We start from the raw sequence: 72,089 nt of genomic DNA, 5'->3' as shown, positions 1-72,089 counted from the left end.
AGTTAAAATGATATAGAAAATTATATGAAAACAAAAAGACTTTGATGGATTAGGAGAAATCAATATAGAAAATGTTATAGTTGGATATTATAGAGAATGTGTCAGAAGAAATGTAGATAATAAAGATAAACTGTGTATGGCAATAATATATCATATTTGGTAAATGAGGACAAGTGTTGTTTAATAAAAAATTGGATATGAAGGAAATAATGGAAACAATAAGAATGTGGTTATGAAATAAAAAGTGGTGGGGTTAAAAGTAATGTGTGTGTGTGTGTGTGTGTGTGTGTGTGTGTGTGTGTGTGTGTGTGTGTGTGTGTGTGTGTGTGTGTGTGTGTGTGTGTGTGTGTGTGTGTGTGTGTGTGTGTGTAATATATAGAAAGGTGCAGGAAAGGAAATAATATAATCCTGAAAAAATGGTTAAAATATAAAATGTTGTGGAATATATGAAACAGAAAAATAATGTTTTTATGGATTTTAATAAAATACTCCTACTCTTTTTGATGGGTGCCATGGGATCTTTTACACCAAATTGAGCTACCACCAACTCAGATAAGGCATTCACCTCATCTGAAGGACAACATATTCAGGAAGTCAGCCCCTCTCCCATACTGTACTGTGGTGTTAGCAAGCCATCTTCCTGGTGTGGGAATAGAACCCACATCCTTCTGCACTACAGGTAAGTGTGTTACCTGTTGCACATGTGGCATTATACAATTTCACCTCAATCATTGCAGAGGAGCTCTGTTTTCCATAGGAAGTCATTGTCAATGTGATTTCTATGATTGTGACAGAAGTGATTCCCTTCTTTTAGAAGATTATTTCCTTCTTTGAGTAGTGTGATCATTGAATTGGTATATATAAGCTTGGGGAGTGGGGGCATGTGATTGGGGAGTGGGGGCATGCTTTTCTGTGTTTTGGGGACTATTTTCCAGCATTTCTGATGCTTGCAGTTTTGCCATTTGGCGATCCATGGTAGAACTAATTTTGTTATAATTTTTGACATTATTCTAGCTGTCTTCCTCCTAATTATCAGTTCATATCCATTGTTCTCAGGTCCTGATACTATGCTGATCCTTGATAGGATGATCCCATTCTGCTTAGCTGTTTCTATGTGCCATATTATGCAATATAAAACACAGCTGCACATGTATGAAGTGTACTGCAGTGCCCCACCTGCTGTATCAGGGCAGAGTACATGCCCTTTCAATTGTCCAGACACACCCTCAATGTCATAAAGCATTTCTGCATGGGTGGTACTGTGTCCTACCTTTACTATGGTCTAGGGGTTATGGGTGGTTTATCAGAGATGGGTTCAAGGTATGCCTGGCAGTACCTGTAGCACACAACAGTCACAACATGATACGTAGCAAATTCTCCTGCTTGCATGGTATGCATGTCTTCTGCTCTGTTTTACCCACCTTTATATCATCATCATCATCATCATCATCATCATCAGTCCTCTTTTTCCTATTTTCTACATGAGGTCAGAGTGTCATGTTAACTGTCACAATCTTTTTCCATTCAATGCCATCCAACTCTTTGTTGAATTCCCTCATTTCCTATTGCCTTTTTCATGTCTGTCCCAAATCTTCTTCACCACATTGTCTTCTGCTTTTCTGCACATGTCCCCAGACCACCATAATCTTTTCTGTTTTACCTTTTCTGCAATCAGTACTACTTTGGCTTCTGCTATTATATCCATATTTCTTCATCTGTCCCACAGTGTGCAATCTACCTCCTATCTCAGCCACTTCATCTCCATCACTTCCAGCTTCCTCAGCTGCTCTGCCTTTACTGCCCAGGTTTCTATACCATACAGTAATACTGGTTTAACCACAGTTTTGTACACTCACATTTGTATGCACCTACTAAATAAATAACCCTGTGGAAAGTCTTCCTCAGCACAAGAACCAGTGGTATGGGTCAGATGTGTGCTATACATGTGAATCATGAAAGCTGCCACAGTGAAGCTATATGAGTGTGTGTGTGTGTGTGTGTGTGTGTGTGTGTGTGTGTGTGTGTGAATATATATATATATATATATATATATATATATATATATATATATATATATAGCGAGAGAGAGATAAAATGCCCTGAGTATTACAACCCACTTGGCAGTTGATGGATCAGAATCCCTTACTGTTGTTGTACCTCAGTCTCTGTGGACAGTAGTGGAGAACTGAGGGTAATGACAATCTAATCTGTGGCTCACTAGACCACATGAAAATGAGTACTGCAGTAGAAAAAACAACAAAGTACTTGCTACAGCATGATATTGAGTAAATGGTGTAGGATACAAAAAGATGATGACTGTGATATGCCTAAGATGTCCCTGTAGGCCACTGGAAGGTTCCTGTAGCTAAGATGGTTAAAGCTACACATAAAATTATGTCCAGTGAAGGGGTAAGCCATGCATTCCCATAATTCTGTCTGTAAGCAGCAAAGGTTTATTAGCTCTCATATGATGCCTCTGTCCACTAGGTATCGGTGAACTGTCTATTGTTCAAAGAAGTGTTGGCATGTAAGGCACTGACAGTACCTTCTGCAATGGCCAAGATGACTCTGGAACTCAAGGTTGTAGACACTACCTCCAGTGGTAGCCACTAACACATATTGGTTATAAATAGCTGTTGATTCTCCTATCTTACTCATTGCTGTACAACAAAACTCCCCAGTGCTCAGAGCCAGTATGCACCATTTAGCACAATGTCTGTTTTATTCATTTTTGAATTGTTCCACCATGTTTTATGTTGTCATTTCCATTATATGTGTGCTGTATGTGTACATGTTCATAGGATCATACATTCAGTTACTGCATGCCTGCATACTGAAATAGTTTTCTTATTGCATAAGCATGCTCTGTCTTGGTCTCTTAATCTCATTCAGTCTGCATAATGCTGCTTTCTGTGCTAAGTTGTGCTGCACATTGTGCTAAGTGTCTATAAATCTCAGCCAGTGTCAATATAAGTATGAATGTTACAGATATTATGAGTTTGCCTTGAGATGAAGTGAATAAAATTCATAACATAATACGTTTTCCATGGCTAATATGGACAGAAAGGTGTAGAGAAGTTTTGTTTAAAAGAAAATGGAACAATGCAGATGTATCAGAACAAACAAACATTTTAACTGTAAAACAAATGGTGGAGGGAAGGAGGAAATGCTGAATCCTACAGTATTTATATTGTCTGTTTTTTGTCTATGATACTGGTAAATAGATTTGTAAATAAGTGAATGTTACAAAGAAATACATTAAAAAAATTATTTTTTTGATAGGTGTCATAGGTTCTTTTACTTCCACCTGAGCCAGCATCAAATCAGGGAAAGGGGACCTCAGTTTAACATTTCATCTAACTGATGACACACTCAGAAGTACAACCCACCCACTTCTTATTCTGCAGTGTGCACTGCACTGCCCCTCCTCCATTTTCTTATTCTGCAGTGTGCACAGCACGTCTATGGCAAAACACATTATTCCCCATTTGACCTCCTCTATATGGAGAACATTGATCATGCATGTCTCATTAGATGTACCTAATTAAAATGGCATCCAGGTAGTAGTTTACAGCCATTTGGTCATTAGTCCATTTTCTAAAGTTTACATCATGAAGGGAGGTTGTTTCCCTCAGTGGGTTGTTTCATGATTTGGGAGAAATTTCAATATCCCCTATACCTAAGTGGCTGTTAGTTCATTTTTTTTGGTTGGGCTATTGGAACCTTGAGATTGTACTCATTCAGATAGGCTCCTAACTTATTGTTGTAACTTGTGTTCTTGGCATACAACCCTCCAGTGATTGCTTTCCATCTACATTCCCATTCTGAACAGATTCCCATGACTCAGTTCTTCAGCTGTATGCCTTTTACATCTTTTCTCTTTTTATTAGAGGCTGATGCTTTGATGCTTTTATTATAGTTAGAGACTTCAAATCTTTTATGAGTGTTTAGGAATGCAGATCTAGAAGGTGATTTTCTCACTTAAAGTGGGCTGCTGTTTGTTACAGTTTCACTGGGAAAACTTTTCTAGGCATTTGTTGTCTGTATCTGTCTGGTACAATGTGATGCCAAATTAACTGGGAAGATAATCAGTCAGCATCTTTACCCCTTTATGCCTGCAACTTTCATAGAATCTTTTACTTCTCAGATTCTGCATTGTCTGATCTTTTTCATCTACAAACCTAATTTGAATATTTGATGAAGAGCTTCATTTAAGCTTTGTAGTTTTAGTATGAACTTAAAGGTCATATGAAATCCTGGCTTAAGACAAAAGTGCTCACTTAACTTTTGTTGCTCGATGTTTTGATTTTAGTTATAAAATTATCTTAAAGGAAAGTGAACCTACAGACTTTTATCTTCTTACATGTTTTTGTTTGTTTGTTGATATCTGTCTACCTATATCTATATCTGTATATGTATCTGTATTTATATCTATATGTGTGTGTGTGTGTGTGTGTGTGTGTGTGTGTGTGTGTGTGTGTGTGTGTGTGTGTGTGTGTGCGTGCGCGTGTGTGCGTGTGCGCGTGCACGTGTGTGTGCGTGTGCGCGTGTGTGTTTATTTATTTGTTTGTTTATTGATTAGAATTTGTTTACAGAGAAAGTCCAAATGGGTCATGACAGAATTTTTCAGCATCATCCCAGGGAGAGAATCTCCACAGTTAACAGATCTTGTAAGATGCCATACAATAATATAGAACACAAGGCAAACCAGTAAATGTTAAGTATCACATACAAGATACAAAAATTATTATGTAAGGAAAGGAAAAAAAAGAGAGGAGATAGATCCAAATGTACTGTTTAGTTATACTATAGCTGTGATAACCTATATATTGTATGTATATGGGTGTGGGTGTGGTGTGGTGTGTGTGTATAAATAAATAAATATATATATATATATATATATATATATATATATATATATATATATATATATGTATATTTAGGTTTACTTCAGTAGGCCGAATGTTCACTTACCTGACTTTCAGATAGCTGAGAAGAAAAGGCCGACAACCACAAAAAAACGACATCACGGAACACCGACTTCCCACTCCAGGTAAGTAACCACTTGGCCATCCTGAAAAAAAAGTAAAACTGAAGGAAAGTAAACCCACCCATGTGGGGGGGCTTCACCCCCCCCCTCAGCAAAATATACCAACTCTGAGATTGCACTACCACAGGGGTAAGGGGCAAAGTTCAACAGGGTGGCCAATGATCCACTACTATATCCCTCTACAATATCACTACTTAGGAGCTCTCCCTGGCTTGCTGAATTCAACTGCTTATGCCTACAAAACTCCAGCTAGTAACAATCAAAACTGCAACCCAACCTGACTAACTCCATCCTCAATGATCAAATTGTACACAATGTTGGTGTGTAATATTTGTAAATAACTTGTACTATTGTGTTTAATATTTATTTCCATGCATTGAGACTGTATATACACTGCATATTGTGCCTTTTCTTGTATGTACTAGTAATGCTTTCTGGTCCTTTTCTCCCTGGGCCTGTACTGAAAATGGGCTCACCTAGACCCAGTAGATTTTTCCAGTTAACAAATGCAATAAATAAATAAATAAATAAATAAAACCATATCATAGCTCAGAGATAACTCAAGGTATAATATTCAGAATATAAGGATGTGTTGTTGTTGTGTCTTTTGGCTTTTCCCGGTTAGGGGTCGCCACAGCGGAACTCCACTCCGCTAATGATTGGCAGTAGATTTTTACGTGCCGAGTTGCCAGCTCTGATGCACAACCTTCAACGAAGGTACACCCATTCACGCATGTCTCCCACACAGAAGATGCTTTAGCTAAGAATCGAACAGGACAACGTCTTACTGTGAGGCGACAATGCTACCGCAGCACCACCACCGCAGTTTAAGAAAATAAGGATGTGTACATATGTATATCTTACACTCTGGCTTCATAATACCTCTTTATCTCTGAGAGCTCTTTCTATAATATCAGTTTATAAAGGATTGCTAGCTTTAAGATCCGAATGTGGAAATCCAGGCAGCCTTAGGTTTTTGAAAGCCCATTAATTAAATAATAAATGCACACTTTTTAAAGTCCAAGACTGAAACGATGAACATACTTCTATTTTTAACTCTGGAATACAATGTATTTATTACTGAAATAAAACTAAACAGATTTGCCAAAGTTGTAGATGAAAAGGACATTAAAGTTTTCTGCAAGAATAATCCTATTAGACACACCTGGAAAAAATAAAGAATACCTGGAAAAAGGGGAATATATAAAAGCAAGGTTTCTACTGTGCTATGACAAATAAAATTCGAACCTACAACCACACCAAAACAAATTAATAAATAAATAACATTTTAACTGGACAAAAAATAGAATATTTGCAGGGGTTAATTCAAAAATGCATGTTTTATTTGTATGTATAGTAGAACAGCCATGGAGAAGAAGAAACCCCTACATTCTTCAACCCACTAGCAGTGTGCAAATAGAAACCACACGATCAATGATTATCTATTGGAAAAACAATCAGGATAGTTTAATAAAGAGAACAGAAACTGATGACATTCAACTGACCTGCTTTATACTTGACTCAGTTTAAGGAAACTAGAGCAAAGAAGGCTGTGTTGTGTTAAGGTTTTCCTTAGTGAATGTCAGTATACAACATGGTGACTTTTAAGGGCATATGTGCTAAGAGAAAGGGTTGTATGACGGTAGATGGGGAAGCACCCTGCTTTTTTAAAATGGTCCTGTGGATTCTATCTTATCAATGCTTAGTACAAATCCACAAGTATAATTCTAGGATTTTTAAAGTTTAGAGAACTTTGTTTCAGTACTGCCAAGTAAATCTTTGCCAAATATCTTGCAAGCTTTAGAGGTAAGGAAAAAGATACTCAGTAAGAAATGCCTGACATAGACTGCAGGTTTATTTTGATCTAGTCAACATGAAATAAGAAACACAGGGTAAAATCAAGGATCCCTCTAAATAGTTGAATGGCTGGACAGTTCAAATAGTTTGATCTTTTGAAATGTTAGTACCCATGGGGGTGATTATTGAAAGTCTAAAGCTGTCTTGAACATCATTTATTTGATCTTTATAAAGAAAATTAAAATTTTGGTGCAGAAGGAAGACAACATTAAGTACTAAGTGTATTACCTGAAATATCTCTACCTATTACTTGGGAACGGGTTGACGTGTGTTAATAAATGCAAATAACAGTGCAGAGCTTGGTGCTTACCTTTGTGGATACCTCTGTGAAGACTGGTAGAGAAGGGTGAAGGCTGCCAGCCTAGCCAGATAGAATTTCATAGATAATTCTATAATTTGTAAATATGAATGTAAACTACAGGCTTGTTGTCTTAAATGTAAAGAAATACTGTTAGATGTGGAACTGGAAATAACTGTGACAACAGTGCACTCTACTGACCAAAGTAAAGCATGTTGTGACCCTTTGAAGTAGCAGTACTGCCGAAAAGTCTAGATGAAGAAATTATTTCTATTGTTTTAACCAAGAGTTAAATTGCTAGATTTAAGCATGCAAATGTATTTTTATTGCTCTGTTCCTGACCAGCTGCAAGATAACAAAAGGGAGATGTTAAGAATGTAAATGCAGTTAATGTGTAGCCTGGGAACACCAGGAAAGTGTAAAAAGATGATGTAATGTTTATCAGAACTGCAATAGCAATTTAAACAGAGAGAATCAGAAGGTATTTAGCATTTTTGTCTGAACATCCAACTCAGCATTATGCCTGTTGTCTTATGTAAGTTATTTTAGAAGTGGGTTTTCTTGTAGATCGCTAGAAGCTATAAAGATTGGACTAAGTGTTATTCTGTGATGTCAGAACTGTACTACTGATTTATTTTAAGTATTTCTGTGTGGTCTCTGAACTCTTGACTAGCACTGACTGTGTAGTAGAAAGTATTGTCTTGTGGTTTTAATTATTTATTATTAAATATTTTAAAAGCTTTTAAGTGTGGCTGGTTTGTGTAGAGATAATTTAAGCTCTGGAGTACATTGCATATTTATAGTGATTACTTGGGCAGGGACACGAAGCACTGGCTGGACAGAGAGTGTGCTAGAGGTTTTAGCTTGCCCATTAGGTTGAGATCTGGACCCTATAGCTGTGCCAGTGGGGAGTCTTATTGGGGACCTGGGGAACAAGGGAGTGACCAGCCCTGGACTGACTGTGATCTCTGTGTGCTCTTAGAGGAAATTGCACTTTACTGTGCATGTTTGCTACCCTTTCCTCTCATATGAGATGCCCACTCTGGTGTTAGTGGTGAGGATTGAGGCTCCTTGATTGCTGGGCCAGGGCACGGGCATCACATATTAATTGGTGGCAGTGGTTGGGATATCCACCTCACATATTAATTGGTGGCAGTGGTTGGGATATCCTCACAATTGTTTGGCAGCGGTGGGATACCCACACCACATATGAATTAGCTGGCAAATACTAATTGGCTTGTAGTGGTGTGGGTAGAGTGAATCCTGTAGCTTGTGTACAGTGAACTTTGAAGGTGTTTTGTACTCTAAAACAGCCATGCAGTGAATACTCAGAGTTCAGATCACAATTGTTTTATTTCTTTTGTTAGCTTAGTTAGTCAGGGTGAGCAGGCAGCATGTCAGCAGAGGAGTATGGAAAGCTGACAACGAGCCAGTTGTGGTGCATGGAAACCTGACTAAGGCAGACCTGATTACAGCCTTAGTTACAGCTGCATCAGAAAACAGCAATCAGGAGGACAATCAAACTGGCAGTAGAGATATAATTCCCTCAGAGAATGGACAGCTCAACCTTTCTGCAGTGGACTTAAAAATCCAGCTGGAGCTAAAGAGACTTGATTTAGAGGCCAGGCATGTGAAATTAGAAGCAAATGAGAGACTGTGATGTTTGCAGGCTGAGGAGAATGAGAAACTGTTACATCTGCAAGCTGAGGAACAAGAGAGGCAGAGGCAGCATGAGAAGGAGATGCTGTCTCTTCGCCAGAGTCATGGAGGTAATGGGGAAGGGAGTAACTGGACCCCAGAAGCACAAAGGTCAGTAAATTTCTTCCACAGTTTAAAGAGGGGGATAATTTTAATAGTTTCATTCATATGTTTGAGAGGGTATGTAAACAGTATGAAGTTGACCAAGGGCTCTGGGTACGGTTCGTGACCCCCTTGCTCCATGGTAAAGCTGTAAGTGTTCTGTCCATAATGTCTGACGTTGCATGTTTTGATTATACTGCTGTTAGGAAATGTCTTTTAGAACTGTTAAAGCTAACACCTGAAATGTATAGGAAAAAGTTTTGTGAGCATAGACACAAGGCAGATGAAAGTGTGTGTGAATATGTTGCTGAATTGAGCACTTATTTCCATAGGTGGGTGAGTGGATGTCAGGTCACTACTTTTGAAGGACTGGCAGACCTTTTGATGAGGAAACAAGCCCTTAGCACTTTGCCTGAGGACATGAGGATCTGGTTAGCTGATAGACAATGTGCTACTTCAGATGAGTTGGGGAAGAAGGGAGACCTATACTTGGCAATCAGGGCAGCCCTGCACAAGAAGGCGACCCCCAGTACTCCTCATGGGTCTAAAGGAACCCATGGTGGGTAGCACAGACTGCCCCAACAGAATATGCTAGTAGCAGGGAAAGCCACTAGTCCAGGTACATGGCCAGGAGCTAGGGTTAAATGTTTTGAATGCAACCAGTGGGGCCATGTGGCATACAGGTGTCCATGAAGGCAATGTGGGGAACCAAAGGTGAGACAGCCAGTAAGTGGAAAAGACAAAATGCCAATATTAGGTTGTCTTGAGACAACAGGGGTACTAAACTACCATCCTGCAGATGTCCTGAGAGGGAAGGATTTGGATGAGGCAGTACCATGTGCTTATGCAGTTACATGCGGTCAGGCTAGGAGACAAGCATGTGGGTCTGGTAGCCTGGGGGAGACCCAGACAGACTGCATACTTGCAGCCAAGACTGGTGAGGTGGTTACTTCAGGGAGTGAGCTACACTGTAACAGTGAGACTGAATGTGAGCCACAGCTGTTTGTGGGTACTGATGTTTCCCTGGACAGAGTGACTGCAAAGGGAGGGGTCAGTAGTAGTACCCAGGCTGACAGTGAGGCTCCACTGTCAGAGGATGCCAGACTTCCTGTGGAAGGGGAGCTGGGAAAGGTTACAAGGAGAGAGTTGAGACAGGCTCAGCTTTCAGACCCTACATTGTAAGACATGAGGCAGGTAGCTAGGAAGGCACCTGATTCTCAAGGAAAGTGGGAATCTGTATACTGGGACAAAGGGTTACTATACAAAGAGTGGACCCCTTTGGGAGGGCTAGAATGTGAGGGAGTACAGCAGTTGGTAGTGCCTAGAGCCTACCATCTGGTGCTTCTAGCCATAGCCCATGATATTCCCTTTGCAGGTCATATGGGCATAAAACATACAAAGAGGCATATTATGCAGATCTTCTATTTGGCCTGGAATTTCCAGAGATGTAACAGGGTACTGCAGGACCTGTGAGAAGTGCTAAAAGGTAGACAAGGCAGGAGACAAGGTGAGAGCTCCTTTGATGCCTTTGCCTGTGATTGAGGAGCCATTTCAGAGGGTAGCTATGGATATTGTGGGTCCTCTGAGTACCCCAAGTTCCACAGGGTAAAAGTATATCCTAGTGGTAGTGGATTATGCTACACGATACCCTGAGGCAGTGGCTTTGTCCTCCGTTGAGGCAGAGAAGGTGGCAAATGCTTTGTTAGAGATTTTCAGCAGGGTAGGTTTCCCAAAAGAAATACTGACTGACAGAGGTGCCAATTTTATGTCAGACCTGCTGACTTGTCTGTGGAAGTCCTGTGGGGTAAAGACCATGAAGACCACCCCCTACCATCCCCAGATTAATGGTCTTGTTGAGAGGTTAAACTCTACAATCAAATCCATGCTACAGGCATTTGCAGATCAGTTTAAGAGGGAGTGGGACAAATATTTACTCCATCTGTTGTTTGCTTACAGAGAAGTTTCCCAGGAATCCACAGGCTTTTCACCCTTTCAGTTGCTGTATGGGCATAGGGTGAGGGGATCTCTAGATTTAATTCAAGATGAGTGGGAAGGTGAGTGTGGGTCTCACAAGATGTCTGTTGTGGCATACGTCCTAAACCTCAGGACATAGGTTCATAGGTTCATAGGTTGGTAATAGGCTATTGGCCCAAGGGCCTACGTAAGCCTAGCCAACAAGATTCCCTGGCTTACGCCACCCAAGAAAGTTATTTTCCTGTGCCACTGTTGAGCAGAGACACAGAAGTGATCCCCGGGGTGTATTTCCTATTTCCCATCCACTCATCAAGATTTTTCTTGAAGAGTGCTAATGAAGAACTTTGCTTGACATAGATGGGTAGCCTGTTCCAGAGTATGGGAAGTCTCTGGGACAGGAATCTATCCCTCCAGCATGCCCTGTTTATTGTGGTGACAAGGTTTAGGTCCCTAGAGTATGTAGCTTGGAGGGATTGGGATTTCTTTAGGTGTAGCATGTCCAACAGCTCTGGGTTTGACATAGCTTTATATGTTAGGCAGAGATCACCTCGGAGTAGGCGATATGCTATGGAGTAAAGCTGGAGTTTTTTGAGGTGGTCAGTGTAGGGCATTTGTTTGAGGCCAGTAATCTTCTTTGTGAGATACTTCTGTGGCCTTTCCAGCTGCCGCAGACGTCTTGTGAGGTACATTCCAAAAGGTGTGTTGTACTCTATAATGGGTCTAATGAGTGTCGAGTAGAGGGGAGCAATGACCTCTTTTTCATGGATGATAACCCTTTTATGATGAGGTGTGCTATGTAGAAGGACTTCCTGACTACAAGGCTCAGGGAACAAGGCTCAGGGAACCCATGGGCTTGGCCCAGGAGAACCTGCCAGAACCCAACAACAGAAAAAGGTGTGGTATGACAGGAATGCTCAAGCTAGAGAGTATGCTGTGGGGCAGCAGGTAATGCTTCCCATTCCTGTCAGACACAACAAGCTCCAAGCAGCTTGGGAGGGACCCTACACTGTGGTAAGAAAGGTAAGTGATGTTAACTACATGGTGGAACTGCTAAGTAGATGGCACGGGCACAAATTGTACCATGTTAACATGATGAAACCTTACCATGATAGGGAGGCCCTTGTGCTGAGTATTTTCAGTGGATTGCAGGAGGAGTCTGAGGGAGATTTGGGGACTGATCTCTTCAGTGAGGCTCGGGTTGATACCTCAGTGGCAGGGGTAGCAATGTCCCAGCAGCTATCTCCTACCCAGGTTAGAGAAATCTGAGTAGTGTTGCAGGAATTTGGGGACATGTTCACTGGGAAACCAGGGTGCACCCACATAGTGCAGCACCAGGTGGATACAGGAGCCCAAAGGCCTATTAGGCAGGCCCCTTATAGGCTGCTTGAGAGATTCAGACAGACTCTGAGGGAGGAGGTACAGGAGATGTTGGAACTAGGGGTGATTCAAGAGTCCAACAGTCCCTTATCCTCCCCAGTGGTGCTGGTGTCAAAGAAGGATGGCAGCACCAGGTTCTGTGTGGACTACAGGAAATTAAATAGTCACACAGAGTCAGATGCTTACCCCACGCCTAGGACAGATGAGGCCCTAGAGCAGCTGGGTGGTGCTAATTATCTTACAACCATTGATCTTGTCAAGGGTTACTGGCAGGTGCCCTTGACTCCCTGTGCTAGAGAGAAGTCAGCCTTTGTGACTCCTTTTGGCTTGTAGTAGTTCACAAAGATGCCCTTTGGGATGAAGAATGCCCCAGTGACTTTCCAGAGGCTGCTAGATCATATCCTAGCAGAAGCAGGCGGGTTTGCCCTTGCTTACCTAGATGATATTGCTACCTACAGTCATTCCTGGCCAGAGCACCTTCAGCATGTCAGGGAGATGCTGGGCAGACTACAGAGGGCAGGGTTGACCATTAAGCTGGACAAATGTCAGGTGGGCATGGCAGAGGTCTCCTACCTAGGATATAGAGTGGGGAGTGGTAAGACAAGGCTAGAACTTGCCAAAGTGGAAGCCATTCAGGCATGACCTGCACCTGTTACTAAAAAGCAGGTGAGAGCATTTCTAGGGACAGCAGGGTACTACAGAAAGTTTTTCCCCAATTATAGTACCAAAGCTGTTCCCCTCACAGACCTGACAAGGAAGAACAGGCCAAATAAGGTAGTGTGGACCCTAGAATGTGAGCAGGTATTCCAGAAGCTTAAAGAAGCTTTGGAAGGACCCCCTGTGTTATCCAGTCTAGATTACAGCAATGAATTTGTTGTGCAGGTGGATGCTTCAAACCATGGGGTGGGGGTTGTACTTAGACAAATTTCTTCAGAGGGGGAAGAGCACCCAGTGGTCTATCTGAGTCATAGGCTCCAACCCAGGGAGGAATGCTATGCAGCTGTAGAAAAGGAGTGTCTAGCCGCAGTGTGGGCACTGCAGAAACTTCAGCCTTATCTGTATGGAAGGAAATTCACTGTTATGACAGATCACAACCCCCTAACATGGTTAAACAGAGACAGCCAGCAAAATACCAAGTTGCTAAGATGGAGCCTGCGGTTGCAAGCATATATGTCAGTGCAGCACTGCAGTGGGAATAGCAATGCCAATGCAGATGGGCTCTCAAGACAGGGAATGGGGTGAGGTACACTCAGATAGACCTAACCCTCTCAAGTGGCATTTCTCAATGATCACTTGAAAAACGAGCTTGAGTTCTTTGAGGGGGGAGAAATGTGAAGACTGGTAGAGAAGGGTGAAGGCTGCCAGCCTAGCCAGATAGAAGTTTATAGATAATTCTATCATTTGTAAATATGAATATAAACTACAGGCTTGTTGTCTTAAATGTAAAGAAATACTGTTAGATGTGGAACTGGAAATAAATGTGATAACAGTACACTCTACTGACCAAAGTAAAGCATGTGGTGACTGTTTGAAGTAGCAGTGGTTCTGAAAAGTCTAGATGAAGAAATTCTTTCTATTGTTTTAACCAAGAGTTAAATTGCTAGATTTAAACATGCAAATGTATTTTTATTGCTCTGTTCCTGACCAGCTGCAAGATAACAAAAGGGAGATGTTAAGAATGTAAATGCAGTTAATGTGTAGCCTGGGAACACAAGAAAAGTGTAAAAAGATGATGTAATGTTTATCAGAACTGCAATAGCAATTTAAACAGAAAGAATCAGAAAGCATTAAACATTTTTGTCTGAACATCCAACTCAGCACTCTGCTTGTTGTCTTATGTAAGTTATTTTAGAAGTGTGTTTTCTTGTAGATAGCTATAAGCTATAAAGATTAGACTAAGTGTTTTTCTGTGATGTCAGAACTGTACTGCTGATTTATTTTAAGTATTTCTGTGTGATCTCTGAACTCTTGACTAGCACTGACTGTGTAATAGAAAGTATTGTCTTGTGGTTTTAATTATTTATTATTAAATATTTTAAAACCGTTTAACTGTGGCTGGTTTGTGTAGAGATAATTTAAGCTCTAGAGTACATTGCATATTTATAGTGATTACTGTACAAAGCTACTCTAATAAGCCTTGACTGATTAGTCACACTTACCAATTGGATAATAATATTGCACAGTAATAACTGGACACCCCTTTAAGGGCCTTTGAGTAGCTGATAAGGATTAGTGGGTGGTGGCCAGTGAAACTTCCATATAGTCTGGGAGAAAGGGGCACAGCTAGAGAAACTGTGCCAGCCTACCCCAGGAGTATCTGTGTGGTTATATAACCTCTTTTAAAAGTGCATGTGTGTGTGTGTGTGTGTGTGTGTGTGTGTGTGTGTGTGTGTGTGTGTGTGTGTGTGTGTGTGTGTGTGTATGTGTGTGTGTGTATGTCAGCTACTTGGGCAGGGACATGAAGCACTGGTTGGACAGACAGGGTGCTAGAGGTTTTAGCTTGCCCACTAGGCTGAGATCTGGACTTATAGCTGTGCCAGTGGGGAGCCTTATTGGAGACCTGGGAGAAAGGGAGCGAACAGCCCTGGACTGACTGTGATCTCTGTGTGCTCTTAAGGGAAATTCTCTTTACTGCGTGTATTTGCTATCCTTTCCTCTCATATGAGATGCCCTCTCTGGTGTTCATGGTAAGGACTGAGTCTCCTTGATTGCTGGGCCAGGGCACGGGCGTCACAACCTCTGTTAAAAGAGGTGCTTTAGGATAACTTATATAGGATTTGGAGTTCTCTGAGTGATTGGCTGAGGCTGTGCTTAAATATCATAGTCTATAATGGTAAATTATCTGATGAAGGGCTAGACCCCGAAAACGCTAAGAAGTGAACAATTTTATTCCGTGATTTTATCCATTTTGTTCCAGTGTTGTTTGTGGATATAAGCTTTATTAAATTTTTGAATATAGTGGTTGTCTGCAACAATTTTTATTTCTCTTTGGACTGTGAGTTGCACATAGCAGACCTTTGATGAGGTTTCTTCAATTTTGTTTTAACTTTAAGTTCTCTGTTTAGCAGACAAACAGCAAACCATGAAACTGAATTATTATTTAACCCATGAAGCTTCACCTCATTAATCACAGATCTATGAGTCTGGGGAGAAAAGCTTCACATATCAGATATTTCACATACAATACATAATTTACATTAATAAAGACATTTAGTACATATTATTGGCAGCTTATACAATTGGTGAAAAACACAGTACATATGTAATAATTCTCAAATTAATGATATTATAAAAGCAATACAGAGTATATACATGAGAACAATCTATATGAGTAGTTTTCAGCTAGCAAACTTTATATAGGACACTTCATGCAGTGGGTGCAATGTGCAAAATATGAGAAGGAAGTTAGATTTTTTAGAATAGAGATTATGGTAGCATACTTTATAGGCTGAGGAATATTCCATATAAAAGGGAAGGTTAAAATGCATGTCAGGGGACCACAGAAGAAAGGGCTGTGCACTTTTAGATGTTTGGCACATTTGAGAAAGATACTATTTACAGCAGGCCTGCTAAAATGAATAATATTTTTAAGAGGTTGTAAAATTAAGAGTGACAGGTTTATGAGAAGACAAAATGTTAACTTGAAAGTATGAGCCTGTGAGAAGCCTGCGGGAGAGGAGAAGATAGGTTAGCCAGAATACCTGTGGATGTCCAGTCAGTTTAAGCTCAGATTAGATGTAATAGATACATTCACAAGAAGTGTCGTGTTACTGTTTGATTTTTTTTTTCTACAAATGAGACGCTTCATTTCTTTTTTCAAGAATTTTTGGCAAAGATATTCAAGAAAAACAGTGATTTAGTTGTAACACATATGTTTCTAGCACTGTTAAAAATACATAATCATGAGTGATTTCCTTTGTCAATGTTTGCATACCACCGCAAAGCAGTTACATGTCAGTTTTGCAGGATATTTCTCTCCCCTAAATCAGAAAGAGCTCCTTTAGCTTTTTTAAATATCCTGTACCTTGTGATGTTCTCTAAAGTAAACTCCGAGGCAGATTTAACACATGGGCTGATATGATGTTACAGTTTTCTTTTACTGAGGGGTTAACTTTTTTCCAGAATGTCAGAAGAACATTTAAAAATAATTCAGTAGTCTGAAGGTTGTTTTGGTTAAGCACTGGTTCCCCTTTGAATTATGACTCCTCAGGAATGAGGGGATACTGACAGCTGTTAATGGAAAAATGAAAATTAAGCAAGGATCCTAAAGGAATACATTTATAATTGGAATGATTTGATTATTGGCAGTGATTGCTTGAGGCTGGCATAAGTCCTCTAGGAATACTTTGTTTATCAGGTTTGTTTGTTGTAACCCAGTCAAGGAAGTTGTAATTCACTGCATTGGAAGTTGGTCTAGTCATATCAAAGATGATCGGGCTTAAGGGATAGTTTTGAAAAATGTCATTAACTGTTTTGCAGTGGTGTGGTATCTGTGCAATTGAACCTCAAATGATAATATAAATGTACCTGTGCAGAAAAGGTGTCAGTATATCCAGGATGGGCAGCCTTCCTTGAGAGGCCTGTCCGTGATGAATATTTACCAGTGCAGTGTTCGTTACAAGTGTCCACCTACTTGTCATTTGCACTTGCTTCATCTGGGATAAAGGTGTTATTAAGGAAGCATGCAAAGAAGGAATGCTGTAAATTTGTACTGGTTATAAGGACTCTATCACCTTTTTTTTTTTTTTTTTGCCAGGATCATTGAATATGGAAAATACAGTATATATAAAAGTCATCTTCTTATTTTTCTTTTGGCTACTTCTGTTATGGGTCACCACAGCGGATCATCTGTTTCCATTTCTTCCTGTCCTCTGCATCTTGCTCTGTCACACCAACCACCTGCATGCCTTCTCTCACCACATCCATAAACCTTAACTTAGGCCTTCCTCTCTTCCTCTTACTTGGCAGCTCCATCCTTACCATCCCTCTCCCAATATACCCAGCATCCCTCCTCAGCACATGTCCAAACCAATGCAGTCTCGCCTCTCTGGCTTTGTCTCCAAACTGTCCAACCTGAGCTGACTCTCTGATATACTCATTTCTAATCCTGTCCATCCTCATCACATCCAGTGCAAATCTTAACATCTTTAACTCTGTCATGTTCAGCTTTGACTCCTGTCTTTTCGTCAGTGCCACCATTTACAACCCATATAACAAAGCTGGTCTCACTACCGTCTTGTAGACCTTCTCTTTCACTCCTACTGGCACCCATCTGTCACAAATCACTCCTGACATTTTTCTCCACCCAATTCATCCTGCCTTCACTCTCCTTTACCTCTCTTCTACACTCACCATTACTCTGAACTGTTGAGCCCAAGTATTTAAACTCATCCACCTTCGCCAGCTCTACTCCCTGCATCCTCACCATTCCTCTGTCCACCCTCTCATTCACACACATATATTCTGTCTTAGTCTTGGACCCAACTAAGGTCTAATTTGCCTCCTCATATATATATATATATATATATATATATATATATATATATATATATATGAAAGTAAGGAGACAAATCAGACCTTAGTTGGCTCCAAAATTCTATCACATTATTGATATCAGTATTGGACAGCAAAACATCTGTCAACGACATGATAGTTTGTTTTTTTTAAACGTGTGGTTCTGATGTTAAATATTATTAGATCTTTGGAATTTCTTTTTTAACAGTTATGTTTCTGGGATGGGGACAGTTGACAGAATTGATTTGGAATGACAGTTTTAGGGCAGGTGTGGATCAGTTAGGGAAACATTGTAACTACAGAGTAGGAAGGACATAGGTATAAAACATACAGTACTGAAGGGGCAGGCCAAGAAGATTAAACTGGATTGTATATCCCATGCAGTCCTATCGTGCCTTTTTGTATATTTCCAGTTAACACCCATAGCTCCTTATAGCATCCAGATCTTTACTGGGTTTGTCTTCTTTAACTAAGTAACTTACCAGTTAATAATAGGCAGTATTAGAAATGGCAAGGATTTTGTTAACAAAATTATACCAACATTGTTAATCTAGGATGCCCTATAGTAGAGAAATGAGGGTTCCTATTAGCAGAATGAAAGACCGTAATCACGAATACGGAAAGAGCGGCATGTATTGTGTGAAATACGGAAATGCTGAATGTCCAAAACAGCGAAAATGGAATGTCGAAGTGGAATGGTTGGCCCGTCTACAGTATAGCTCCGTAAGGTAAGTGTGCGATAGATAGGACTTTAGGGTTAGGATGTGGGTTAAGGTAAGTTAATAGATAGATAATGTATGTAAGATTTAGTGTAGTGTTAGAAGTAGGGTTTTAGTTAGTTGTATGTATGTGTATTATTTATTTGTTTTGGGTGTATGTCTGTAGGGGAAGTGTGCAGTAGTTACGGACCTTAGGGTTAGGGAGGGGTTAAGGATAGTGCATAGAGAGTTATGTATGTGGGGTTTAGTGTAGTGTTGGAAGTAGGGTTTTGTTATATGTATGTGTATTTATTTTTTTGGATATATGTCTGTAGGGGACTTGTGAGGTAGTTACAGACCTTAGGGCAAGGGAGGGGTTAAGGATAGTGCATAGTTAGTTGTGTTTGTGGGGTTTAGTGTAAGGTTAGAAGTAAGGTTTTGGTGCTTTACTTTAGGTTAGAAGTAGAGTTTGGTTAGTGTATGTATGTGGTTTATTTATTTTGTTTTGGTAGGTAGTATGCAGCAGGTGGTGGGGTTGGCCGACTATGACAGTTCGTTATTTTATTTTTCGCTGTTTAGTGCATTCGGGATTTTTGTGGTTCGCGTTATAGGTGTCGACGTTTAGGTATTCGGTTAAAGGGTTTTTCGATTTGCTAATATAGACCCGAGAAAGGAATCACTTATTATTAATATTATTAATATTTTCATATTTATGTTCATATTTTCTTAAATGAGATACCTACATATTGACAGGTATGGTGAGGAAAAGACATAGTCAATGTCCATTTATATCATACAGTACTAGAGATATTTCCAGTTGTATGTCAGCAATTATGAAAATAAGCAATATTTCCATATGTACTTAATACTTCAAAAACCAAGTGACTTACAAATTACTGCATGGCATCAGGTGAAACCTTAGATATTGTTGAAGAAAACTACCGTTGATATTTACACTATAAGTTGCACAGCTTGAGAGATATCCAGTGTTATTTATATTGCTAATTATTCAACTAATCATGTGTTTTTATATTACTGTAAATATCTCAATAAAAAAGCACCCAGAGAGGAATTTCTTACTGCCATGTGAAAGCCTACGTCTGGATAACATATGTTTTCTAACAATATGGCAATATCTTGTGAATGTTTATCAAAAATATAATTCAGGGCTTGTGTGCATTATTAATATATTATAGTATTTATAGAAGGACCAGGGGTGGCTCGTGCTATAGGACTGCAGCCCCCCCCCCCGATATGGAAAAGGAAAAAAAACAAATCAGCGAGTCTCAGAATGTTTCCAAACTCCTGATCATGCACACTTGGCAATCCCAGAACTCAGTGGAGATCCAGACTGCTGCAACAGCAGTCCGAAGTAGGAAGAAGGCATCTTGATACTTTGATGTCCAAATTTCTATGTAGTGATGACCACACAGAATGGAAGAGATCCAGACTGCAACCTGCTCTCTTGTGGGGAAGGATGTGCCTACATGAGAGCTGCTTCTGGGGGAAGGACATGTTATTGAAGCTGCTGAACAGCATAGGACACCAGGTACTATTGAAACAAGCAGATTGAAGTGTGTGTGAAATGCCCCAGTTGATATATACTAGTGGCTAGAGAGAACTCAGATGGTGGTGGATCAGGGTTGAACCCTGGACCTTGGGTGTAGGTAGCAGGAGCCTGGATTCCCTACCCACCACCATCTGTGAAAGCTTTGCAGATTTTTGTTCTGTTCTGTTCCTCATAAAATCTGTGGATTGTTAGTTCAGTACATAGTTGATGGTGCAGTGGTAGCTTTGTTGCTTCAAAGCTAGAGGTTCTCTGGTTTGATTCTTGGCTGTGGAGTTTGCATGTCCTCCATTGGTTTGCTCTGGCATCCTCCCATGTTACAAAGGCATGTGTCTGGAGTGTTTCTCCCTGGGCCTCTGCTGAAAATTGGCTTTTGTTCCAAGTCAGACTTTCCTGGTTAACAAATGTTAAAATAAAAATAACAGGCATTTGAATTTCAGACTTCATATTCTACAGAAAGTACATGGTAACACAAAACCTTTTATTCTAGCAATTTTCTAAGCTTATAAGATGAATATTTGGAATTTGTCTCTATTTTTGGGACTGTATTCCCCCATTATTGGCTTTGTCCAGGTTTTTTGCACTAAGATTGAGAGCTATGGTGAGAACTGAATTCACTGAATATGTTTGGGAGCTGTATCCCCCCATTATTGGCTTTGTCCAGGTGTTTTGTGCTAAGAGGTTAACAGCTATGCCAAGAACTGAATTCACTAAATGGTAGCCATTTAAGTTTCAGTCTTCCTCTCTTTCCCAAAACTGCTGATTTGGCATAGTGGTATGTTCTTCTGACTGTTTTGCACAGGGTTCTGTGTTCAAGACTTGGCAGTGAAATGTATAGCAGTGGCACAGCATTTTATTCTAGCACTTTCCAAGATTATACAAGCAATGCTTAAAATATGTCCCTGGTTTTGGGTCTTTTGTCACACCAAATAAATTTTGGCTTTTTCCAGATTTCTTGTGCTGCAAAGTTGAGAGATACAGCTGAGTGCCTAATAAATTTTACAAGGAGCTGAGTGCTGCAGGAGAAGAGAAGTTTAGTGCTGCTTATGCTGAGTTGATTTGCAATGTTAATAGCACAACAGGTAGTGTACTTGCATTTGATGCAGAAGGCTGTGGGTTCTACTCCCACAATATGTAGATGCATCGCTGATACTGTGTTGCAAAGGGGGTGGATACTGCAGTCCTTTTTGGTGAAGATACCTAGTAACTATGAAGCTGTTATCAGTTTGCCATCCATTCCCTATTGCAATATTACTAGCTTATCATTTTTTAATGTAACATAGGCAATTTATTCCTCAAGGGCAACAGGCACTTTATTTGTAAATGAAACAATGAAATATAAAGTTGTTTGCTAGCAGCAGCCTCTTTATTAGTTTCAGATCTCTTTAATGTGGAATTATTTAGATGACATTTACTTCTTCAGAGATTGTGCATATTTACTGATACTGGTGGATTGTTTGAGTAGACTTTTATGATGGAAATGTTCTAAATTGGGCAGTTTTGTCATTATTGGTGCATGCATTTTGTTTCATTGTTTACTGGAAAAATGTTCAAAACAAACGCCCTCTAACAACTGTACTGTGTTATACAAGGAATATTATTTAATACACTCAGGAAGGTGTATCAAAGAACACATTTATGTTTTGTGTGCAAGGGGCCTATGATTTGGAAACAGCCCAAAGTTAATCTTTATCTGCCACTGGCAAAAATGTATTTTCTTTCAATGTGGGTTTCAATGCTGTTTCAATGAATGTGAGTTTCAAGGGCAGAGAAGTTTTAATGCTAAGTCTATTTTCATTGTGAAACTACATTGCTTTGTTTAGAAGGTCTATTAGTGTTTGTGCTGTAAAATGCAAAGTAAAACTTTCAAATTAAATCCAAATTATCACAGAAGTAAAGCAGTATGCACATTACAGTGTTTATGGTAAATGGGGTGAAATAGCCAAGTAATTGGGACATTGGAATGGCTGCAGGGGGAAGGCTCCATTCAACCATGATTTTATGTGGGGGGAAGGGCGGCAAGCTCAAAGACAGCCCGGGCTGAATTATACCTCTCAACTGTCCAGATTTTTTGCAGAATGAATAGATTTTTGCTTCTTATTTTTGGTTTGTTCCTCATAAAATTTGTGGTTTTCTGTTAAATCATTTAGGAATGAAGTCACTAAATAATGACAGACATTGAGTTTCAGACTTCATAACCTTCAGAAAAATGCATGCTGAAGCAAGACCTGTTATTCTATCAACTAAGTTTATACAAGAGAAATTTTTAGTACTGCTTGTACGTTCCCTCAATATATTTGGCCTTGTCCAGATTTTCTGCATTAAGAGGTTGAGAGGTACGTGCAAATAAATCACTTTATAGAATTATGAATATCCAAACCTCTCACTGTCCCCAATTTTGGCTCAAAATGTTGCTCTCCCCCTAATAATCCCTCCACAAAATAGCAATTTTGGAAGAAACCGTGGAGGGTTTACAATTATAAATAAATGTAGTGATCAGAGTTATAGATTACTTTTATTTTAGAAATGCATGTAGATTCTCTTATTTTGTCAGCTGTGCAAGTTAGCAGTATATCCCTTTGACAGGTTCCCAACTGTATTGTGTGGCAATTTTATATTTTTGCATCACATTTTTGGTCCGTTTTTCATACAATTGTGGTTTTCTGGCAAATGAATGCAAATCATTAAATATTGAAGTTAGAAAATGACAGACATTTGAATTTCAGATTTCATACCCTTCAGAAAAATCATACTAATGCAAGACCTACTACTACTCTATTACCTTTCTAAGTTTATAAGAGCAATATTTAAAAATTGTCCTTATTTTTGGGTCTTTATCTAGATTTCTTGCTCTGAGGTTGAGAGGTATGACAAATGTGTCAGAGCCATCACAGTCAGCCAGAGACATTTCAAATTGTGACATACTTGTTGCACCCCACTCCCCCATGTAGTGACTCTGGATGTGTCGAAGCAAGGCAAGGAGCAGTTATGCAGTGTAAGTGTGCAGACTATTCCCCCATCCAAGGTAGACACAAGTATGACTGTGGCTTTTCATCTGTCCTTGAGTTTGCAGAATGTTCTGGTTTTCTGTCATATTTTTAAACTGTTGATTTATGCTTCTTATTATTCAGAAAATGCATGCTGTCCCAATGCCCTGTTGCTCTGTGTTTAAATAGCAATGCTTTAATGACCATCAGGTAAACTTGTCTGAGTTTGTAAGATGCAAGTAAGCTTTAATAAGCATACTGTTAAAGAATTACCAACATTGAAAAAAACTTTTTGTTGTTGCCATGCAGAGAATATTTACATAACTAGATAACGTATAAGCCTTAGGTATTAAAATGCATATGACAGTATTTATAATACAGGACAGGATTACAGTATTTTCAGAAGCTCACTACATTTGTTGAAGACTTGCAGTCATCATTGCAGGCTTTACCCGTAATCTAAACAGAATGCCAATCTATCACATGTGGTCCATAACCTGTGCAGTAATCCTTTAATCAATTTATCTTGAGCTTGTTTCTTGTTTGCTGTTCATTTTTTTTTTACTTTGATCATGATTTCCCCCGTGAAACAAGTAGATAGTTGTCAGGCAGCAGGTCTTTTTTGGATAAGAAACATTTTTACAAGTGGGGGTATCACAGAGATTGCTACTTTCAACATGTTACTTGGTACTTTTATAAAGCTGAATATAAATTATAATTTGAACTGCAGTGCAAAGAGAAGTGGTTTGATTTAAGTGCTGCTTGTTTTTTTTAAATACTTGATTTTGACTGGCATTCCAGTAATGTATTTAAAAAGTTATTTATTTTTTCATGCTTCACAACCTTTTTGTTTCCATCTAGATATTAAGTAAGCTGTCATGTAGCCAATGCATTGAAATATTTTTTTTCTTCTACACTTCATTATGTCTTAATTGGACTTTTGTAATGACGGTTTGGCACCCAGGCCAGCATATTTAATTAAAGTTCCAGGTGTTGTGGTTTTGGGCATAGCTCTGCCCCTTTCTAGTTGGCCACACCCCCCTTACCATTGGTCCCCCCCAATTCAGCTGTCTCCTGCAGCTCCTCTTTGATTTGAAGTCACCAGCTGCCACTGGGAAGGACTATCAATGCATTGATTATTATCACTATAAAGGATACTTCTTACTAATGGCATCGCTATTTGCACTGCTTTAATAGCTTTTGTTGTTCACAAATTATTTACATATGTTTATCTTATGCTTTTTTAAGTTTATTTTTCAGAAAATGCTCTGGCATGCAATATGTGTGTAGACAGCTAGAGGTGTGACAATGTATACCACATAGCTTTGTTATGAGATATAATGACAAAAGTCAGTATAACAGTAGGAAAATATGACTAATTGTGCTATGCTGTCAAAAATGAGAAACATAACTGTGATGATTCCCTGAGGAGGTGGGTGCAAACATTCTAGGTTTGGGACCCCCAACTATAGGCAATTGACATATCAGCAAAGGTGCAGACTGTGCCTAGTGCAGAGTTCTTCTATTATTGTGGAGGCAAATGTGAGGTGAGGTGTTGCTGACATACATGGTGGGATACAGTACAATCATAAAGCAATGCAAACTGACAAGTACGGAATAAAGTAAAAAAAAATAAGGGAAAGATGGGAAGGAAGAAGTATGATGCAGTGAAGAAACATAAAGTAGAAAACCAGGAAGGGTAGTGGAGCAGGCAGCAGTAATCAATAAAGATGAGAACAATGGCCAAGAAATATATGCCTATTTTTATTTATTCCCCCGGATTCATGAAGCTCGGTGCAAGGACGGTGGTAGGCTTGTGCCGACAGTGCGGCGTGAAGATGGCGGAGTAGCGCTAAATGCATATTAATGAAGGCGTGCTGCCGACACAGCCACGTGCACAGGAAAGGATTGTGAGTGCATAGGACGTGTCAAAGTGCCACACGGAGGTGTGGAAATGGCAGCTGTCGACGTGCAACCTAAAATGCTTGCATATAACAAGTTGCAAGATAGTAATCACATCTGTCAGTGTCCGTGGATACTGAAAGGTATGCAAAGCATGCAAGAAAGTACCTGCGAACACAAAGTGAAGAAGCAAACACAAATGCATGGTAGGGAATAACGGGTCCCTATCCTGTGAACAAATGACATGGAAGACCGTGTGGCCATAATCCAACGCAGTGTAGATAGCCATACCAAGTGGAAGTGAAATGCATCATATGTTAGCGAGCCGCCAGTAGGTACGTCCAGCCCAATGGTGAAGGTCACCAGCTGACCCATAATGTGAGGGAGGGTAACAACTGGGCAGATGTGTCCATAAAATACACGAGAAATGTAGATATCTAGCGACCGTATGTCCGAATCATATCCCACAAAGCATGTAATAGTCACATACAAAAGGTATGTCCGTATGTCACATACCAAATGTGATAGGAAATAGAATAAGCATGTAAACGAAACAGAAGGAGCATATAAACAGCTACAACAATAAGGACACATGTAGGCTGAAATGAACAGTATTATCCGTACCGTCGACTAGGATTACCACCTGTCCTACTTTGTGAGTGACAGTCCCTCTTTGGGCAGTTGTGTCCTGACAAAAACTTGTAAAAATGGCAAATGTCCTCCTGAGATTATAGGACAAAATTATTCCCTATACGTTATATAATAGTTGCATCAAACAGTTTTTCTGCATCTAAATTGCATAAATGTTATAAGAAACAGAATAAGCAACTAAAATGCTACAAGAATAAGCTTTTATATAGGCAAGAATTTTAAGTTCTATCCTGTGTACCAACCGTGGGTATGTGTCGGCCTGTAAAATGTGATGTTTGTACCAAAAATGTCACACTTTGGCCAATTGAAAAGGTGGCAACCCTACCGTCGACTGTGGGGAGGTGTTGTCCACTACAGTCGGATATGTGTACGGAAGATATCCCATCCTGGACATAGGAAAAGGTGGCATCCAACCAATGAGTACAACAGGCTGCCAAAATCTGGAAGTCAGCGGTACAAGCTGAACTTGTCAGGATGTGTCACAGTCAAACGGGTAGTACCCGGGTATCCCAACCATGTAATGAAAGTTAAGTATGGGCGTGTACCTATGTGCGTGAGGTATAGCATGTGGAAAGCAAACATGGCAGGGTAGTCCACACAACCATACAGGTACCTGACACATGTAGGGTATTCAGTGTGTTACTCTGGCCGTGTCATGGGCCAACAACCAAAGCAGTGATGTATGGGGTGTGAGGAATCTGTTTGTGTGGGGTGGATGGGTAATGGTACAATCCTCCAAGGTGATACTGTGTCGTATGCAGAATAGGTGAACTGGAGGTGTATGAGGGAGCAGTGGGTGAAGCTGAAAGAAACACAAACACATGTATAAACAGCTGCAATACAAGCAGACAGGCCATACTGTAGAACACAATCCTACAAACATATGAATATTGAAATGTGCGATACAAATGTATAGATGTCACCGGCACATACCCACAGATTGGTCCTGATGGAACTGGCCATAACAAATGCAACACACCTGGATGCATAATGGACTACCCAGCATCCCCTCCACATCACACAACCAGCTCCCGTACCTGAACGTCCACCAAATCCAACTTGGACTACTGGTTTGGTGCAGCCACAGTTACACATAGTGACCACTACGCATATGTAGTAGGTAGTGTCACCCTAGGTGGTTGCAGGATTGCACACTATGTATCCCTTGCATGTAAAGCCCTCAGCACATTTTCGTAACTCCAAAAAGATGTTCGTTATTTCTCTTGTTGTGGCTCGGTCCAATTTTTGGATATCCCTCATGGGATACGTAACCTGTGTAAACATTAGAACGGAAGACACGCAGTCCAGTCCTGTAGATATCTGGACAGAAGTTGGAATGTGCATTAGAGGTGCATGACACTGTCCAGCTCTAAGTGGTCATGCATAATCTACTACCCAGGATCAAACACCTGCCCGTGACGCACGTGTCCTGACACAAATAAGCGGGAGAATATATTGCACACATTCGCATAGTGGCAAATGGTATAAGGGTGATGAAGGCACTGACGTAAACAGGATAACCCTGATCTACTGTGTGGGGGACAAGTAATGCATGTGTAGGTGTGACTGACCATACCTGTCAACCTCTGAGAGCAAGATATCTGGACAAAGCCGTGAAAAAAGTGGGACAAAGGCCCAAACATAGGGACAATTTGTAAAGATTGCTCTTAGAAACTTAGAAAGTTGATAGAATAACAGTTTGTACATTGTCATTAATTTCCTGAAGAATATGAAGTCTGAAACTCAGCTGTCTGTCATTATGTTCTGACTTCAGTCTTTAATGATTAGCTACTGATTTGCCAGAAAACAACAGTGTATTACAGAGGTCTGTACATATTTACAGTAACAAACCTTCACATTTGATTACTGTACTACTGCATACCTGTAGTTAATTCATGTCCAAAATAATAATCCTCGTACGAATGCATACAGGAAATAGTCAAATGTGAATGGGAACACCCCTCACTGTGGAATATGTATTGTAACCACCCCCACCCATATTATGTATTGCCAACATAAGAAGCTGCTGACAGGTGCCGAAACACCTGTGTCTGTAAACACAGATAAATATTTATAAAATGGACAAATTCTGTCCATGTGCTTTGTCTGACATTTGAACTCAGTCAGGGCAGTTCTGTTCACCAGGCGGACAAGCCTAAACCCAGAACACCACATCAACACCCTGACAATCAAAGACTTGTATGTGCCAGGACTATAAGCCTTGGAGTTCTGCATATCCTTAGAGTGATTAAATATGCAGCTTGGGTCCAGAGCAGTAGGGAATATGGAATATATAATATGTAGTACCGTGTTTTTCCCAGCAGGAGAATGGATGCCTGTGTTGTAAGTGAAGCGGTGAGGCATATGTTAATGTAGCTATGTACTATGGGTATGCATATAAATGAGTAAGAACACCAATAGTATAGTGGTTACAGCATCCGGTCAACGTGAATGCAGTCCCGGTTCAACCACGACTACAGCACATATAATTTTAAAGTGTAATGAATGCGTCTGTGCTGTAAAGACATTTAAATATGTAAAGGTGAACGTGTGTTTCGCATATGTCCGTTAACCGGATTACAGATATTTTACTGGTACCATCACAATTAATAAAGCCCACGTAAGCACAAAGACTTAGTAAACATATGTAACCCACAATAAGGATATGCAAGTGCGCCTGTGCGTGTGTAATCCGCTCACAGCATAGCAAATGAATGCTGTTTTCTACACGTTATTTATATATCTATATATGGATATATATATTTGTGTATAGATATATATCCACAGACTTAAACTAAATAAATATATGAAATAAAGAATGTACAGACATATATATATATATATATATATATATATATATATATATATATATATATATATATATATATATAGGTTCATAGGTTCATAGGTAGATACTAGGCTATCTGCCCTAGGGCATTTATAAGCCTAGCCAGAGTGTACTTGGCTTCCGCCTCTCTCGAGTGGATAAGTTGTTGACCACAGCTGTTAGCTGAGATATATAAGTATCCTGTTTTTTTCGATTATTTATACAGATTATTGTTTTTAACAATTAATATATAGCACTTTTATTGTCTGCTTTTTAGTCTTCGAGTGTATTTTATTGTATTAACTAATCTGCACAAGTAACTGATTTGTCTGCAGTTAAAACATTCTGTATCTTTGTTTGTGCTTTCTCTAGTGCTACTGTCTGTAGGCTATTGTTTCTAGCTGAAGCCTCTCTTTAACTTTGCTAGATTGTGTTAATAGTCTGCTGAGTGGGGGCTGTTTTATTTTGGGTTCTTGTAAAAAAATAGTTGTACTTCTGGTATTTAAGCCCTAACTTTGATAGGGTTTCTGTCTATACACACTGAGCAGAGTGGATAACTTGTTGACCGCAGCTGTTAGCTGAGATATATAATTATCCTGTTTTTTTCGATTATTTATACAGATTATTGTTTTTAACAATTAATATATAGCACTTTTATTGTCTGCTTTTTAGTCTTCGAGTGTATTTTATTGCTATTAACTAATCTGCACAAGTAGCTGATTTGTCTGCAGTTAAAAGCATCCTGTATCTTTACAAATCTTTATCTGTTTGTGCTTTCTGTAGTGCTACTGTCTGCAGGCTATTGTTTTTAGCTGAAGCCTCTCTTTAACTTTGCTAGATTGTGTTAATAGTCTGCTGAGTGGGGCCTGGTTCTTTTGTGTTCTTGTAAAAAAAAAAAGTTGTTCTTCTGGTATTTAAGCCCTAACTTTGATAGGGTTTCTGTCTATACACACTGAGCAGAGTGGATAACTTGTTGACCGCAGCTGTTAGCTGAGATATATAATTATCCTGTTTTTTTTGATTATTTATACAGATTATTGTTTTTAACAATTAATATATAGCACTTTTATTGTCTGCTTTTTAGTCTTTGAGTGTATTTTATTGCTATTAACTAATCTGCACAAGTAACTGATTTGTCTGCAGTTAAAAGCATTCTGTATCTTTACAAATCTTTATCTGTAATGCTACTGTTTGCAGGCTATTGTTTCTAGCTGAAGCCTCTCTTTAACTTTGCTAGATTGTGCTAATAGTCTGCTGAGTGGGGGCTGGTTCTTTTGTGTTCTTGTAAAAAAAAAAGTTGTTCTTCTGGTATTTAAGCCCTAACTATGATAGGATTTCTGTCTATACACACTGAGCAGAGTGGATAAGTTGTTGACCGCAGCTGTTAGCTGAGATATATAAGTATCCTGTTTTTTTCGATTATTTATACAGATTATTGTTTTTAACAATTAATATATAGCACTTTTATTGTCTGCTTTTCAGTCTTCGAGTGTATTTTATTGCTATTAACTAATCTGCACAAGTAACTGATTTGTCTGCAGTTAAAAGCATTCTGTATCTTTACAAATCTTTATCTGTAATGCTACTGTCTGCAGGCTATTGTTTCTAGCTGAAGCCTCTCTTTAACTTTGCTAGATTGTGCTAATAGTCTGCTGAGTGGGGGCTGGTTCTTTTGTGTTCTTGTAAAAAAAAAAAAAAAAGTTGTTCTTCCTGGTATTTAAGCCCTAACTTTGATAGGGTTTCTGTCTATACACACTGGGCAGAGTGGATAGGTTGTTGACCACAGCTGTTAGCTGAGATATATAAGTATCCTGTTTTTTTTTTTCAATTATTTATACAGATTATTGTTTTTAACAATTAATATATAGCACTTTTATCGTCTGCTTTTAAGTCTTTGAGTGTATTTTATTGCTATTAACTAATCTGCACAAATAACTGGTTTGTCTGCAGTTAAAAGCATTCTGTATCTTTACAAATCTTTATCTGTTTGTGCTTTCTCTAGTGCTACTGTCTGTAGGCTATTGTCCCCACCCTCCATCCCAGTTGGTGTCTTGCTCTTATACTTGGTGGCTTTGCAGTTGCCCGCCCCTACTGTAACTCTGATCTGTGACACGCCCCTACTGTAAATCTGATCTGTGACACTCCTCCCAGTCTAGTGTCGTTAGCTCATTGCCTTAATATTGCTACAACTCAAGTGCTCGAGGTTGCACTGCATCTGAAGTGTTTGTGTGTTTTAGCTGCTTTTCTGTATATATAGACTTCTCTGTTTCTTTAACTAAATAAGCTCTGCAATGTTGTTTTATTGTATTCCTGCCTGTATTTCTGAGTTTTTTTGCACTTTTAAAGTTTGTTTTTGCTTAGTTTAACTGGTAGGCTACACATTCAAGTGTACTAGCCGAATTAAAGCATTTACTGTGTTTCTGTACCTAATTTCTGCTACTTTGTAAAAAGAAAATCCTTGTTTCCCACCTTTACTGAACTAGAATAGTCCAGTCTTCAGGTATTGCTGATCTCTGGGCTGTGTCATACTTCCTGTGTTGCCCATATCCTTATTTGGATAGGAGGAAGCTTCTTTGTTCACCAGTGAGAGTGGGGAGCTCTGAGCAGCCTATCTGTCCCTTGAGGAGTGGTTCCAGCCCAGTGACTTGTAGCTTACGGGCCTTTTTGGGCCATTTCCTATCTCTTTCTAACCCCCTGCTTTAAAGCCAGCTTTAGTGTGCTTTTGCACTTGTAATTTAAAGTTTGTCCTGTTTGTTGCAGTTACCTGTTGAGGCTACACACTCAAGTGTGCTAGCCTGTGTTAAATATTTATTGCATTTTTCTTCTGTTTGTTGCAAAAAAGAAAAAATAATTATCCTTGTTTCCCATCTTTCCTGACCTAGAGTAGTCCAAATGCAGGCTTTGCTGTATTCTGGACTTTTGGAAAGTTCCTGTGTTGCCCATTTCCTTTCTTGGATAAAGAGAGGCTTCTTTGTTCACCAGTGGCAGTGGGGAGCTTAGAGCAGCCTATCTATCCCGGGAGGAGTGTTCCCAGCACAAGAATCTGGTAGTCTATTGGCTGTTTTGGGCCAATTTCTAGCTCTTTCAAGTCCCCCTGTATAAAACCCACTTTGGCGCGGTTTGTGCGCTTGTTACTACTCAGCCAAGTTCCTCGTGGTCCTGCAGAGTGGTGCCAGTAGCAGAGAGGCTTAAAGAGTGACTGCTAACCTGATAAAAGTGTTTTTTTCCTGCTACTACCTGGGCGAATGTCCGATCTAGCTAAAATGCAAGTATTTCTGCTTCTTGAACTGTTTTAAACTGTTTAAAGTTGTTTTTGCACCTGCACTTTTAAAGTTTGCCCTGTTTGTTGTATTTACCTGTTGAGGCTACACACTCAAGTGTGCTAGCCTGTGTTACATATTTATTGCACTTTCCTGCTGTTTTTTGCAAAAGAAAAAAAAAAAGACAAAAAAATGATCCTTGTTCCCATCTTTCCTGACCTAGAGTAGCCCAAATACAGGCTTTGCTGTATTCTGGACTTTTGGAAAGTTCCTGTGTTGCCCATTTCCTTTCTTGGATAAAGGGAGGCTTATTTGTTCACCAGTGGCAGTGGGGAGCTTGGAGCAGCCTACCTATCCCTGGAGGAGTGTTCCCAGCACAAGAATCTGGTAGTCTATTGGCCGTTTTGGGCCAATTTTTAGCTCTTTCAAGTCCTCCTGTATAAAACCCACTTTGGCGCGGTTTTTGCTCTTGTTACTACTCAGCCAAGCTCCTTGTGGTCCCACAGAGTGGTGCTAGCAGCAGAGAGGCTAAAAGTGCGACTGCTAACCTGATAAAAGTGTTTGTTTTCCTGCTACTAACTGGGCGACTGTCTGATCTAGATAAACTGCAAGTATTTCTGCTTCTTGAACTGTTTTAAACTGTTTAAAGTTGTTTTTGCACCTGCACTTTTAAAGTCTGTCCTGTTTGTTGCTTTTACCTGTTGAGGCTACACACTCAAGTGCGCTAGCCTGTGTTACATATTTATTGCATTTTCCTGCTGTTTGTTGCAAAAAAAAAAAGTATCCTTATTTCCCATCTTTCCTGACCTAGAGTAGTCCAAATACAGGCTTTGCTGTATTCTGATCTTTTGGAAAGTTCCTGTGTTGCCCATTTCCTTTCTTGGATAAAGGGTGGCTTCTTTGTTCACCAGTGGCAGTGGGGATCTTGGAGCAGCCTATCTATCCCTGGAGGAGTGTTCCCAGCACAAGAATCTGGTAGTCTATTGGCCGTTTTGGGCCAATTTCTAGCTCTTTCAAGTCCCCCTGTATAAAGCCCGCTTTAGCGTGGCTTTGTGTGATTTTGCGCATAGCTCAGCATCGGGCAGCACTGCTTAATTGGATTTAAATCATTCTCGGCTCCACAAAGTCTGCTCTTCACTTTTTCCCTTAGAACTGATCTAGTTCTCATAATAAACACCCTATTCCCACTCTAAAGCCTGGCACTTGCTCACTAAAGCAATTATATAAGTCAGCACTAAAAAAGTAAAAGCACTACACCCTCACAAACTCCCCTTGAGTACTTTGTTCCCCATTGGCCCTTTTTTTCAATTATAAAGGAATTCTCAATACTATTCTAGCATGTCCAAAGGTCAATTGTCAATCTCCTCTCCAGTCCAGCTGGTGAATCTGGGAATCTTGAGGCAATATTACAACTGCCTCATGTACACAGACAACCCTCTCCTCCTCCCAACAAATTCCAACACATGTGAGAGATGCAATCATATAGCCAAACTGGAGGCTAAGCTCTCTCAACTCAGTACTGGCGTAACCGGTCAGGAGGAGAAGGAAACCACACTCACTACAATTCCAGTCTCACGTAGACCTACCACGACAGCAAACCAAACACATAAACACACAAAAACATACTCGGAGGCTCTAAATAAAAATCTGCCTAAGCAGCAGAGACCTCCAAAGCAGACACCCAAGCAACCGCTATCCCAAAACAAAACACGTGCAACACATAGCTCACAAAGCCAGTGTGCCGAACAGTCACAACCCTTAAGGCTAAACAACACACCTGATACACTTGTAATAGGTGACTCTATCATCAGGCACACTGACGTCCCGCTCACCAGGCTGAACAAGGAGAAGGTCACGGTGAGCTGCCTGTCAGGTGCTAGGATCTGCCACATAACACAAGCACTCAGGTCACTCCAAGGCAAGTACAAATATGACTCAGTCATTGTCCATGCTGGTGTGAATGACCTGAGACATACCTCTCTGGACTACATGAAAGAGACATAGAGGAGCTCTCTGAGCATGTAGCCCAGGCCGGTATGGCCCTAACCTTGAGTAGCATCTTACCCTCACCAAGAATGATGCCACAATATGAAGACAAGATGATCAATTTCAACAATTGGCTTAAGTATTGGTGTCATTCAAAGGGGTTCCAATGCCTGTCTGCCTGGGATGACATGCTCGACAAGCCACAATGCTTCACTAGGGACGGCTTGCACCTGTCACCCCTGGGCTTTTGGATATTGGCAAAGGCTCTTGCCACCCCCATAGTGCCTTTTTTTTAGGCAAGGCTCAAAAGACAAATCCACCTCCATAGGAATCACAAGGGATAAGAAACTAAGAGTAATGCTACTCAACGCCAGAAGTCTAAACCTCAAGATGCAGGCACTCTAAACTCTCCTTAGCATGGAGAACATCGATATCTGTGCAGTAACAGAAACCTGGTTCAAGGCTCCTGAGAGCACCCCAGCACTACCAGGTTATACCTCATACCATGTTTTTCGGCCCCAAAACTTGGACCGAACCACAAAAGGAGGGGGAGTATCAATATTCGTCAAAGATACCCACACCTCCAGGTTGGTGGTACAGCACGAAGAATCAGAGACTATCCATGTGCAAATAACAGTGGGTAAAACTGCCTTCCAGTTTATAGCCTGCTACAGACCACCCTCCCAAACCCAGGAACCCCACTCGGCTTTCCTGAGAACACTGGAAAATATGAAGGTCTCTCCAAACACCATTATATTGGGCGACTTAAAATACCCTAACATAGACTGGGAGCATTACTCTAGCACTACTCAAGCCCCAACACCCTAGCCCAAAGGTTCCTAGAATTTATAAACTCAAATGCTATGGAACAACTTGTTGCCACTCCCACAAGAGGGGAAAACATACTGGACCTGATCATCATGAACATGGGGACTCAATGATCCAGACCAGAAGTGTATCCCTCACTGGTAAGATCAGACCATAAACTAATCTCACTAGATATTCACATCTCGACCCCACCCCCTGCCCAGAAAACCACAGTGAAAAACTTCTCTAAAGCAAATTTCACACTCCTCAAAACAGAGGTGGAATCCTTCAAAGCCCCCGGGCCTGTGGAAAATACGGCCCAGACCACAGAATCCTTTATAAATGCATTCTATGAACACCTTCAGGAATGCATGGATCATGCAATCCCAAATAAAACCAAGACCCAATCCTCCAAAGTTAGGCGACCTGTCTGGTGGATCCCAGCCATAAACAAACTATACAATAGAAGGAGGAAGCTACTACATGATAGAGCAAAATCCCAAAAAGGGAAGGCATCTCTGATCAGTATTAGCAAAAAACTACGGGCACTCATAAAATCCCAGAAAAAAGATAAAGCCAGCAACTGGATAGCTGTGAAAAAATCATTTATTATTGATCAAACATTCTTCAGACTTCAAACTCACAGACCGGTTTCGTCAAGAAATTACTTAAGCCTTCTTCAGTGTGATAAAGCAAAAAGCAAAAAGGAAGTCCATTTATACAAAAATGTTAATTAGAAGCAGAAAACTATAAACATGATTGGTGAACTAATGAATAAGTAAGACAATCAAAGATGTTCATTAAGTCCTGGATAAAAAAGAGCACCCAACTTAATTATCCATTTTTTCTCCTTAATATCTCATTTTTGGTGCCAATCAGATTTAACTGTACGATCACCTAAAATTTTATCAATAACAAAAAAGTGAAACCTAGCAGTAGAGTGTTTTAAAGTATGCTTATAGAGCGCATTACTGGGTTTTTTACACTTTATATCACTTATGTGCTCAGAGATACGTAGCTTAAATGGCCTTGATGCCTGTTCTACATAAAAACAGCGGCAACTGCAGCATGCCATATAGATAATCCAGTCACTATTACAATTCGCAAAAAAATTTATATCATATACTATGCTGCAATTGCTACTGGAATATTCTTTAGTCTTTAATACATGTTTGCAATTGGTACAGTGGCCACAAGGCACACAGCCAATAAGTTTATCTCCAAGCAAAGTAGTTTGTGTAATTTGCAACAACATAGAATGTGAATGGTGTTTGTAATGATTAAAATAAGTCCCTAGGTTCTTAACTTTTCTAAAAGAAAAGGAGCAATTTTGTGGAATAGCAAAAGACAATGCAGGGTCAGCAGACAGACTATTCCAATTATTTTTAATAATATTAATGAATTGCCCAGTATTCCTACCATAAGTGGTAATAAATCTTAATGGAGTGGAAGAAGAACAGCCTGGTTTCTGCTTATATCTGAGCAGATCATCTCTATTCAATTGTGATGCATACCATTTGGCGATTGTGACATAGCCTGGTTTATATCCCCTGTTATCAAACCTCTGAGCTAAATCCTGGCTATATGAATGAAAAATATTGTCATTTGAGCAATTACGCCTCATCCGTATAAACTGAGACTTGGGAATGTTTCTGGCAATGTGTTTTGGATGAAAGCTGGATGCGTGGAGCAAGGTGTTATATTGAGGAAATTTTCTGAATACCTCAGTGTTAAGGGAGTTATCAAAATTTCGTGTTATCTTGCCATCCAAAAAAGTAATAACATTTTGGTCATAGTTGATTGTAAAATGTAACCCCCACTTGTTATCATTCAGGTATTCAACAAACTCATACAGATAATCAATATCAGCCCTCCACACCATCCAGCAATCATCCAAATACCTGCGCCATATATCAGTTTCAGGTAAAAATAAATTATGCATGTCATCATAAATAATCTGATCTTCAATGTATGCCATGTATAAATCAGCATAAATAGGGGCAAACGAAGCCCCCATGGCAGTACCCTTGATTTGCAAATAACACTGTTTATCATAAAAGAACACATTTTTAGTTAGCACGTGTTCTGTTAAAATGATCAAAAATGTATTAAAGCCAGGTTTATACATATTGGATTTTTCCAACCAATATTCAAGAGCATCCAGGCCCGCCCAATGAGGTACAATGAACTCACATCAAGAGTACAAAGCCACCAGTCTTTTTCAATTTGCATTTCATTGATGATACTGAGGAACTGTATGGTGTCCTGTATCCTGGATCTGACCCATGAAAGTAAAGGTTTTAAATATTTAGTCAAATATTCAGACAAAGGCTCAGTAAGAGAGCCAGTTCCTGCTACAATAGGTCTGCCCGGTGGATGTGAAAGATCTTTATGGATTTTTGGTAGAAAATAGATATACTGTCTGGCTGGATCAGAGACCGTAAGATGTTTCAAAATATTAGGTGTAATAATTCCATTTTCAACAGCCGAGTTTAAAAATATATCTATTTGCTGTTTAAACATAGCAGTCGGATCAAGAGGCATCCTAGTGTAGTACCTGGCGTCATCTAACTGTCTATGAGCTTCTTTATCATAATCAGTCCAATTCATCACCACAACAGATCCTCCTTTGTCAGCTTTAATGATTACTACTTGTTTGTTATTAACAAGCTCCTCCAAGCATACCATAGCTTTACAGACCAGACTAGTCAGGCTTATGGGGCGATAGTTTCTGGGGTCCATTGTGGCACCACCTTTGTGGAGTGGGACCACTGTAGCTGTACGCCATTCTTTGGGTACATATCCTGTAGTAAGGCTAAGTTTGAACAGTGACTTAATGTGAGGGTTCAGTTCTTCTTGGAGCTCGTGTAAGACACAGCCTGGGACACCGTCCGGTCCCATAGATGCTGTGTTTTTTACTTTGGAGAGGGCAGCTTTCACCTGTGCATCTGTGATGTCAGGGAGGTTACATTCAGTTGGGATAGGCATTTGCTCCTTTGGGGGGGAAGGGGGGGAGAAGTTTGCGCTGAATCTGTCTGCCAGGATGTTGGCTATGTCTGTAGGTTTGGTATATTTTGTACCATTATGCAACAATTCAGAGCATATCTGGGAGTTTCTGCCCATGTTCCTGACATAACTAAAGAAGGCCTTGTGATTATCTTTAGTGTCTAGGGCAATTTTTCTTTCGAAGCTGGCCTTTGATGATTTTATGAGGGATTGAAGTTTCTTGCTAATACTGATCAGAGATGCCTACCCTTTTTGGGATTTTGCTCTGTCATGTAGTAGCTTCCTCCTTCTGTTGTATAGCTTATTTATGGCCTGGGTCCACCAGACCGGTCTCCTGTTTTTGGAGGAGTGAGTCTTGGTTTTATTTGGGATAGCACGATCCATGCATTCCTGCAGGTGCTCATAGAATGCATTTGTAAAGGATTCTGCAGATTGGGCTGTATTATCCTCTGGCCCAGGGGCTTTGAAGGATTCCACCTCAGTCTTGAGATGTGCAAAGTTGGCTTTTGAGAAATTCTTTACAGTGATTTCCTTGAATATAGATACTCCCCCCCTTTTGTGCTTCGGTCCGAGTTTTGGGGCCGAAACGCATGGTATGAGTTATAACCTGGTAGTGTTGGGGTGCTCTCAGGAACATTGAAACAGGTTTCTGACACAGACATCGATTTTCTCCATACTGAGGAGAGCATCAAGTGTGTGCATCTTGAGATTTAGACTTCTGGCATTGAGTAGTATTACCTTTAGTTTTTTTATCCTTGGTTGTCTACGGAGGTGGGTTTGTCCTTTGAGCCTTGCCTAAAAAAGGCACTATGGGGTGGCAAGAGCCTTGGCCAGTATACGAAAGCCTAAGGATGACAGGTGCAAGCTGTCCCTAGCGAAGCAATGTGGCTTGTCAAGCATGTCATCCCAGGCTGACAGACACTGGATCCCCTTTGAATGACACCAATACTTTAGCCAATTGTTGAAACTGATCATTTTGTCTTTATACTGTGGCATCATTCTTGGTGAGGGCAAGGTGCTACTCAAGGTCAGGGTCATACCAGCCTGGGCTACATGGTCAGAGAGCTCCTCTATGTCCCTTTTCATGTAGTCCAGGGAGGTATGTCTCAGGTCATTCACACCAGCATGTACAATGACGGAGTCATAGTTGTACTTGCTTTGGTGTGACCTGAGTGCTTGCGTTATGTGGCGGATCCTGGCACCTGACCTTCTCCTTGTTCAGTCTGGTGAGTGGGACGTCAGTGTGCCGGACAATAGAGTCCCCTATAACAAGTGTATTTGGTGTGTTGTTTGGCCTTAAGGGCTGTGACTGTGAGGCACACTGATTTTGTGAGATATGTGATTCGTGGGTATTGTTGAGGGGTGGCTGTTGCTTGGATATCTGCTTAGGAGGTCTTTGCTGTTTAGGCAGATTTTTATTTAGAGCCTCTGAGTATGTTTTTGTGTGTTTATGTGTTGGGTATGCAGATGCAATAGGTCTGTGTGAGACTGGATTTATGGTGTGGGTGGTTACATTTTCCTCCTGACTGACTGTGCCAGTCTTGGGTTGAGAGAGCTCTGCCTCCATTTTGGCTGTGTAACTGCATCTCTCACATGTATTAGAGTTTGTTGGAAGGAGGAGAGAGTTGTCTGTGTACATAAGGCAATTGTAACATTGCCTCAAAATTCCCAGATTCACCAGCTGGACTGGAGAGTAACCTTGAAACTGACCCTTGGACATACCAGATTAGTATAGGGAACTGTTTTTTTACTGATCAGATTAGGGAAGGGAACTGTTTTTTTACTGATCAGATTAGGGAAGGGAACTGATTTTTCACTTGATCAGGAAGGACCAATCGGGAGCTTAATACTTATGAGAAGTCAAGGAGGGTGTAGTGCTTTAGTTAGTTAGTGTTTCCTTATAAGAGCTGAGCAAGTGCAAGGCTTTAGAAAGAGAACAGAGTGATTACTTTGAGAGTTTGAACAGTTCTAAGGGGAAAAAGTGAAGAGCAGACTTTGTGGAGCCTGGAATAGTTTCAACCTGTTTAGGCGGCGCTGCCCGACGCTGCTCAGTGTGCAAAACCGTGCAAAAAGAGAGTTGTAGGGTTTTAAGATAGAGAGATCAAGGAGTTTAGAATTCACCCAAAATGGCCAATAAAACTACAGCCTCTAGTTAGTAACCACTCCTCCAGGGACAGGCAGGCTGTTCAGTGTTAACCACTCCCACTGGTGAACACAGAGACTTCCCTTTAGCCCAAGCAAGCACTGGCCTTCTAGAAACTTCCAAACAGTTCAGAATAGCAAATCTGTAACTGAACTTTCTTAACTTTCAGAAAGTGGGAAAAAAGCAAGATTTTTTTTTTTTCTTTTTGTTGTAGTTTAAAGGTAGCAGAGATACACAAGCATCAAAATAATCACAACAGTGCAATAACTGACCCCACACTTGAGTGCTAGGCCAAAATCAGGTAAAATGCAGTTTTTAGAGAAAAAAAATATTTTAAATTAAGTGCAACACAGGAAATGCAGTAAACAGGCTCTAGATGTGTTCCAAGTACTGTTACTGTTACAGATATAAACTTTAGCAAGCCGGAAAATGCCAAAAAATAGGTGGAAAAGCAGTAAAACTTAACAAAAAATCAGAAGAAAATACTTAAAATCACAAAAGTGGCTCCTTTTCTTCTCTCAGCATTTTTTCCCCTTGGTAGGTGCTTCAGCAACAACTAGCAAGCCTGAAAAGACGCCAAAACCACGAGGCAGCCGAGTTTTAAGAGAGAGAGAGATCAAGGAGTTTAGAACTGACCCAAAATGGCCAATAAAACTACAGCTTCTAGGTAGTAACCACTCCTCCAGGGACAGGCAGGCTGTTCAGTGTTAACCACTCTCAATGGTGAACACAGAGACTTCCCTTTAGCCCAAGCAAGCACTGGCCTTCTAGAAACTTCCAAACAGTTCAGAACAGCAAATCTGTAACTGAACTTTCTTAACTTTCAGAAAGTGGGAAAAAAGCAAGATTTTTTTTTCTTTTTGTTGTAGTTTAAAGGTAGCAGAGATACACAAGCAGCAAAATAATCACTACAGTGCAATAAATGACCCCACACTTGAGTGCTAGGCCAAAATCAGATAATATGCAGTTTTTAGAGAAAAAAATGATTTTAAATTAAGTGCAACACAGGAAATGCAGTAAACAGGCTCTAGATGTGTTCCAAGTACTGTTACTGTTACAGATATAAACTTTAGCAAGCCGGAAAATGCCAAAAAATAGGCGGCAAAGCAGTAAAACTTAAAAAAACAGAAGAAAATAATTAAAATCACAAAAGTGGCTCCTTGATATATACATAAAACATATAAACATATGTCCTTGTAGATATAACACATGTACATAAATAGGTTATGTCATAGCTATTATGGATAGACATACAGACATGCAAGAAAGGTAAATACACTGCTGCTTTCCAAACCATTGCCCGGAAAGTACCAATGTGCCAGATCTGCAAGTTCTACTCTTTAAACATGGATATAGGTGTCCTTTGCAGGACCACAAAAATTGATCCACTACAGGCACCGTCATGTAATGATTGAAGCAAAGAAAGTCACATCCGCAGCTACAATATAGCTGTACATGCAACAGTAGCTTGTGCAAGGGTAAAAACACATGGGTTGACAGAATGTATGACATATGTCCCAAAACGTGGAGAGTGGATAGTGCTTAGAAGTGTCTTCATACTTTATTATCGCTCACATTAAATATGCCTTATGACTACTGTGGAGGGGTGTCAGGTATGGGAATCATGGGTATGCAATAATGGGCCTAGATGCCTAGGTGTTGGTTGGCACAGATGTATTAGGTCCGCCCCATGGGAGTGATTAATATTCCTATGTGGGTATAGCACACGCCTATATCTTCCAAAAATGAAGAACCCATCTACTGGATATTGTGTAAACCATTGGGGGAAGATGTAGGGACTTATATCAGTGTCATGTAAGCGATTATCATGGATGTACATGCATACAAATAAGATGGTAAACATACCTTTCAACCTTTCAGAATAAGACTTCTGGGCAAAGGCATATTTAAATAAGTACAAATAGGGACTATTTTAAATATTCCTCTGACAAAGTTAGAACGTTGATAGAATAATGGATAATTCATTAGTATGAATGTTTTGAGGGTTATTAGTTTTAAACTACTAATGTCTGTCATTATTATCTAACCTCACAGTCCTTAATGACCTGCCACTAATCTACCAGAAAGGCACAATAATAACAAAGAAGGAACAACATTATAAGTCTAAGTTCGGGACATTTACCCAACATGTGTACAGTTGAGAGGTATGAAGGTAACCCTGTCCTAAATAAATGTATAGAACTAGTGATATTAGGTGGACAGGTGTGAAGAAAGACGTGATGACATATGACAAAACATGTATAAGTCAAAAGCATGTACCTCGATAACTGTGAATGAATACTTATGCCCTGTGATAGTCAATGTGGAAGGTTAATAGAAACAAAATAAATGTGTCCCTCAGGGTGTTATGCAGTGTCCCCAATACAGTGTTCAGTCTCCCACACTCGCATGTGAGTTCTGCCACTGACGGAAAGTGCAAATTCCGGCGAACACATAAGGTAGATGATAGCAAAATATGTTTTGATTAGCACCTGTTGGCTTTTGTGAGGAACACAACACTCTGGGCGGGTGTGTCCTGCAAAAGGAATGTAATGGCATCTGGCCTGTGATTTCTTCTTGTGTGTAGTGTTGTAATAAAATTATATATCTTGTATCAGAAACGGATACATGTTATAGGAAACAGTATTATCGACTATACTACTCAAGAAAAATCTGAAGGTATGAAAAGCGCTGAAGTAGTCAGTTTAGTATTGACCGCAGGTATGTGTTGACTTGTCAAATGTCACAGCTGTATATATAGTACCTATAGGGCTGTCACCTTTACAAATGATGAAAGTGGGTGCTGCTCTGTAGAAATGTCAGACGTAGCAGGTCAAAACATACCTACAGCCATGCATACTCCACAAATAGACATATTAGCACACAGTAAAGCTTAGGCCAGGATTTATGGAGCCTTGGCCAGCGTGTACCAGTAGAGTAAGAGTGGAGCAAGGCAAGATGTCTGCCGAGCTAATCAGCAATATCCTGTAGGGGCGTGTAAGACAGCCCCTAAAACGAACGTTGCACGGACAATGTTAGGATATGCAAATTACCCCATTTGTAGGTGAAAGCTATGCAAATGATGTAAATTTGCTATACATGAAACAGTAAGCTGTCCGTGCAAGAGTAGAGTTATGTGCAGAAATGTACCCGGATGTTAACCGAGTTACGTTCTGCAAGTAGCTAAACGGAGCAATGTTAGCTGCAAATAAAGGATGATTTTAGTTGAAGAAGCATGCCAATGGCCAAATATAAGGTCAGTGGCATTTTTTCCATTGGAATTAATAAAACTCTATTTGTCCTCCCCCGATCTCCGGTGTTTAAGCATAGCGCAGCGGCACAAAAATGAGCTGCGCTGTCAAAACAAGAAAAATATTTAAAATATATATACAAATTGTAATTTTAGTTAAAAGTTACTTCACCATGCAGGTGAATGGCAAGCTGAAGACAACATGGCTACTGAGTACTGGTTGCTATGTGTGGAAGCGCTCTGTCAGAGATGTAACCAAGCATTAGTAGGCAATCCAATGCAATTGAGGCTGAGGATGGTGAATCACAATTTGTCATCCATATGGGCCAAGCCACTACAGTGTAAGAGTAAGTTAAGGGGACTATCAGAGTAGAAGATAGGTGACATCATGAGTGTGTATGTATAAAACACTGTAATCTTATCAGAGCAGTGTGTCACATGTTTGCTGTCAGTTACTCATCAGTGGAAGAGGCGTGTTATTATTTATCCTAGGTAAGGTCAGGAAACTGACGGTGTACGCCATGGATATCACTGAAGTTTCTTGCAAACCTGCTTACAGTGTGTTCGCGCCTGTGCACGCCTGTAAGCCTGAGTAAGCATGTGTGCATGCGTGTCAGCCCATGTGTGCGCATTGAAGAACGAGTAAGCTAGTGTAAGAATGTTGAAGCCCGTGTAATGTCATGTAAGCCAGTGTACGCATTTGTAAGCATGTATAAATCTGTACTACACACATCACACACATACTGCACACTCTGAAACACATGCTGCCAATACTACACATGTCAGTCAAATGGCACATGGATGGATAATAAATCTTCAGAAGTAACAGTGTTGTAAACTATACTACATTGATGGTCATAGCTGCAGTGCATCATGCCTGCTTACATACACCTAGAAGGATATCACACTTTGTGTTAACAACATTTTAACATTAATACAGTGCTATAAAGCCACCCTGTGCATCAGCACCATGTTAGTCTGTTCCTGCATCAATGTTACACATTACAGGTGGTGGCACAGGTGTCATCATATGCACAGGGTATGGTGTTTCTTTTCCAGAGCCTGTCATTGAGCCATCCAATCAACATGTAAGTATGTGTGTGTGTGAGGGACAACAGTGTTTGCATGGCCCAATGTTGATGCAATGTGTGTGTGTATGTGTTAGCCCTAGCTGTTTGTTTTATGTGTGTGTGTGTGTGTGTGCATGTACACAGTTTCAGCATGTGTCAGCCATATACAGGAAGTTGTGGGACAGTCACAGACCGTACCTGCCAGGCTGTACAGATCGTCATTACTGGCCATGGACACCCCTCCATGCATTCAACAATATTCCAGTCCTGCACCTGTCAATGTATACACATACATTCTTGGGATCTGTATCACAACCTGTGGATAAACGGGAGTCAGTAATGTTAACCTGATTTGCATAGTATTGTCAGTTAATACATAGTTATATGAGCCATACTCATCTTCCAAAGTAATAACCACTGCTGACTATTGCTGAGATGTGCACACGACCATTTAAAGATGCTGTACTATCATTGTTTTCAATGTCCCTTGTAATACCCAGCAACAAAATAACTTGTCACTACACAACTATAACCCAGGATCACTACAGTACACAGTATGTGCACTATTACAGAGCCATAGCAGATTTACATACATCAAAGGTGATCATGTACAGATAATGCAGCATATTCAATAGTGCTAATATCCACATACGTATCTATATCTATCTACATTACATATATATATATATATATATATATATATATATATATATACACACACACACACACACACACACACGTGGCAGGGTTGGGATCAGAACACAGACCTAACTACCATACCACACTACAGCATTACGCATTTACAGAACGCGCTACTGTGATTACTGAACACAGTACTCCCAGAGGCATACTTCTAGGTGGGTGACATCATCCGCAAAGGCAAAGACGCCGATAGGGAATGTATGTGACGTGAGACATCTAAAAGCATTACCGTGTCCCCAAGCAGCTGGAAACACACACACACACACACACACACACACACACACACACACACACACACACACAGAGGCACACACTTGGCAGGGCTCGGAGTCGAACATACACCTAACTACCTTATCACACTACAGCAATACGCATTTACAGAATGCGTTACTGAGATTACTGAACACAGCACTCCCAGAGGCATACTTCTAGGTGGGTGACATCATCCGCAAAGGCAAAGATGCCGATAGGGAATGTATGTGGTGTGAGGCATCTAAAAGTATTACTGTGTCCCCAGGCAGCTGGAAACACACACACACACACACACACACACGCAGGCACACACTTGGCAGGGCTGGGAGTCGAACATACACATAACTACCTTATCACACTACAGCATTACGCATTTACAGAACGCGCTACCGAGATTACTGAACACAGCACTCCTAGAGGCATACTTCTAGGTGGGTGACATCATCCGCAAAGACAAAGACACCGATAGGGAATGTATGTGGTGTGAGGTGTCTAAAAGCATTACTGTGTCCCCAGGCAGCTGGAAACACACACACACACACACACACACACACACACACACACACACACACACACACACACACGGCAGGGCTGGGAGTCGAACATACACCTAACTACCTTATCACACTACAGCATTATGCATTTACAGAATGCGCTACCGAGATTACTGAACACAGCACTCCCCGAGGCATACTTCTAGGTGGGTGACATCATCCGCAAAGGCAAAGACGCCAATAAAGAATGTATAGAGAGTGAGCAGTCTGAAAGCATATTACTGTCCCAAAGTAGACATAGACAAACACACGGCAGTGGTGTGATTGGGGCAACTAAATATCTACGGAGCACTACAACAACACTATATAGATACGGGACACGCCACAGACAGTACACCCTGCAAGACAGTCATCCAGTGTGTTCAATGTAGGCATCCATCGTGATGTTGAAAATGGACATCTGTTGCCTGGATGTCCACCATCGCTATACAGGATGTCAATGGCCATGCCCATACACAGAGGCACATCACCGACACAAGGTGTCACTGGCCATGCCCACACGCTTAGTATCACACGTCCGTTTGGAATGTACTGTGTGCCCATCTACACAATGGTGTACTGGGCATGCTCACACACAGCAGTTGCAAAGGGCCATCTTGCATGCACATGGATTCTAAACATGTAAGGGCGCAGTTTGGAATGTACTGTGTGTCCAACTACACAATGGCATACTGGGCATGCTCACACACTTAGCAGTTGCAAAGGGCCGTCTTGCATGCACACGGATTCTAAACATGTAAGGGCACAGTTTGGAATGTACTGTGTGTCCAACTACACAACGTCGTACTGGGCATGCTCACACACTTAGCAGTTGCAAAGGGCTGTCTTGCATGCACACGGATACTAAACACGGAAGGGCACAGTATGGTATTACTGTCCCCACGTACATGAAGGCCACTCACATGTATTGACCAGTGCACACTCAGGAGCCATCACAGATGTCTGAAGTGTAGATCACAGAGGTACACACCGCAGTCTACAATGTATCCCTCAGACATCACCATGTCGTTGGACCAGCAATACACAGCCATACATCAAAACAACACCGTGTGACTCATGACCAGTGGACTATACATAGGTGTACAGCAACTGTGCAGACTACACATGTACCAACAGGGTTCCATCATGTGTTATGCATTGCAATGATACCACTGTACATAACCAGGTCAGCTCTACATATACCAGGGGCCCTGGGTCTTACACAGCTGTGACAGATGACTGTCGCTGTACACCAACGAACACACACATGTTTGGATATGTCATACATGTAATTGCAGTGGATATGTGCATGGACCACACACACAGCACATATGAACATAGCATAGCTTTTGCTGTCCTCCGTGCAGACAAGTGGCTACAGCAATCATACGCATGCAAATGGAAGGTGGGTCCATGGCTGTTGAATGCTAACAGTACATGAGGTAGCAATGTTGACTGAGGACACAGTCCCTCTGTACTAGTTACCCATGACACCCATCATATCATACAACAGTCCAAGTGTTATGTATGTCAACACACATGTCCACCAATTGCAATGCATACAAACATGGCTACATGAGAGGCATGTAGGACCAACACACATGTACAAACTGTAGTGTGCATGCAACTACCATGCATGTGCATTAGCTGATGTAAGTAACTCACCTGTGCCTAACTACAACATGCATTTGCAATGCAGCCCCATCATTGACACCTGTATATGGTGACATACTGACAGTACGGTAGGATGTACATCAGGTATGGATGGATGTGTGTACATAAAGTGGTGATCAACCTGTGTAGATGGATATATGCCAGGGACGGCTCACAGGTGTGTCACACGCCATCCTACCATTACATGTGCAAACAGTAGGCTATGTTACTGTTACTTGACGGTGAAGACATAAAACCTACATAGCGGTCGGGTGTTACCGTCTGTACGTCACTTGACAACTGTAACACTTACATCCTCCTGTGTGCATATAGCAGCACAATTGCTGGACATAGCATTGGTACACATAATGTGGCCAATACTGCTGCATGTCTGTCAGACGTATCATCATATAGCAGGTGTATCATTCACAGTACTGTCATGTGTGTTTGCATGTGTGACCATATATGCCACATATGGTGGGCAATACATCCCAATTGTTACATACCCCTGTACACTGTTGTAGACATCTGTACATACTGCAGTGTGGAAAGCATGACATAGGCAGGTGTGGTGTGTGTATCACACACATCAGCTATCCGTATGTGTATGACATTTGTGGTCTCCACAGTGTGTGTGTGTGTGTGTGTGTGTGTGTGTGTGTGTGTGTGTGTGTGTGTGTGTGTATGTATGTATGGCTGTCTGGTGCATGGAGTGAGGGTGTATGCTACCATACAGAACACACAGGATCCCTAACCCCTCATGGTGATGCAGTCTACTACCCTGTTGATGCCATCGGTCTCAGCTGTACTGGCTACCTGTACATGTCCTTTCTCTGTGTTGCATCGTGTGGGTGCACAGTACTGTGAGGGTGATGACCACATAGGCAAGTGTCCCCAGCTCAACACTATGGGGTGTGCGTTATAGTGTTGTTGACCCCGTGAGTGTGGGCATGTTCCTGTAATGTGACAGGGTATTACTGCTACACAGTGAGGCCTCCTGCTATCAAGTGGCCTCTAACGTTATCATTGGCCAGACCACTGTGTACAACCCCTGCACCATGTCAACATACCTGTGATGTGACCAGGTATGGATGTCACATCTCTAGCCACTGTAGCATATTAAACTGCACACATGCTGCTGGATCAGTATATGTGTGGACATCTGTGGTATGTTAGACTTTCCAGCAGTCCGGTTGAGGCTACGTATAGCATGCTGATATTGCCATACGTGCTTGTGAGTACTCCACAGTTACACATGGGAGACTGCAAACACTGCTACCTGTAGGCACATGCAAGTAGACCATAAGGATGGAACCAGGGCATCATTACCAACATGCTGTAATTGCTGTTACCGAGACACATACTGTGAACATATAACAATGCATGCTACACCTGTACTACATGGTATGTCTGGCGTGTGTCAACAGTACACAACTAATGCAATATACATTTCTCACTATTCTTACACAACTAATGTAATATACACTTCCCTCACTAGTCGTACACAACTAATGTAATATACACTTTTCACTATTCTGTTCACCCTGTGCATCAGACCATTTGAGCATGTCCCTGCACCGACAGTGTGGATGATAGGGATGCGGCACAGGCTTCATCATATGCACAGGATGATAATGTTTGCCAGGGGCATAGGCTACACCAATGGGTGACATCATGTGTGTGGGTAAGGGCCGGTGATATGATTAGACATGTCTGTTCAGTATGCATGTGGGTGTTGTGGTGTCCTACAGATGTGTTTGCTGTGTGTGTGTATGTGTGCACACAGTTCTGCCTTTTGTGAGGCCTACACAGGGGTATTATTGACAGCTCGAGATTGTACAGACCAGGTTGTACAGCTCACTGTGTCCAGCCACGGCCACGTGACCTGTGCCTGCCAGGGGTTGCACAGGCACTACCAGGTGGAGGTACAGATTGGCTACTGTCCGATGACACATGTCCACTGGAACCTTGCCCCCATTGAGAACATCCAGGGCCACGTCCACGTGGCCTGCTGTGTCCTGGTGTGGACAGTGCAGCACTAGCTGCACTGCTACTGCTACCGGCACTATGGGAGCGGGCATGTGAGGTGGCACACTCACGTTGACCTGCACTAGGTGGTGTAGCTGGCCTACGTCCACGTGGCCTACTCCTCACTCCTACCAGATGTTCCAGCACAGACAGCTCACACTCGCAGACTGCCATGTCACGGTCAAGGATTCCGACCATGTCACCCAATCACCTGTCCAGAACATCAGCAATCTGCTGTTGAGCATTTGCCAATGCCTGGATGTTGTAATTTATGGTATGGATAGCAGCCCTCTGCAGCCTCTGCCCTTCTCTGTTCTGCTGTTCAGCACATGCCTGTGCCACCATTACAGTCTGGAACATGTGTCTGGTGATACCAGCTGCTGCGCTCTGTCCTGCAGGTGCATGTCAGCCAGAGGTCCTCCTATGAGCAGCACCGGCCACATGCCTGTGTGGCACATCTGCAGACATTACACTGACACCATGGTGTGGAGACACACCTTCTGTAGCCACCACACATTCCTGTTCCAAGCTAACAGACGCTGATTGTCCTTCCTCTATGACCACTGGTGATGCGGTATGTGTTGGCAGTAGAACTGTGTGCGGGGAAGAGGGGGACATAGCTGGGATGGCAACCATTGGCACAGATTCAGCCCCTGTCAACCCTGCCTGTACCTCATGCATATGTTCATCACTGCTAGTATCTGTGGGAACACAAACATCAGATGGACCACAGGAGGGTAATGCACCTACATCACCTGTGAATGCAAAGAAAGACTCTAAATTACAATCGACACACACAGACACAGACACACAGACACACACACACACACACACACACACACACACACACACACACACACACACACACACACACACACACACACACACACACACACACACACACACACACCATGCATGTGATTTGACAGACGGCATGCAGCATGCCTGTGATACAGCAGACGGCATGCAGCTCAGACATTACAAGTGTTAGTAAGCATACCCCCTGGGGTGCACACTACAGCAAGCAGGTGTCATATCAGTAGCCATGCAGTTCACACAATCATGGTAGTATGCATGCATCCCCATGATAAACCATGTGGACCAGAACACGATAACAGTACACATGGCTGATGTGACCTTGACATGTAATCTGCTGACGTGTGCATTAACATGCATACATGTCTGACACAATGGTGTCCTGACACATGTACAGCGTCATAATGGGCATCACATTGTGGTGTTGTCTGCATGCCCTACAGATAGAATGCATGTTTAGCAAATGTGCATGTGCATGGAAGGGTAGTGTGAGCCATCTACATTGCTCTACAATGTAAAGTACAGACACTGTGCCATTGCATGACATCATGAGGCATCTATATTGCTATACAGTGCATAATATGTACACATTGCATAGCCATAACTGCATGCATACCCATGACATAACTGTGGATTGTGACCCACGATGCTGAGGTGTATACACACCAAACCATGCTGTGTCATGTGACAGGTCACTGGAGGACCTACAGATGACACCCCTGCACAACAACTACAGAGTCTTAGCTGCCTGGCAACCATGTCCACGCATAGCGGACTTGTCAATTCACCATGTCCCACGTGACATTGATGTACCACACACACGAGGTGCACAGCTAACGGTGATGTCCTACAGCAGCAAGGGAAATGTACTGTATCTGTGGCCTGATGTGGTGTCAATGTCTGTGGAAGCTGTCCAGGTGACTACTGTCATGCTATGACACAGGCGTGATGTTCAACACATCTTATATGGTAGACGCCAGTGACACCTCCACTAGCTGTCCACAGGCTTTTAGGATGTCCAGTGTGCCACATCAACTGTATAATCGGTCAACTAAGGCTATAATTGAACCATGTGTGGACAATGTGAAATAGGGTGTATACACATCACATCTACTGTGTGGCTATGTAACTCTGGCCATTCCCCATGGCCATGTGTGCACATGTGTTGGACAAATGTGTGTGATGGATGTCTATCACAGATCTCTCTGTTGTCCCATATGACATACACCCATAGATGTCAGATATGTCACCATCCACAGGGCTATGCAGACAACAGGTTGTATGTGTGATATGTGGGGTATGGGTTATGGGATAGTTTGACATTATTGCAGCCAATACACTACATGTCTGGGACATGTCAGATGGCACATCACAATGTGTGCACCCATTGCAGGGGCATATACCACAATGGTGACTCCTGTGGGCTGCCCATATCACAGCTCACTGTGTGGTACTGTTTGCGTACCACATGTGTTGTTCCAATGTATAGTACATAAGCCTCCATTGTAGAACACCTCCACCATTGTATGCACAGCTGACCACACATGTAGCAATGACAAATACTGTGGTTTCATGTCGGTGTATAATTTCATTTGTATATATTGCACATGGGTGGCCTGTGTGAATGATGTATGATGCAACCTGTATATCGTGAATGGAATGAACATCAAGTGTACAAGTGTTAACTGGCCAGATGGTGGATAGATCTATGCTCTAACATGCCTGATACTGATGACAGTCTTACCTGCAATGGACTCATGTCTGTGCGGCACGCCAGAGGTACCTGTAGAGGGGTGATACAGCAGTATGAACATTATCCATGACTGTATGACAGCCACAGGGTGCACTGTGCATGTTAACACATTCGCCTGTACAATAGCATATAGTATGCACATGTGTGCATACACAGGGTAGCATACTGTAGTATGCAGTATGTGTGTCCACATACCATGCATATGTTGTTACATTACATAATGTACAGTGACAAATGCATGTTAATGGGATATAGTAGCCATATGTGCAGTACTGACTTACCAGGAAACTCCAGGCTCATTGGTTGGAAGACACCCACCTCCACGATGGCAGCTAGTGTTTGTGGATGCTGTTCTGAGAGTGTCCCCAGACTGGCCAGTAGCTCCTCAGTGTGTGTGCATGGGGGCTGGGTTGGTGGCCCACCACTTGTTCCACCTTGTTCCCTGGCAATTGCAGTGGCACACTGTTTTGCATGTTGTATCAGGTCCGTGCAGTGTCTGCTCACCTGCTGGTAGGTGCGGTTGTGGCCACCCACATCGTTCACCCTCCTGCGAAGATCCTGCCACAGGTCGTCCCACTGCTGGGCATGCTGTGGCACATGGCTGAACAACACCTCATAGTTCTCATGGAGATATGGGATGAGGACATCATCCTCCTGGCGGCTGTACGCTGGAAGGCGTGTACGAGGCATTATCTGTAAGAGATAATGATGGTGACAGGTCACAGTTTCAGAGATGCACAGAGATACTGCTGCACATACATTTCTATGACATCTAGTACATCTGCACAGTTATCTTTGCAAATCATCATGACACTGACATGACTGACATGTTTATGCCACACACATATAACACCCATTATGCATTGGATATCATCACCATATATGTGTGTCACCTCATTACAGTGTTCATACTCCATGTGAATGCTGTCTTGATGTGGGCATGTCTGCTTGCCTGCACTGGTGTTCTTACCTATCTGCACATGCCTGGATGTGTCCACGGTAATGCTGTTGAGATGCTGTGTATATGTCACATATCAACACAGACACAGCCTTAATGGACTTGAGCAGTGACAATGCACACATACACATGGAAACCTGTGCATGCATGTGTTTTGCAATATACATCTACACAGCACTGTACAGCTGTTCAACATCCTGCCATGGATCGCCTGTGTTACACATTTGATAGACATGGGACAATGGCTAGTCAGGCATCATTTGCAGGGATGGTTATCAACTATAGCATGATAGCATGTACGGGCAAGGTTTCCTAGCTGTATCCGACAGCCATTATGCCACTGCGAGGTGCATCAGTGCCACATTACTGATCCAGACAGGTGATACTACATCGACCATGCGGCCATCACACCACGTATGACAGGGATGACATGTGCAGCTTTGATGGACAGGGTTGCATGGTATGGCGGGAGTATGTCACATGTATGGCACAGGGATCTGTCCAGCATGTGGTGATCCTAGTATTAGGACGGTGGCTGTCCATGACGTATGTCTTTCAGATCAGGATATGGACATGTAGCATGTCCAACGTCATAGTGTAGCAAATGTCTTTATGCAAGGCAGACAGCATGCTGCATAGTGGAGGTGAGGATTGTGAAGGCTGGTATCGCCCATCCATGCATGGCCATTACCCCTTGAAGGTGATATGTGATCCAATATTGGTCACCCAAGTGCTGTGTATGCCTGTCCAATGATCTCCGTGCTCATGGATGGCACCCTGTCATGACATAGGTATCTCTTATGACTACCTAAGGGGCCTGGAGATGTCACCAAGTCAGGGAGGTGTACTGCACAGCACCATCCCTTACACAGTGTCCATAATGTTGACCACAGCCTAGGTGGTAGTTAATGGGTACAGGGATGTTCACCCAGCGGTGACAATGCTGATATCATCCATCAGAATGTGCACATATGTCACACACCTCACCCACACAGCCCATTCTGTATGTTGTTCACAACACTGAGACAGCTATCGCTCATAGGTCATAGCCATTCACATCCTTACATACACAGATGCCTGATATTTGTCTGCGTGGTATGGGATACAATGAGGGTGGAGTACAACACATTAACCCTGTTTTACTGTAGCTGGCACTGGTGTGATATGCACATGTCACTCTGGCACCTTTTGTAGTTGTGAGTCTGTCAACAGGCCACTGGTAGAACACTCCTGTGACATACAAAGGTATTTGTAATCAAACATCCGTACTGTCTTGTACATCTGTACTGCTAACATCTACATTGATAATGGTTCATGGACATGCAGACCATACCATACTCAGCAGGGTTATAGTGCGGTGCCACCAATTATGACTGTCGTCACCACTTGTGGGTTGATATTATCCAACACCCTATCTGTAGTGTATGTTCATGCTCAGCACTTGTTCAGAAATTGTGAGCATGTCATGAGCTACTGATTAATATAGCACCCATTCCACACCATTTCTCACAGGTACACTGTCTTTCCTCACATTTCCAGCTTGCTTACAGTATAACAGCTGTTGTACACATGTAACTCACATATCCTGTGAGACATGGTTGTATATACAGGCATGTCCAACTGTCACGTACCAGTGCTATTGCCTGTCTATATGATGGATATGTCGTACATGTGGCAATAGTGCAATTGTCTCATGTACACAGTCAATGCTCACCTCCTAACATACGACACTACAGCCTGTGGAAGATGCACATATGCAGCCCTGTTGGGGGTAATGCTGTCACCAACCCTGACTGCACCTGACAGTCATGTGGGGATGTGTAACATTCGCAACACACCCCACTTATCACATAGTCTCACATGATCTCCACCACAGGCCACACATACGAGGACAACTTGTGCAGTACCTCTCCATAATCTGTGTAGGCACCAAAGGCAGCCCCCATCACCAAATGCAACAACACCAACTTATAGCCCACAGACTCATGTGTGCCCATCACATAAAGCCAATAGGGTGTTATAACATACACAACACACCAGTCATAGGTGACTCTGTAGGCGGTCACACTGCTGTTCCACTCAGCAGGCTACACAAGGTGATAGTCACTTACATCTTGCTGTCGGGTAACTGGTTCTGCAACATAACCTATGCACCCATGCCACACCTCACCAGGTACGATGTGACTGTCATTCTCCATGTTAGTGTGACTACCCTGAGATGCAACTTCACAGACTACATGTGCAGTGACATGCAATAGGTCACCAGTCTTGTAGCCCTGAAGGTGTGGGCCAAGCCCTGGGGAGCATTATGTATCCATCCGGACCTGATACCACTGTACAATGACTGACTGTGTCACATCAACAGTTGCCTATGCTGCTGCTGTCATTCCACAGGCATCTGGTATCTGTCCACTTTGACTGACCTGGTCAAACAACACGATGCTTTGGCACAGATGACTTGCACCTGTCAGCCCTGGGAGTACAGATCACATACTGCCTGTCTTGCACAGTTTACAATAAAAGTCACCACCAGAATGGGAACTGGCAAGCAAAACATGGGGTCATGTGACGCAATACTTGACATATTCCTCTGTGACGCATGCAGGCAAGGCACACCTTATAATGCACCACTTCAATATCTCTGCAGTGACTGGGACCTGCCTCTAGGCTCTGCAGAGCACACCTGCAATGACAGGTTTTAGACAGACCATACCTTTGAGGCACGTACCTGGACAGGCACACCCACAGCTGAGGCGTTCCCATATTCCACTATGTTGTACACACATCCTGGCTAGTTAGTTAGCACAATGCAGCAGAGGTGCTCCACGTGCAACTAACTGTGTCCAGAACTGCTATACACATTGTAACAAGCTACGGATTCAACAACATACCCCATGGTTACCAGACCTCATTTGTTGGTGTACTGGACAGTAGGGCTCAGACAGCTACTACTGATGTGAGACTGACACTACCCCACACTTAACTGGGATAGCCACTCATGTACCGACACATTAGGCCAACGCTGTCCGTGAGTCATAACCTCCACTCGGCTGAATCAACCCATACACACCACCTCCAAGACCAACATTATCCTTGACATGAACACTACCAACATGTGACTGGTGTTCCACACCTGGGGTTATCCCCTCATTGGTGGATTCCGAACATATGCTAATCACCCTTGGTAGCCACATCCCGGCACCACACCCTTCACGGCATACACAGTACATGAGTACTACAACACCTACTACAGACGTCATATGACAGCGGTAGTTAACGTCATGGCACCCGTGCAGATGGACAATGCACATACAAATGCTAAAACATACCCCAGTGCACTTCATTAGCAAGTACATGACTGCATGGATCATGCTATTCCACACAGAGCCATGATGGTACCCACCAGATAACAGACGCCACTCTGGGGGTCAAGTTCCATGGACATAATTTACAACAACAGGTGGAGGCTGTTGCACAGTGGTGTACAATCCCATGGGTGGAGTAGCTCACTGGTCAGCCTCGGTAGGGCCACGGGATCCCTCATCACATACTCCAAAACTAGCTACGTAAACATTACTGCGACACATTCCGGGGTGTACCACAAGGCATTATGGTAGTATTTCAGTAGTCAATGGCAATACCCACATCTGCTCTCACATACAACAGTCACTCAGGAACATTACAGAACCAGATGATGTTGGCAACATGCTGGCGGATGGATTCAATGCTAACATTACACCCTCTCACTCACTACAGGGCCACAATCCATGCAGGAACATTGCTGTGTCCCTGTGGTCACACCTACACAGTACTGACCTGCACTCTATATGTCCTGGGACACTGGCCCCATGTCACCTTCCAAAATCCCAGGCTGTGATGTCCACAAACCTCTGAACGACATGTCTCCCCACTAGGCCACCATATTCAGTAATAGCCTTGTATCAGACATTGTGGCCCCTGAATGGCACACAGCAACAATTATCACACTCCACACAGGTGACGCCACAATGCACAAGTGGGACTATTGCCCTACACACCTGACTAGACTGTTCTGCATGGCTATGGGGCACATCATCATGGATGTCATTCACAGAGACATTGTTGGGCTCCAGTCCTTTGATGCCACCCGGGTTGGACTTGTTAGGGCCAGAACATGGCTCCTACACCTGGTGGACTCCTTTCATACAGTTACCAGGGTAGTTGATGATGGTACGGGGGTCCACACAGTCTACATTGTCCTCTCATTGCCTTTCAGCACCGTTCTCTGTTCTGGTATTGACAACATACACATCCACCTGCACATCATACCCTATGTCTCAGGATGTCATGCAATGTGGCTCATGGACAGGACACACACAATGAGGGTAGCATACCATAGTACCTACTGCATTTCAGTTACACTTAGCATACCACAGTCCTCAGTCATAGGGCCCCTCATGTTCAGTATATGCTTTCCTGAGTACAGGCTAGCACAGAGGGACTTTCCCTGCCTAGCTTTACAAACCACTGCATACAAAGTGCCATGATTGATCCACCAGCTGATACTGACTCCATCCATATGGGTGTTACTGTGACGGATACCTGATATGAATATCATGGCCTCAAGCTGCATGACACAAGGTGCATGAACATCACCTTTGCATTACACCATTCACCCACTGACTATCACATAGGTGGTAGTCCCCTACATACATGTCACATTGTACGTGTTCGTAGTACACACGTATGTCGCACCCACTCCTGTGATTACCATATTGCCACTGTGGTGTGGATATCCTTCTACATGGCCACACTTATCTGTACTGGGTGTATAGCTGGTACATAGGTACCCATTGTACCTCTGAACTCCAGACTTCTACACACATTCATGGGTACAACACCCCATTTAGGGTGTACCTTACACAACAGCTACAGCTTTACATACCACAACATTAACACACCATGACGTTTATTGAGCTCCGACAGTTAAAGTATGCAACTGAACTACAGACACCACGTCTGTACACATTTGCATACTACATACTCAGGGGTGACCTCTGCTGAACAGACAGGGCCCATGTCCACAACAATATTAATGGATATACTCCACATACGTGACATAAGCAAAAGCCACTGTGAGCAACATGCTCATGGATATGTGCACACATACAATGATGAGTGGGATGTGCTTGAGGGTTACATTCCCATACTGAACACTCACCATGCTTTGGAACATGATTCCTATGTACATCACACAGGGACACTCAGTAGCACTGTTCATGTGATACCTCACTTGGTGGATGGGAGACACATGTGTACCAGGGATCACTGCAGTGGCTGTACTGTGCAGAGGTGCAGGTAACACATGGCTCTGCTGTTCACAGGACACTACCCTAGAGAGGTGCCACTGGTGTGAACACTGTAGTTGTGCTTACACATAGACTTGCCAGACTGCATAGTACCCCACTATGAAACTGTGAAGCTATTACATGTCCTTTGTGCATGGTTACTTGGTAGCCCTTCCATTTAGATTAGCTATCATACTATTACAATGTCCCATGACTACAAGCCATATGTATCCTGTTATTGTATATTGTACATGCCAATAGACGATACCTTTGGTATGCATGATATGCCTGTTATGCTGTGTAGCATATCTGACATATCTACCTACAATACTATACATTACACATATTTTACATAATATCCCATAATGCAAAGCATACTTGCACAGCGGGACCACCTTAGACATGTCATTGTCGTTATATGCCCATACACATGCCTACTGTAACAGTATATCAACATATACTATCCCCTGCTATGGCACGTACTTGTTGGACATACCCTTCCACTGACGGCGGGTGGTATGGAATTGTTCTGTTTAAAGCCCTCATGTAGCATCCCTTGTGGTGTCTGTGATGTTTACCTTGTGGCCCACTGCTGGACGCACAATTTCTACAAGCGTTAGTATGCTCAGCAAGACATCACTACATCAATACCTTTTCCCACTTTATGCATTGCGGACACTTTTAATTAATGCAAACCAGGCTATACATACACTAACATAATTAATACAAAACATGCTATACATACACTTACATCAAGTGTTCTACATACCTTGTTATCGTTCCAGACTTTTTTCTCTCTTACACTGTTTAAACAGTTATATGGTATGAGCATACGGTTTGAATGCCTGGCAAGTCATCCTTATATACGTCGATACCTGTAACATGTGGTTTCCTGACACCAACTGGTGTTCCTGAGTGACTAATTACTTGCACATCAGCTGTGCAGCTACTCCATTCACCAATTACCCGGCAACAGTGGGGTATAATTGAATTCTCCACTTGGGCGTTGCCCATTTACCTTACCTTAGGGGAGACGGCCTGTATTGTGTTTTGTTGTGTGTAATTGCAACTGCTATGTGTAGAGACAAGTATAGTTTGGATTCATGTCCCCCATGGATTGTGTGTGATGGCTAGAGTATGTGGTTCAACATGTGGGTGTACCTGTCATCCCGACCATCTGATAATGGACTATTGCAAACAAAACCTGTAACATCGCCATTTGTTCCATTATACAATGGCTACAATTTTGCATGGTGCCTTTAATTGTGTCTCTCACAAGGTAAGTTAACGGTTCTGCAGATGTAATTGGCTGACTGGATGTTTGTGCTGTAATTACAGTCTGTATTGCTATAGTTTCTAGTGTGGGGGATGTCGGTGGGTGTACGTAGCATATACAGGTTTGTGGGGCTTGCATTTCTACATATTCCATATATATGTGTGTGGGCTCCTTCCCTAATTAAAGAGCTATCAGTTAGTAGACTTATGTTACGGGATTTTACATTGGGCCATTGTTAATTGGTTTCTATATAGTATGCAGGTGGAGTTGATACTTCCATACCTCCAGAACTGCAGTGATATGTAAAGGGATATTTCTAAATGACAGCTATCCCGTGTATTTCTGTCCCAGATATTTGCAGTCATTGCAGTTGTGTTGGTGACAGCACCTCTTTGCCATGGGTTGCCACCTTTTCATATGGCCATTGTTGGACACTTGCAGGATACACAACGGTGTTTACAGGCCGACACATAACCACGGTCAGTACACAGGATAGCACATACTTTTATCCGCAATACATACCTATTGTTGTGGGACTTTGGCTACTTATCATATTGCATGTAACATTTACATTTCTTACATACAGGCATAACTATTTCATGCAACTATTACATAATATATGGGACATAATGATGTCCTACAATCTTGGACAGTTGCCCCTTGTAATGTTTTATGTCAGGACACACCTGCCCAGGGAGGGGCTGTCCCTCCTAATGTGGGACAGGTGGTAACCATATGCCTACGGCTAGCTATACCCACACCTACCGTAATGATCTACCTCCGAGTTGGCACTAACAGACACACGATGCGGACACACACACACATTACAGTCACACAGAAATGCACATGGCACCCTCAACACACACATACACAGACTACAGCACTCACAAACATAGTTGAACACAGTACCTACGTGGACCGCAACACCGGCAGCGGTAACTAAATGTCCCTTCATATCGTCATACTATTACTCACGGTTCTACTGTTCCGGTACTGTGTTCTTTCGGTCTTTCAGCCTCGTGGTTACGCGTGTCGGTACGTGACACATTCCATAGTTGACGGTATCCTATTTATTTGTACATCCAAGGTGTTATGAATGTCGTTGACCTATCAATATATTAGCAGATATCAGTGAATCCGTATATATCAACATATATCACTCTATCGCCCTTTCTATCTGTATTTTATATATGTATATATGTATATATATATATATATATATATATATATATATATATATATATATATATATATATATATATATATATATATATTATATATATATATATATATATATATATATATATATATATATATCTGACAGGAAAAGTGACAGGCAAGCTACACCTTTCATTGAGTACTTGTCGGTGTATACTGTTTCCTGGACTCCGCACGTTTGTGTCTGTACCTGTCACATTACACACCTGTCGTCGGTTAGGGTTACCACCTGTCCCACTTTGCGAGCGACAGTCCCTCTTTGGGCAGTTGTGTCCTGCAAAATATTTGTAAACATGGCAAATGTCCTGAGATTTTAGGACAAACTTATTTCCTATAGTTTATGTAATAGTTGCATAAAACAGTTATTCTGTATCTGAACCACCTATATGTTATAACAAACAGAATAAGTAACTAAAACATTACAAGAATAAGCTTTTATCTAGGCAAAACAGTGAAGTTCTGATTTTCGTACTGACCGGGTGTATGTGTCGGCCTGCAGACATCTGACATATGTCCCACATTGGTCATTTGAAGAGGTGGCAACCCGACCGTAGGTATATCTTGGCTAGCAATAGTGTTAGGTGATTGTATACATGATTGCATGTTCTACTCCTGGCAGTGGTCGTTTCACCCTTCAGAGCAGGCGCTATTAGTACAGGGGTGAATAATGCTGGTTTCACCTGTTCTGGACATCATTGACCGTGATCTGCGTGATATTCGGAGAAGCTTAGCCCTGTTTCACGCATATCCGTATAGTCATATTTAAACATCGCTTACCAGCAGTGGGCAACATATATTCCCGCTAACGTGTGTTAAACATGATCTGATGACCTGCATTCGACATGCATTACTCGTGCCTTCGGGATTACGTTACATCCCTTGCAGGACGTGGGACCGGGAACATGCACGACGGTCACTGCATTTAACACTTTGACATCTGGGATTTGTACTCGTGTTATGTCATATTGTATGTGGAGTATACTACAGCTGTTACTCCATACTGCACTCACATGGGTAACTCAGTTAGTTTACATATTGATGAGTCCAGTTAATGGTATGTCCATGTGATGTTTACTGGATGTGCTCCGGCATTGGGTATGTATATCACAGTGAGCCGCACACGATACTGTGCTACACCTTCAAACGACCGTAGGTGGAGCATGCTGGGGTGACGAATACCTGTCATAGGTACACCCCATGCCTTGACACAACATGCATGATTACATTATGTGGAGCCCCTCATTAACGCAGCAGGGAATCTGTGCTGAGTGCGTGCAGAACAGTGCTTACACACATGTGTTCCTGTGATTGCCTCTGCTCCACTAAGTGACGGTTGGTTACTCGATGTTGTGGCGACAGCAGACACTGTTTGTCCCGTTTGGTGTATGGCCTCTGACAATCGGGCATGTATCTACCGATGTACCTGGGAACCTATACACACAGCACCAACAAATGCTGATAGGCGGATGTACTGTTCAGGTGTTGACATTCCGTGTTCCAATAGCTGTTGTGTGTACAATGTTTGAGGGCTGCCTATGTAGGATTCACACAGTGGGCCACCTATACATTACAATTTACAGGTGGTAGTGTTTGTGTGCCATCCATTTTACTGTGTGTGCAGGTGGAGAGGTGTGTCAGTCCATAGGGGCCTACACTGTCAGAGTATGTGTTATATGTTCCCTCTTTGCCAAGGCGTAGGCATATTGGGAATGCCTCCGCCTGCCTACTGGGACTGGCACAGTGTGTTCATGGTCTGAATCACTCTGTGCCTGTGATGGCCTTGGCAATTACAGTGGGCTATGAGGACCTTCACCATTTTGTCCCTGCTGCAGCTGTTTCCGCAGGATCATATTATGTAGCATGGCACATACTATGAAGATGTGGGCACACGTGCCTGGAGAGTACTGCAAGGCTCCACCAGATGTGTCCAAGCACCGGAACCGTGATTTCAGCATCCTGAACACACACTCTATAATGATTCTGGTTTGTGCGTGTGCCTCATTATGGCATTCTTGCATGGGTGTGTGTGCATTTCTGATGGGAGTCATCATCCATGGCTCCAGTGCATAGCCAGCATCCCCCATAAGGTGGCCATGTGGGATGTTCCCCCTGACAAATACCTGATACAGCTGTGAGGCATGCCAGATATGGGAGTCATGGTAGCTTCCAGGGCTGCCAGCACACACATCCATGATAATGCTCTGGGCATTTCACATAACCTGGCAGTTGATGGAGTGGAATCCCTTGTGGTTTATGTAGCTCCTACCATGCTCACTGGGTGGTGACTTGATATGTATGTGCGTGCAGTCTATTGCACCCAGTACCTCCGGGTAGTGTGCCACACAGTGGAAGTGATGCATATTGCTGGCCAACTCCTCCTGAGTTCGGAGGAAGTATATATGCTCATTGGCATGTGGTAACATGGCATCCAGGAACTGGTGTAGTACCCTGGATGCCGATGCCTGTGAGATCCGCATTATATCTCCAGTTGGCCTTTGAAAGGTACCTGTGGCTAGTATTTACAAGCTTACACATACCTTCGTGTCCACTGGGATGGGTTTCCCTCTGTTGTTTCTGGTTCTCAGGCGTGACCGGCACAGCTCCACTATGTGCTGTAAGATGTCCCTGTCCACCCTGTAATGCTCTACTTTCTCCAGATCATGTAGCGCCTGGTAGGTTACCCTTGGTCTGAACACTCTTCTCCTCCTCCAGGGCCTGCGGTGGTTGTCGGCATCATCCTCCACAACACCGTCAGCCTCTAACACATGCTGATGAATCACAGCCATGACAGCTCCCAACATGTACTTTTTAAAAGTTCCCCGTGTGTTTACACCTGTGGTGCAGTGTTTGGGAATACACAGGGGTGTGTAGAGTGCTTTCACACTTTATAGTATTGTGCTGTGAACACCGATGATGTCATAGGGTGTGTATGTACGATCGTAGCTACAGGATATCTTATGTGTTTTACTACCGGAACTACTACTGTGGTGCCTTTGGTGTTGAATTACATTTGCTGCCTTGGATTACCTCTTGACCTTCCCATTACATTTCTGCACGTTTCACCTACCATTTTCTGGCATGCATCCAGCAGCCTGCTTTCATTTGTACTTTCCTAGACCTGGCTTATCTTGCGTAATGTGTTCTATTGCCAGTCTACTGTAGGTTTGCTTTGCTCTGCTATGACAGATCTCCTATCTTTGCAATCCAATGCCTCCCCTCCTTTTTTTGCAATCCAATGCCTCCCCTATCCTGTTTTTCAGGTTTCTGCAAGCAGACTTGTCAGCTGCCATCAATTGGCCGCCGTGAGTTGATTGGTGTTAATTGCTCAGTAGTACTCCAATTACCCTACTTTGACATTTCCTTCTTTTCTTCCCCTGACCTTCCTGTTTGTGCTATTGTTCGCAGCGCGTGCATCCGCTTACCGGGTTTCGGGCACTTTTTCATCCCCGTACACATGCGCTTTCAGGCACCATATGTACTCTCAGCTAAACAATTCTATACCTTCCTCCCCACCCCTGTCCTGCAGCTTTGCTTAGCAACGGTCAGGCCACATTTGCATTGCTCCAATGTGCTTACAACTATGGTGGCACACCCCTCTGCTGATGTCATGTATCTCCTCTGAGCCACTCCTCGGTGTTATAGCACTGCGCCGTATGGTACATCTTTCATCTGGCGGGATGTTTGCGGTTTAGTATTACCTGCCTCATTTGCATGGCATTGACTACTAATTCATAGTTACCGCGCCAAACACTGTCGCAGGCTGTTAGCAACCCTTGCACCTTGGTTGTGGTGTACCATGCCTACCATTGCGTATTATGGTGAAATCCTGATTTGCATTACATTGCGATTTTATGACATTTGTATATATTTTCTGTGTGTTCCTGTTTGCACACACATGCCCTGCGGTTGTACTGTGCGTTACTGTGGACATGACATTAAATGTTGTTTTTTACGTGTTGTGCATCTTTTCTTATGCCATTGGCTGTGTATTTAGCCATTGGCATATGTTAACTTCGTAATACATGAGTCTGGTCCGCTTCCATAGCTCCGATGTTCTGTCTGGGAAAATGTAAATCGTGTTTTTTGGTTTACATTTCCGTGGGCTTACCCTACACCTGCACCACTTCATGAATCGCTGTATGCCTTCATTTGCATGGTGCGACACTGCGCATGGGGTGATTAGCATACCTATGCCGAGGGCTGTGCAGTTCTGGCATACGCCGGTAGTGCACGTGGAACTGGATCGTACCTGAATCACTCGACGGCCATATTTGGCATTATTCCGCCTACGCTACGCCTGCGCCTGGTGCAAGCTTCATGAATCTCGGGGATTATTTATTTAGCTTTTGTTGACCAGGTTAGCCCCACTAAGCTTTTGGGCTCTTTTCATGGAAGACCCCAGGTGGCATTTATATTGACTATGGAAAATCTGGCTAGGGCACCAGGGACATTATCCTACTCTTACTGATACATCTAGTAGGATCCTTTACATTCACCTGAGCTACAACCAATTCAGGCTGAAGGAGGCACTGTTTAACATATCATCCAAAGGATGGGGAGAAAGAGAGAGCGTAGTATTAGTGCAGACCAGAAGAAAGTTCTAGACAACTATATGTTTCAGCACTTACAGAAGCAGTACATATTACAACAGGAATCCAGTTATTGTTGCTAAATAAATTCTGCCAAATGTTTCAAATAGTATAGTAAGCTAAGCAGGCATTTAAGAAATCTGCAAAAAAAAGTAGAACTCAAAAAGCAGCAAACTAAATAAAAGTAAAATAATCTTGTGGGTCCGTAGATAAACTTTGGCACAAGTGCGTAGCAGCAGAGCATTTTAATTTTTTGGTACTTTTCTGTTATCGGGGCAACAAGTACTTCCTGATTTCATTTTGTTTTCATAGGACAGTCTAGGACTAGATAGATGGAAATGAAAAGTGATGTTCGTCAGCCAAATGGGAAAGAAATGAAGCAGCGTGGGAGTGCCTAAATGTATTACAACTGGTAACAAAGTACAGAAATTCAAGTATAAGAAAAATGTAACAGTTCATAAAGAGAAAAGATTATAATGCATTCGTTCCACACACTCGCATGCGCACTCACTTCTAGGCATATTGAAAAGGCAGTGCATTACAGGTATATGTTAATTAAAGACCACTAAGACCACTATAGTCTATTTAATTAATTGGGGGGGGGATTTGACTATTGAAACTGCAATTTATATTAAAAAAAGGTATGTGCAAGTATTTTTTTTATTTTCCATTTTACCCTGTTTCAAAGCATGCCCATGGCATTTACCTGCCATTTCGCACAATCTGATTAATATGTGTCCCATGTACATATACCTCTCGACTCTCTCTTGATGTCGGCTCACACCCCTCCTCATTCCCTACAACTGGCGGTTTTAGGAGAAAAGTGTGGTCGATCACATTTAATAAATAGCGACAATCATTTGAGTTATACACTTGTTTTAATCCGAATAATGCATGCTAATTCTCTTCCTATTAAACACTGCCTGCATGCATTATTCGGAGTAAAACAAGTCTATAAGTCAAATGATTGCTGTTATTTATTAAATGTGATCAACCACACTTAATAAATCTGACAGGAAAATGATCAACATTATAATGAGCGCTAGGATTCCAAACACTCATTATGATTGTTGTCCGATAATGGAAAAGTACCATTTTTTTTAATTTAACATTTGTTGACCAGGAAAGAACTTCTTTTCAGTGGAGGCCCAGGGAGAAACACTCCAGATGCATGCCTTTGGAATGTGGGAGGAGACCAGAATACATGGAGGAAACCCACGTGAATGCAGGCAGGACATGCATGCTCTGCACAGAAGGCACCCCAGCCAAGAATCAAACCAGAGAACCTCTTGCTGTGAGGCATCAACCTTAACTGCTGCACCACTGTGCTGTCTATCATAAACCTAACATATGGCACAGTTTGATCATTTAGTTACAGCACGTGAATACAGGCAAGAAAATATTACCATGAATCAGCTGAGTTTTATAATATACAAGTCCACATTTATGGATATCCACAGATTGCTTACTAAGTGAACTGGGAACAACAGTCAAATTTGGCAGGCCACAAATCCCAACAGTCCAACAGTGATAGTGCATTCCATATACTCAAGAACAGGATCATGCTTTAAACACTGTAGATATAATAGATAAATAAAAAACAACTGCTGGTGTTCGCTCCAATTACCTTGTTTGTTATAAAAACAAATGTCCAACAATGTATAAGTAGTCCCAGTCTATTCAGACCAAAAACAAGTTGAAAACACGACTTTGCAGTCCAAGAATAAAAACGACTATGCAGTCCAACGACAAAAATACTAAAGGCTCCAAATAGTATTAAAAGTCTATTTTATTGGATCCACAGGTGGACGGTTAGCGCTTTCGCAATAGATGCTTTGTCAAGCCAATACATTTTCTTTTTTAAAAACAAACAAGGTAATTGGAGCGAACACCAGCAGTTGTTTTTTATTTATCTGTTTTACTCTGGCTTTGGTACTGTTGGTGTTCCTAGCGACACGGTGTGCAACAGTTTTTACTTTTATTTTTGTTATATTACTGTAGATATAATGCTTAGTGTTACAAGCCTGAATCAACCTGAAAATGCTGTTACCTGACAGAAAAGACTATATTCAAAAAGAAGGATGAATCACAAAGAGTCCAGCAGAAAGGCAGAGGTTATAGGAGAGTGGAGAAGGGTGAGCATGCAACTTATTGTCACCAGGCCAAGTTTATACTGTAGCATATATGACAAACAACTGCTGCAAAACAAATAAAAAAAAATAGCACTAGACCCAAAAACTGGAAAGTAACAATACAGTTACATGGATGTGTATGCAGCTGGAGGACTGGTTTATGATTTGGAAGTTTTGACAGGGCAGTTCTACAAATAAGCATTCATCCACTGGAGTACACTGCACTGACAAGAGAAAGAGATTCATTTTAGTCAAAACGAGTATTTCCCTTTTGTCTGAAGCTGTGCGACCTGGAAATTAGTGTATTTAAGTTTGATGGGAGGTGAAGCTTTCAGCAATGCCCATGGCCATCTTTTTTTTATAATTGAATTATGTCATGGACAAATTATTTAATCATTGTTATAGAATTTCAGTTAAAAAATTTAAATTCATAGACTAGTACTGAAATCTCATTCAGATACATATACCTTAACATGGTGGATTTCACTAAAGATTTAACTAATAGCTAGAAAGGCAGGAGCTCTTTTGCAATGGTAGCATTCAGGCCCAGACTCCCACATGTCAAGGATACCTAAAATAACTATAACTAGATAATTGCTGTCAGTTTCAGTGGAGACAGTTTGACAAAACAAATAAATAAAGTTAGTCACTTAGTAAGCTGACCTTCCAGACATCAAGGTAAGTAGAATGAAACTGGGGGAGTCATTAAAGCCAGAATGAAGGAAGAGAGGGGGCAAGCAGATAGAATCGGGTGAATACTACCCATTATTGCATGTACACAAGATAAAATCCACCAGATTAACAGGCAATGTAGCAAGAAAGGAAAATAGAAGATATATATCATATATATATGCATATCTGTCTATCTATATAATGTCTTCTGTACATTTAAACTATCTACTATGTAGGAGGAGATAAAAGTGGAGGCGTCTTGATGTTTAACAGGAAATGTCTCACAGCTGGTTAGGAAGCATGATGCATTAGAAATTTTCCATGTCCAACTCACCATCAGTAAAGTCCCTCACCACATTATAACCAGCTATAGAACTCCCTCTATGATTCAAGATAGATAGTCACTGTACCTACTTACAAGAACTGATGTCGCTAAGCATTAAACCTAATACCATTTTCCTGGGTGACTTTAACTATCCAGCTGTAGATGGGGAAATCCACACCACCATTACTGCATAAGCACAGAGATTCCTGGAATTTGTTAATGCAAATGTCCTAGAACAACTAGTGAGAGTACTCACTAGGGGCAGTAACATACCTAGGGCAGGGCAAGAGGGGCTACTGTCCCAGATGCAAAATGTTGTGGGGTGTGATCAGCCCATCCAGATCACTCTTTAACGCAATGTGAGCTTTTAAAATCCAGTATTGCATTTGTGGTCAAACCTGAGCACTTGTAGCATTCTGTGTGTTGTTTAAACTGTAGCAACTGCTTGCTATATTGTAGCAAGCAGTTTGCTACAATTTAAAAGTATTTTTTTTATCTTAAACCTAATCTGATCTCTTTAGTTTTCTGTGCAGGCAGGATGTAAATAGTAGATTATTTTTAAATAAAATATGTTGAAGGAAGGTTGGGGGAAGAGCACAGAAATGGGACCCGAATGGCTGGTGCAGGGTGGGGGGAGGGGCATGTCATGTATCTGGCCACCTGGCTGGCATGCCTGTAGAAAGAATATTCATTTTTTTGTTTGTTTATCCTGTGGGGTGCGTAGATCTAAGTGTAATAAGCCAATCACTTTTTTAAGGGCAAAAATGTCCTTGGCCTTATTTTCTTAATATATGGGTGAATCATGTTCCACCCCTTGCGTATCATCTTCCCTCATTAGGTCAGACTATAAAACGTTTTCCCTTGAAATAAAATTGAATACTAAGATCCAAGCACTCCACAGAATGTTTAGAAACTTCTCCAAGGCAAACTTCCTACATCTAAGTGATACCCTATCAGGTTTAAATTCCCCCCAAACCCATTAAACTCCACTGAATATGCAGAAACGTGCACAACTTACTTGTACCAGCATGTCAACAACTGCAGTGAAGCAGCTATACCTTGTAATAACAAGTACAGGGCTAACCACAAAAACAAACCTCCCTGGTAGAACCAAATATAAACAAGCTTTCCAATAAAAGGAATAGAATCAAAGCCAAATATTGGAAGAGCATGCTAGATTCATCATTGTTAAAATAAGTAAGCAACTTAGGAATTTACTCTAAACCACAAAAAGCAAGTTTTAGGCAAAGATGACCACCCATGCCAAGGGCAATCAAAAGGCTTCTTTAGTTATGTCTGCAGCCTCAAGAGCTCTCTGTGGCAATGTGCTTAGCTGATTGCAAATGACACCACCTATACCAACATCAAGGACATAGCAAACCTATTAGCCAATACATTCTGTTCTGATTCCCCCCTGCCCCTCTATTATTTCACAACATATTCCAGTAACTGCCTTCATGCAGGGCAAAATCATGAATGCACTGTCAAAGGCCAAGAATACTGTATCAATTCCAGGATGTATCTTGAATAGCATGAAGCATGATTGGATTGCAGCCCAACAACACTGTTCAAATCCCTACATAAGGCAGGATCATCCACTGACCTGGGTAATCACTGACCCATAAGTTTGACCGGCCTCATTTCTAAGGTTATAGAAAGACTCATTATGGAATTACTCAGTAAGGATACCACCCCAGGAAATTACCACATTGACAATATGCCCATAGAAGTTGACCCTCTAGTTTGGGATTAGGGAGCATATGTGGACAGTGACCAAACATTCAACTAACTTGTGTCCACAATGGTAAGATAAACTCCTTCTATACTGCACAGTTTATAAGCAAAGGGATATCTTCCAGGTCCACTGATGTTATTGTCCCCATTACTCTGTCAGGCCATTCACTGAGTACAATGCTCCCTTTGGCATGTATCTGGCCAGGCATATGCAACAACTTGAATGTCCACAAAGGTTCCATAAATAAAATATAAGGGCTAAAACATAAACCCAATATGGAGCACTTCAAAGCACTGTCATTGTATTCTGTATCCTACCGACTGGTAAGAGGGGACCCATGTCTATCTTACAAGGCACCCTCTAACCCCAAACAGCTGGACATTCTGCATATTTCCAAGTCAAATGGTATCAGAAATACTTGTCTCAGGGACCTGAACCTCTTTTGTAGCTTAAACAGAATGGTTTGGTAAGACACTTCTATTTCTCAGATCTTACCACTACCACAGAACAGCCTTCACTTCCATGTAATACAAAGTTCATCCCTGTCCCTATTCAAGCATAATGTGGATATATGGATAAGAATGAGGAAAGTTACCCCAACGCTACCCCAGTACTATATGTGGACAGAGGCAGTACCGACACACTCTTCATACAATTTAGCGCCTACAAAAAAATTACTTGCATGAAAATGCAAAACTGAAAATTTGAAATTCAAATTATAAAAAAAAAAAAAAAAAAAATCAGATCAGATGGTAATGGAACAAAGAAAAAAATGAAGAAATTGACATTTAACAGTGACTCAAGAGGTAAGGGGACAAACCAAGAAAAACATTTCCAAGACCAAACAGTAAAAATGTTACCAGCGTAAAAGGATTGCATGGTCTTCCATTTCAATCACTGCTGAAAGACTAAGCAGGAACAGAAGAAGTAATTTCACCAATCTGTTGCAGAAGAAGTCATTCTAAACCCTAGTAAAGACAATCTTGTTAGAGTGTCAAGTCCAAGGCTGGGACTGACATGAATCACAAAGATGATGTCTCTTGACATGAGAATCAAGTTGTGTGCAAACTATCTTTGTTAAGTACCTTACTGATAAATTCAAGATTTAAGATAGGGCACTAACTTAACAAATCATTACAGGTAATTTATTTATTTATCTATTTATGTATGTATGTTTAATGAGGTGAACATTGAGTTATTTAAAGATGAGAGAAAAACCTCAGTCTTAAGTGTGGAAGGAAAATTCTGGTGGTTAATATTGTCTAAAAAGATATAATGAAAAAGCAAAAGCCCTGTTTGCTGAGTGATGGAACAAACACAAAGTCCAATGTAAAAGAAAAAAATGTTTCAAACACTAAAACCAAGGAGAAGACAAAATCCAATAAAAATCCAAGTAATAATCCAAATGAAGTTCCACAGAAATTTGTATTGCATAGGTGCAACTTCTTTTACATTGTCTAAAAAGAGTACAGTAAGGCAAAGGGTCCATTTCAAATCTAGCATATTGTAAGCTTTAAACTAAGAATACAAATCAAAGTAACACAGCAGTCAAAACTGATCCCAACTCAAGAAGATAGTATAATTAAAGGGACAACCATCAAAACCTATAGATGTAGCAAATGGCTCAAGCAATCTGATGGAGGAAAGCATAGCCGTGAAGAACTGAGTGGCAAGTTCACACGTCCATAAGCATACTAGGCAACTGACCAAGAAACTCCTTAGGTACCACAGCAGTTTACTTATCACCTCCTTCCATGAAGGAGTTAAGGGCCAGACTAAGGGTAAATTTGCAGCTACCCATCAGTTTGTCTAAGATAAGAGGGTGAGGGGGCTATGTTATCTTATGCAGAGTCAAAATTTATTCCAAAAGTAAGGTATCTTTTTGGAGAGGTGTCAGCCCTGCCAATAGGTTCTGGATAGATTATTATGAAAGTTTAGGTCTCTATAGCAGGTATTTTTGATGCACTCAGTTATATAAACATGGGAAAAATCAAGCAGGATATGGTCATTTGCATTCTTGTAGGCCAGGAAGAGATCACAAGGTAGGAGTCTATAAGAAACAAAATAGAATAATAGAGCTCATAGATGCCTTGTAT

The sequence above is a fragment of the Protopterus annectens genome, chromosome 10.part0, assembly GCF_019279795.1.
Source record: "Protopterus annectens isolate FY-2018-M chromosome 10.part0, PAN1.0, whole genome shotgun sequence".
Classification (NCBI taxonomy): domain Eukaryota; kingdom Metazoa; phylum Chordata; order Ceratodontiformes; family Protopteridae; genus Protopterus; species Protopterus annectens.
This window is presented reverse-complemented; position numbering follows the sequence as displayed.